Source organism: Apium graveolens, unplaced genomic scaffold (genome assembly GCF_009905375.1).
Source record: "Apium graveolens cultivar Ventura unplaced genomic scaffold, ASM990537v1 ctg6252, whole genome shotgun sequence".
Classification (NCBI taxonomy): domain Eukaryota; kingdom Viridiplantae; phylum Streptophyta; class Magnoliopsida; order Apiales; family Apiaceae; genus Apium; species Apium graveolens.
Genome location: NW_027419322.1, coordinates 24175 through 95505, shown reverse-complemented (window position 1 = coordinate 95505; position 71331 = coordinate 24175). Strand labels below are relative to the sequence as shown.

The 71331-nt window shown below is 35.1% G+C and overlaps 8 protein-coding genes and 1 non-coding gene across 11 annotated transcripts in view; 2 read left to right on the top strand and 7 right to left on the bottom strand.

Moving 5' to 3' along the window:
• The window catches only part of LOC141703127 (arogenate dehydrogenase 2, chloroplastic-like), a 2924-nt gene extending 1631 nt beyond the window's left edge, over positions 1-1293 (bottom strand). The window contains exons 1-2 of one of the 3 annotated variants that reach the window (XM_074506725.1): positions 851-1292; positions 57-694 (exon numbers count right to left, since the gene is read on the bottom strand). In XM_074506725.1, coding sequence (XP_074362826.1) covers positions 71-694; positions 851-1210 — 984 coding nt within the window. In that variant the 5' untranslated portion in view covers positions 1211-1292 and the 3' untranslated portion in view covers positions 57-70. Of the gene's footprint in view, positions 1-56 lie in introns of all 3 variants that reach the window. The other 2 variants (XM_074506726.1, XM_074506724.1) reach the window with 2 other exon arrangements.
• Positions 1294-4861: 3568 nt separating this feature from the next.
• On the bottom strand, positions 4862-5581 carry LOC141703120 (2-oxoglutarate-dependent dioxygenase 11-like). Its single transcript, XM_074506716.1, has 2 exons — positions 5424-5581; positions 4862-5168 (listed from the first exon to the last, which is right to left on the bottom strand). Exons 1-2 carry the CDS (start codon positions 5579-5581, stop codon positions 4862-4864), a joined length of 465 nt encoding a protein of 154 aa, XP_074362817.1.
• Positions 5582-8867: 3286 nt separating this feature from the next.
• LOC141703119 (putative mitochondrial protein AtMg00860) lies at positions 8868-9311 on the top strand. The gene has a single exon (XM_074506715.1). The coding sequence runs from the start codon at positions 8868-8870 to the stop codon at positions 9309-9311; it is 444 nt and encodes a 147-aa protein (XP_074362816.1).
• Positions 9312-11690: 2379 nt separating this feature from the next.
• Positions 11691-13857, bottom strand: LOC141703124 (jasmonate-induced oxygenase 4-like). The gene is made up of 4 exons (XM_074506719.1): positions 13468-13857; positions 13123-13370; positions 12674-13001; positions 11691-12510 (listed from the first exon to the last, which is right to left on the bottom strand). Exons 1-4 carry the CDS (start codon positions 13702-13704, stop codon positions 12274-12276), a joined length of 1050 nt encoding a protein of 349 aa, XP_074362820.1. The 5' UTR covers positions 13705-13857; the 3' UTR covers positions 11691-12273.
• A 557-nt stretch (positions 13858-14414) lies between these two features.
• On the bottom strand, positions 14415-14487 carry TRNAE-CUC (transfer RNA glutamic acid (anticodon CUC)). Its single transcript has one exon. It is a non-coding gene; the product is annotated as a tRNA-Glu (tRNA).
• Positions 14488-14498: 11 nt separating this feature from the next.
• On the bottom strand, positions 14499-17882 carry LOC141703130 (heparanase-like protein 3). The gene is made up of 9 exons (XM_074506729.1): positions 17394-17882; positions 16743-16779; positions 16477-16660; positions 16220-16371; positions 15894-16121; positions 15621-15804; positions 15395-15520; positions 15214-15313; positions 14499-15133 (listed from the first exon to the last, which is right to left on the bottom strand). The coding sequence occupies exons 1-9, from the start codon at positions 17709-17711 to the stop codon at positions 14765-14767; spliced, it is 1698 nt and encodes a 565-aa protein (XP_074362830.1). The 5' UTR covers positions 17712-17882; the 3' UTR covers positions 14499-14764.
• Positions 17883-24290: 6408 nt separating this feature from the next.
• On the bottom strand, positions 24291-27208 carry LOC141703128 (uncharacterized). Its single transcript, XM_074506727.1, has 4 exons — positions 27092-27208; positions 26889-27031; positions 24924-24982; positions 24291-24835 (listed from the first exon to the last, which is right to left on the bottom strand). Exons 2-4 carry the CDS (start codon positions 27003-27005, stop codon positions 24502-24504), a joined length of 510 nt encoding a protein of 169 aa, XP_074362828.1. The 5' UTR covers positions 27006-27031; positions 27092-27208; the 3' UTR covers positions 24291-24501.
• A 17524-nt stretch (positions 27209-44732) lies between these two features.
• On the top strand, positions 44733-56292 carry LOC141703129 (protein S-acyltransferase 24-like). The gene is made up of 13 exons (XM_074506728.1): positions 44733-45209; positions 46393-46533; positions 50222-50334; positions 50603-50682; positions 50833-50996; positions 51732-51870; positions 52007-52106; positions 53272-53329; positions 53498-53575; positions 53684-53782; positions 54706-54784; positions 54921-55069; positions 55646-56292. Exons 1-13 carry the CDS (start codon positions 44937-44939, stop codon positions 56066-56068), a joined length of 1896 nt encoding a protein of 631 aa, XP_074362829.1. The 5' UTR covers positions 44733-44936; the 3' UTR covers positions 56069-56292.
• Positions 56293-57750: 1458 nt separating this feature from the next.
• On the bottom strand, positions 57751-63176 carry LOC141703126 (uncharacterized). The gene is made up of 11 exons (XM_074506722.1): positions 62692-63176; positions 61913-62035; positions 61735-61831; positions 61614-61649; positions 60666-60853; positions 60461-60563; positions 59468-59649; positions 59305-59382; positions 58827-58929; positions 58659-58752; positions 57751-58391 (listed from the first exon to the last, which is right to left on the bottom strand). The coding sequence occupies exons 1-11, from the start codon at positions 62997-62999 to the stop codon at positions 57979-57981; spliced, it is 1725 nt and encodes a 574-aa protein (XP_074362823.1). The 5' UTR covers positions 63000-63176; the 3' UTR covers positions 57751-57978.
• Positions 63177-71331: the final 8155 nt, after the last annotated feature.

Here is a 71331-nt window from a genome sequence, read left to right as displayed (position 1 = left end):
ATAAACGAAAGAAATGAAGATTTACATGGTAAAAAAATTGAAACCATACAACTTACCTCAATTAAAAAATTTAGCTTGTTTCTTTATTTGCATTTTCTGAACGAGAAGACAATAACCTCCCATTTTGAGGCAACTCGGGCAGAAATATTCTGTCAACAGGCCTCTCCACTCCCTCCTCCGCCTTCCCAAACAACTGTTTCCTCAACACGTCATGTAAATGCCCAAACAACTCCGTCTTCAACGACTCAAACGCCAAATCCAACCTCTCCAACTGCTCCATCGCATTCTTATTATACATAAACAACCCGTAATACAAATCAAAACTATCACTAGCCGTATTCTCCACCAAATTCAACAACGTCTCGTACCCTTTAGTATTAATCGGAGTACTATCCAAACTCAACTTCTCCAAAACCCTCCCCATTGTATGAGTTATAAACTGCGATCCCGCAGCATGTCTATCATGCTCAGCACAACTCATTCCCACCATCCTACACCCCTCATTCTTGAAAATATCAAGAAACCTCTCACACCGCAACTCCCTACTCTCCCCATTCCCAATCCTGACCTTATCATACACAAATGACAGCCCTTTCCAACTCTCTTTCCCGCTCTCGGGCCCGAACATCGGGTGAGTACACAATATATCAAACTCTTGAGGCAAAGTTTGCAAAAACAAACTTTTCGGAAACTCCTTAACAGAAAGCACATCAACAAAAAGGGTATTTCTTTTTAATCTTTGTAAAGGCAATGACTTTAACACAAATTCAGTAGAAATAATTGAAGTGCATAACAAAATAACATCAGGGTGTTCTTCACAAAGATCATCAGCATCTTTAAAAAAAGATACCTTAAGTTCTGCAGCTTTTTCAGAGTAATCTGAGCGAGAGTGAGCAAGAACAGTGTGACCCTGATTCACGATTGTTTTTGCTAAGAATTGGCCGAAATTACCAAACCCCACGATGGCGATTTTGAGTTTAGTGGACTTGGTGAAGCGGTGGGAGAGATGTGACTCGTAGTCGAAAGGCTGGGCGGCGTCAATGGCGCGGATTGAGAGACGGAGAGAGGGAAGTTTGTGGGAGAGATTTGGGAGAGATGGACGTTTATGGGAGAGATTTGGGAGAGATGGACGAGAGAGATGAGAGGGAGAGAGAGAGTGGCATTGTTTGGAGTTGACGCCGGTGAAAGGTTGTGGCCGGAGAGAAATCATGGCGGCCAAAGAGAGTCGACAAATTTATGTTTTTGGTTTGGTTTAAAAGCTTACATTTCTTTTCGTATTTATCATTGATTTAGCATAGGTTGTCTTTTGACTTGGGACAAACATATTGACAAACATTAAAAGATAAAGAAAGGAAGGTAATTTTTTTGTGGGGCCTTATATACTCAGTACCATTGTTATAGAAATCGGTTAATTTTTCAAAATCGCTCATAATTTCCTTAAAAATCGGTAAAAAAAATTCTTCTGATTTAACCGAATTTCGATAAATCGCCGATAAATTATCAAAATTTTTAAAAATATTGTAAATCGGTACATCAACCAAATAGTTCTGATTTTCGAAATTTGTAATCATGACTCATACAGATATATACATTAATAGAGTAAAGTTCTATGGAGTCCATCTTTTAATTGGAGTCCTCGGAGTCCATCTATGTTCTGCAAATAAAATATCTTCTAAAATATGTTATCTTTCAAAACATGTTTCACAAATATCATTACTTAAATAAAATCATGCAAATCTCGTATATTTACAAGTACAATATGTATGTTCTGCAACATGAACATTTATGTTCTGCAAACTAAGCATGTTTTGTAGAATAATATATTTTGCAACGTTCTACTTGTAAAATCTATGCAAACTGCAACATTTTCAATAAAATTGTGATATTTGTAGAATATCATTAGAAAAATAATACATTTTGCAACAATTTAAGCTATATTTTACTTGCAGAACATATATGGACTCCAAGAACTCCAATGAAATAGGGGACTTCATCGAATCTAACCCTACATTAATATATTATTAACTTATAACCCCGACAATTAAATTACAAATTATGTCCTATTGGTATGTTGCCTACCATAATTGCTACTCCATCCGTCCCTCCCAAATGTTTACATTTGAGTTGAGCACGGAGTTTAAAAAAAATGATAAAGTAATGGATGAAAGTTAAAAAAGTGAGTAAAGTACCGGGACCGAATAATATTATATATATAAAGCGGGTATAATGCAGAGAAGTAGGGGATGTAGTTATTTTAAAAATAATAAAAACTTTACTATTTTTGGAAAATTTTAAAATGTAAACAATTGGATGAGATATCCCAAAAAGGAAAGCGTAAAGAAATGAGAGAGACGGAGGGAGTATTTAAAACTTTTTAAACTAGTTAAATTATAAATTATGGTCCTAAACACGGGTTAAAGATGGATCTAAGTATTCAAATCAAATTAGTTATGTGCGTTGTAAAAAATTAATGAAGGATTAATCGATAAAAACGGGGATCTTTAAAACGGTGTTTATACTAAAAAAAATAGAGCAGATGGACCGAGTAAAACACAAATGCTATACCACTCAAGTAGAGCTGGTTGGTGATGTTTTGACTTTCTTTTTGATACGTTTTCCTCGAGCGCTACTTCTTTAATATTTTATTTTTTTTAATTGATTTTTTAAATTTAATGTTATTTTATTTCTCAATGTCATTGAATTGAGAGGTGCATCCTCTTATGTATCTAATCTTGGTGATTAAGATCAAGAGTGGGTTGGTTTAAGGGGCTTTGTCAATTTTGTTGTGCGGTATTGGTATGTTGCCTACCATAATTACTATTTAAAATTTTTAAACTAGTTAAATTATAAATTATGGTTTTAAACACATGTTAAAGATGTATCAAGTATTCAATAGTTAATATTAAATTTACAAAAAATTGGATAAGTACATAAACTAAAATAGTCGAGGAGATTGATTTTCAACTTTCGTAATCTTACAAATGTATTTTCTCGTGTTAATACCAAATTTTGATTATCACCTTATCTAATTTCATTTGATAAATAATATTTATTATCACACACTTTCATTACGTTTAATTCTTCATAAATATGGCGAAGACAAAAAGGTTTACCAGCCTCTCTCCTCTCCTTTTCTAGAATTTGTCCATTTCAAGTAAATCGAGGGTGCTCCACTAGTTTTTTCCGGTGGAAAGCCAACTCGTTCATTCTATTTTGTTCTCGTTAATTTTTTTTAATAAAATTCAATTTTTTGGGTGTTTGTGTGTCTCTTCTCTTGAAATGTGTGTTTTGTCTCTATTTTTTAGTGTTTTGTTATGTTTTTATTTAGTTATGGTTGTGTTTATTTGGTGTTGCATCTGTTAATAACAAATTTATTGATATTTTTAGTGATCTGAAAAGACTTCATCGAATATGGGGCGGTGGTGATTATTGCAAGATCTCACTCACTTTTCACAAAAATTGTTCATCCTTCGTAGGTTTACACTTTCGGCATTTTTACAGCTAGTATCCGACATGTAGATAGTTGTGGTGCATTCGGCATGTCTATAGCTGTTATTCGGCATGTCTATAGCTGTTATTCGGCATATTGATATTTGTGGTGTCGCTTCTCAAATCTCAGTTTAAACGATTGGTGTTTCTGAATAGTGGGGTAACAATAGTTTTTATGTGATGTGATCAATTGTAATGTCTCTCTTTTAAGAGATGTTTGTGCAATTTGGATCGGTTGGGATGTCTTTAATTTTGTTTATAGCTTCAATAATTTTTAAATTCTACAGTCATGTTTGTTTCATGGTATTTAGTAGGTGATAGGATTGTAATCCTTTAAATTTTTCAATTTCATGTTTGTTTTGTAAAAAAATAATGAAGAGTTATCCAAGAATTTTAATCCTTTAAATTATCTTATCTCACGTTTGTTTTGTTGGAGTAGATGATATGACTATAATCACCTCTAATACTTGGTGGAAAGAGGTATTGTTTTATCCTCTTATACAAGTCATTTTTTATAGAATTATAATCCTCTCATGTAATTCCACGTGAAACAAATATAGAATTTAAAATTTTAAAGGACTATATTTCAATCCAAAGTACAGTTCCTCGAAATAAACATACGATAAAATTTTAAAGAATTATATTTCAATTCTATACTTAATCCTGTTAAACAAATATACGATAGAATTATTTAATGCATATGACTAATTTTGATGGGATTAATTATCTTCGGATTATCATCCCATAGTTATAATCACATGAAACAAACATGGTCTATGTGTTAAACGATCAGCAAACAAATCATCTAATTATTTTTAGTATCTTATTTATATTACCACCTGATTGTATCAGCAGTTGTGGTTTTGTACCGACTGTATTATATTCAAATTAATGAAATAAATTATTTGTCAAAAAAAATTCTTCATAAATATTAAGATTTTAATTTCCGTCAATGTTATATCAGCCAGTGCTATATTTTTTCGGTTGGTGATAACTGATGCTTTAATATTATTAAACCAAGATGGCATCATACATTATGTTTATATAATGTGATCAAGAAATTATTAAAATCGTGTATGGTACATTTCATAACACCAACTACAATTTCTCAAATTAAGAATCTATGAAAATCGTGCTGGGTTAAAGTGTCTGTACTTGGGCCTGGTCCCTGGATCCAATTGAGCATATGGTCCAATAACATACATAAATGGGCTTAAGAAAGTCTACATCAACATTCCACATTTCCCCCATGCAAAATATATTGCATCAATACTTGAGTGGTTAAGAGGACGGTTACTCAAGTGGTTAAGAGTTTATCCAATATTGTTTCAGATCCTCACTCACCTCGAGACTCATTCGTCGCTGCTGATTTTCACGTATTATTTTCAAATTTTCTTTTTTCATTCATCTTAAAATGCATGTCAAAAAGACGTGTAGAAGGACTATATGGTTTCTCCGAAATTTTATTCCACTTATGCGCTAATTTGATAAGAGATGCCTTTATGAAGATTACCTCAACTTGATCACCAATATTAATGACAAGAGCATTGGGAACAGTAGGAACACTAAACCACTGATCATCTTGCAAGACTTGAAGGCCTCCTACTTCATTGTCCTGCAAAAGGAATGTAATAGCTGATCCATCTGCATGCGCTCCGACTCCAACTGTAAGATCAGGCCTTGGACAGGGAGGATAGAAGTTAAATCACCAAATTGATCTAAAAAGCACTTCTCTTTCAAGTTCAATGACCTTGAGTCCTTGACAAGGCCTTTAAGACAACTTTGTTTAACAATCTTAACTTGTCGGTATATTCCAGTAATATTTTCCTGCAAAACCATAGGTCATACTTGGTCAATTATCACAGAATTTAAACTACAATTGCACATATATGACAGTTAAATCTAAGTTTCTTACCCAGAGAAAAGTGCATTACTTGAAATTTTCCGGGTTTTGAGGCCAAAACTGGAACTTCCTCTGATCTGCAAGGTTTGTGGTGAGATACAAGCGGTCAGCCCAATCAAGAATTTGATGCTCTGAATGAACTGTTTCATTCCCATATCTGTCATTATCATCAGCAGTTCTGGAGCACATGATTAAAACGCGTAAAAAGAAAATATGTGTTGTTTGTTTGATTAGAGAGCACTAAGAACCTGAAAACAACCACATGAACTTGAAGATGTTCTTAGTTTTTCTAGTACTTGGTCTGCAGAAGATGATGAAGTTTGTATAGTGTTGAGATCAATAACCGGAATATATATCACCAGAGGATTATGTGACACCTAGTCCTCTAATTACATATGCCAGACGTAAGCAGAAGGATAAAAAAGTCATTTCGTGAGATAGCACGACATATTTGGAAATAACCAGCTGGCAAGAGTAAAATAGGAAATTGACATTGGGGGAAGAAGATAAGGGCGAAGGAGGAGAGTGAGAGGGGCATGCTGAGTATTATCATATTGTATTTTCTTTTTATGCTTAGGAGAGATCTGGCCTCTCGAAAGCCAGTGTTATCTTTTCATACCGTATTTAATTATTAATTCAAAGAAACTGAGTACTTAACTTGTTGAGAGTTCCCTTGAATTGTTTTTTCTTTTAGTGATGTTAACTGAATTCTTTACAAAGTGGTATCAGAGCAACGATCATGGCTCCGACAACACCCACTGTTTCACAGTGGATAGAGGAATTAGAGGATGTGATGGGAAATCTGGATGCGAAAGTTACAAATCTAGTGTCGCAAGCCGTAGAGAAAGCAGTGGGGGCTATGAAACAGTCCTTAGTGGAGTTGTTACTTCAAGGGCAAAAGGAGAATTCGAAGAAGATATGGAGGAGTTAGAGACCGTTGCGACACGACTCGAAGGAAGAATCTCTCGATCTCGCGAGCACCGGGAAGCCCTAATTTTCTCGATGAAGAATGAACAAGATCATTTCCTATCTGATGTAAAACTTTTCTCATCTCTTTCACAAATCTTCAAAACTTGAACAATCAACAAATGGATAAGCCTGAAGGGAGTATAAATCGAGCCGAATCGGCATTGAGGATGACACCACTAACGCCCAATAATGGGGTAAGTATGGGGTATGTGGTGGGGAGTCCGTTAGGAGACTGAGGTCAGTATGGTGGAGGTGGGTCGGGTGGTGGACCCGATAATTGGAGCTTCAGGAAGCTTGATATGCCCTTATTTGATGGATCTGACCCGGATGAGTGGATAATGAGAGTGGAGAGATATTTTAATTTCTATCGTTTGTCCGAAGAGGAACGTTTAGAGGCGGTAGTGGTTGCGCTAGAAGAAGACGCGCTTCGTTGGTTCCAATGGGAACAAAAAAGGCACCCAATCAGGAGATGAGAGGACTTGAAAATATTTGTATTGCGGAAATTTTGGGCCTCTACTGGGGGATCTCTCTACGAACAGTGGCTAGCTACAACGCAATCTACAACCGTTGCTGATTATCACCGTAGATTCATTGAGATTGCAGCTCCGTTAGATAAGGTGCCTGAAACGATACTGTTGGGGCAGTTTTTGAATGGGTTGAAAGATGAGGTTAAGGCGGAGGTTCGAATGTTAAATCCCATGAGTTTAGAACATGCAATGGAGTTGGCACTTCGGGTGGAGGAAAAAAATCAGGTTTCGGTAGCCAAGAAAAGTGGAGCAAGTGTGAACAAATCGGGGTCCTATTCAGTGTCATTCAAGGGTCTTACTCCAGGGGGTTCTTCTGCTTACAGTTCTCAACCGAGTCCGACACCTATTCGTAGCTGGATAACGCAGGCTGGAGAGTCCCAATCATCCGTGAGCTCTCCCAAATATTTGGGGCCCCTAGGCACAATGAAAACAGGAGGAGAGATGTGTCGTTTAACCGATAGGGAATTACAGGAAAAAAGAACAAAGGGGTTGTGTTTTAAGTGCGATGAGAAGTGGATGATGGGTCATCGGTGTAAGAAGAGAGAGTTCAGTGTTCTACTTATTGACGAAGACGACGAAGACGGAACTGAGTTTGAAGGGAATGAGACACCCTTGGCATCTAATGAAGAAAGTCCAACTGAGGTACCCCTTCAACCCGAAGTCTCCTTAAATTCAGTAATTGGATTATCAAATCCCAAAATGATGAAATTGCGGGGAACGATTAGAGGAATAGAGGTGATCGTCATGATAGACCCCGGAGCAACACACAATTTTATTTCTATATCGAAGGTGGAGGAATTAGGGGTACCAATAGATGATTATGGAGGTTTCGGAGTGGCTCTCGGAAATGGTGACTCCATTCGTGGTAAGGGCTTATGCAGAGGTGTAAGCTTGCAATTGAAAGGTGCAGTGGAGGTTAGAGATGATTTTTTACCATCAGAATTGGGTAATTCGGACGTAATTCTGGGCGTACAGTGGTTAGAGACTTTGGGGAACGTGGTTAACAATTGGAATACCAAAGTAATGCAATATGAGGCTGATGGAAAAATGGTAATATTAGTAGGGGATCCTGCATTGGTGCGTTCCCAGATTTCACTAAAAGCCATGTTAAAAACCATTCGCAAGGAGAGAGGAGGGATCTGCCTTGAGTTAAAACAGGTGCAACAAACAGATGAGTCCGCTACCAATTCTCCCACAGGCAAAGAGCAAGATGGTGGGGAACCAGCAGTTGCGAAGTACTTGACAGCAACTCTGGAACAATATGCATCGGTGTTCGCAACACCCGTAGGGCTGCCTCCTGTTCGAGGGCATGAACACACTATAGTGTTAAAAGAAGGGTCCCATCCCGTAGGGGTGCGATCATATCGATATCCTCAGTCTCAAAAAGACGAAATAGAACGATTAATTAAAGACATGTTGCTAGCTGGAATTATTCGACCATAAAAAAGTCTGTATTCAAGTCCCGTGTTGTTAGTCAAGAAGCGTGATGGGTCGTGGAGGTTTTGCGTGGACTATAGGGCCTTAAACAAGGAGACGGTGCCGGATAAGTACCCCATACCCGTTATTGACGAACTATTAGATGAATTATACGGAGCTAGGGTCTCTTCTAAGCTAGACTTAAAATCCGGGTACCATCATATTTTAGTAAAACCACAGGACACTCACAAGACAGCTTTTCACACGCATGACGACCACTACGAATTTCTGGTTATGCCGTTCGGGTTAATGAATGCAACCTTCACTTTCCAACCGTTAATGAATGATGTATTCAGGACATTCCTCCGAAGTTCGTGCTTGTCTTCTTCGATGATATTTTGGTGTATAGCAGTACCGAGGAGGAACATAAATAACACGTGCAGTTTGTATTGGCTACCCTGGAAAAACACAGCCTGGTAGTGAATCGGAAAAAGTGCAGTTTTGGAGTATAGCGGGTGGCTTATTTAGGTCACGTAATTTCTGGCCAAGGGGTTACAGTCGACATGGATAAGGTAAAATCCATTCTGGATTGGCCATATCCCCGTAATCTTAAGGAGTTGAGGGGTTTTCTCGGCCTCACTAGGTATTATCGCAAGTATGTGCGACATTATGCTCAAATTGCGCAGCCTTTAACCGAGCAACTTAAGAAAAATTCCTTTGGATGGACTTCAATGGCAATGACATATTTCGATACATTGAAGCAGGCCATGGTTAGCCCACTTATTTTGGCACTGCCAAACTTCACCAAACAGTTTATTTTAGAGACAGACGCATCTGGGTTTGGAGTGGGCGTCGTTCTTATGCAAGACAGCAAGCCTATTGCATTCTTTAGTAAACTTTTGGGGCCAAGAGCACAACAAAAATTAGTGTATGAAAGAGAACTAATGGCAATCTGTTTGGCAGTACAAAAATGGCATTTTACTTACTGGGAAGACACTTTCTGGTAAGAATGGACCAACATAGCCTTCAATACATTACCCAACAACGAGAAATAGAAGCTGATTACCAGAAGTGGGTTAGTAAATTGTTGGGATTCTCCTTCGAAATCCAGTACAAACCTGGTTGCTCCAATCGCGTAGCAGATGCTCTTTCGAGAAAAGGGGTGGGTGATGTTGAGTTAGGATCATTATTAACAGAGATGACTATTGATTGGACTACTCTGGACAAGGAGGTGCAACAGGTGCCCTTACTTCAATAAATTAAACAGGAATTGCTGACAAATAAGAAGGAACATGTGGGTTTCTCGGTGCACAATGATCAGTTATTGTATAAAGGCAGATTCGTTATTCCTTGAAGCTTAACCTTTGTCTCTACTCTATTGCACATGTACCATAACTCACCCATAGGTGGACATAGCGGTGATGTAAAGACCTATCTCAAGTTGGCTGCAGATTGGTTCTGGATGGGAATGCGGAAAGATGTTACCTCGTATGTGTTGCACTGTGCTATATGTCAGCAGTATAAGGCCTCCCAACAGTCTCCCCTAGGGTTGTTGCAACCTCTACCAGTGCCTACACAGGTCTGGGAAGACATCTCCATGGATTTAATCGAGGGTCTTCCGGTATCGAATGACGTTGACACGATTCTGGTAGTGGTAGACCGCTTCTCTAAATATGCCCATTTTTTACCCTTGAGGCATCCATTTAGTGCTTTCACTGTGGCTTCAATTTTTATTAAAGAAATCGTTCGTTTACATGGATTTCCTTCTTCAATAATTTTCGACCGTGACAGAATATTTTTAAGCACTTTTTGGAAGGAGATGTTTAAGTTACAAGGAACTGATCTCAGGAGGAGTACCGCGTACCATCCTCAAACGGATGGTCAAAGCGAGATTGTGAATAAGACCTTGGAGGCCTACTTGCGATGCTTTGCAGGGTCACAACCCCCATCATGGTCAAAATGGCTGAGCTGGGCGGAGTATTTTTACAACACAGCTCCTCATTCATCTACCAAGTTTACCCCATTTAAGATCGTTTATGGTCTTGATCCACCATTAATCACAAGACTGGGCAGGGGGCAATCTCCCGTAGACAGTGTGGATATGATGCTTCAGGAAAGAGACTTCATGTTGGATGAACTCCACTTGAATTTGTTGAAGGCTCAGCAACGTATGAAAGCCAATGTCGATGCTAAGCGCAGGGACGACACATTTAAAGTAGGCGAGTTGGTATACATCAAGCTACAACCTTACCGGCAACGTTCCATTGCCAAGCGGCAATATGAAAAACTAGCAGCCAGATTTTATGGCCCTTTTGAAGTATTGGACAAGTGGCGCTACCCGCGACTAGTAAAATTCATCCGGTTTTTCACATTTCTCAGCTCAAACGAGCTATTGGACCTCTCCCAACTGTTCCAACTTTACCACTACAATTGACTGCCGACTTGGAGCTGCTAGCAGAGCCGGAAACGTTGTTGGATGTCCGATAGGCTAAGTCCGGGACTGCAGGTGAATTGGAAGTTCTATTGAAATGGAAAGGCTTGCCTATATTTGAAGCAACATGGGAAGATGCCCCTTCTATTTCAGCTCGTTTCCCTGCCTTCAACCTTGAGGACAAGGTGAAGCTTTGGGGGGCAGGTAATGTGACACCTGGTCCTCTAATTACATATGTCAGACGTAAGCAAAAGGATAAAAAATTCATTTCGTGAGATAGCAGGGCACATTTGGAAATAACCAGCTGGTAAGAGTAAAATAGGAAATTGACATTGGGGGAAGAAGATAAGGGCGAAGGAGGAGAGTGAGAGGGGCATGCTGAGTATTATCATATTGTATTTTCTTTTTATGCTTAGGAGAGATCTGACCTCTCGAAAGATAGCCGGTGTTATCTTTTCATACCGTCTTTAATTATTAATTCGAAGAAATTGAGTACTCAACCTGTTGAGAGTTCCCTTGAATTGTTTTTGCTTTTAGCGGTGTTAACTAAATTCTTTACAGATTAACATGAAAGGCCTCATCAATGCACTTGCTAATATATCTTTCTGGGACTGTGTTACAGTCCACAGCCAGTTCCTAAACTGGCTTTAACACTACTGATTCAAGATTTCCGGCCATGTTGATGTGGGCAACTGTTCAAGCAGTTGTATGTTCTAAGCCAAGTTTGCTTAATTTTTTGTTTGAGAGAAGCTGGATTAACCTTCTCAGTTAAATAAGTTCTTACTCATAACCTCTCCCGCGCAAGAAGTTAATGGTTCTTCGCTAATATCCAAGTTTTTAAGCTCACGTGTTTTGGTGTATGATGGTTACTTTTGTTCATGTCGAATGTTTAGTATTTCGCCTCTGTAAATGAGCTCATTAAGAAGCAGTTACCTGCATTTGCAGTCGTGCATGATGTTCTCTTAACAATCCACATACACTTTTCAGCCATAGAAGAACAAAGATGAACAATATGGAAAAGAAAACTAAAAAAAAGAGTAGTTGAAATAGGGGATATATGAGCTGGTTTTTGAAGGCAATCATCTAAAACAACACAGATTTTTTTATGAAGTACCACCCTCATTACCCCTAAGAAATTAGGCTTGGACTCAAATGATAGACGACAATGTTGTCAGGGACGCGAATTGCAAGGCTTCTGAACAATTTGGACTGATTTGCATACTTTGTATCAATATCGCTCACTCTTGTGGTAATTTGATCAAGAAATTATCCAGGACTTGAACCTGGTCTCTGGACGCAGAGTGCCTAACCTACTATATCGCAATGGGGCAGATGGCCAGTGTCCAAAACCATAGTCATAATTCATCAAGATAGTGTCACAATTACTATATTACGATAGTTGTTGTATCCTTGCTTTGCAGCACATGAAAACATCAAAAATCTGCAGCAGGATATGAGTTTATGATAGCTCATCACATATTCATTATGCATTTCGGCATTTCCCCTTATGCAAAATCTTTTTTCGCTTGGATCATATATTAAATTTTTACTGCTTCAATAGCTCTCTTTCCCTGCTGATAGTTCTCAAAGAAAATACCAACATAATTCTTGATCTTCTTGTACAACCTTGGGCTTGTTTCTGAAATTAGATCTTCTGCTGGCTCTATAAACCTGCTAGAATCCGGAGAGCAGAACACAGCCACGGTTGTTCTCTCTCTTTCTGAATTTGTCACCACTCTGTGCAATGGACTCTTGAATATCCCATTACTCATTATCTGCACATACGCACACACACATGTAACATACTGTTAAAGAGTATAAGATCATGTTCGGGCCTTGCTCTACCACCTTAAGGTTTTATAGCGATTGGTTACTTAACACATACATCTCTTGTCCACATCTAATATTTGATAGTAAACACATCCTTAATGATATTACCTCTAGTTGGTCACCAACATTGACGAGAAGAGCATTGGGAACAGTAGGTACACTAAACCACTGATCATCTTTCAAGACTTGAAGGCCATCCACTTGATTGTCTTGCAAAAGGAATGTAATAGCTGATCCGTCTGCATGTTGTTTGACTCCGAGTGAAAGATCAGGCCTTGGGCAAGGAGGGTAGTAGTTAAATCTTGCAACCATGTTTGAATTCTCACCATATTGATCTAAGAAACAGTTTTCTTGCAAGTTCAATGACTTTGACAAGGCCTTCAACACAACTTGATTCAACAATATAATTTTCTCGGTGTATTCCTGCAATATTTCCCTGTAGTATAGAAACCATAACCTTATTACTTGTTATAATTATGATACAATGTTAATCGAATTCATCAGATGGATCTTAGCACATTCATAAAATACTTATTGCTACAAGAAGAGAGTATTACCTAAAATTCTCGGGATTTTGAGGCCAAAACTGATACTTCCTCTGATCTCCGGGGTTTGTGGTAAGATACAGACGGTCAGTCCAATCAAGGATCTGATGCTCTGAAAGCTCTGAATCATTCCCATATCCTTCAGTGTCCTCGGCAGTTCTTGACCACTTACGCTTTTCGCTCCATGGAAGTGCAAAGAAGTCTCTGCCAATGCCATGCACTTGATCAAGAAAAGAATCTGTCATTCCATGACCAATAACCTTAATGAACAAGCAACATAAACACATCAGACTCATCAAAACAAATGAAAAAAATAAAAATTATGCACATTTTGTTATTAAACGAAACGTGACAGACCTGAAAGCAACCGCATGAAGCTAGAGAAGTTCTAAGTTTTTCGAGTTCTTGTTCTGCAGATGGTGATGAAGATTGCACGGAGTCAAGATCAATGACAGCAACATCTATCACCGGAGAATTAACACAAATGTCCTCATCTCCGCGTTTATGAACATATCGTTGCGGCGGTGTGTTGCAGTCCACTGCCAGTTCTTGAACAGGCTTCAACAACACTACTGATTCATGAGCTTCAGCCATGTAAATGTAGGCAACTCTTGTCAAAGAGGTTGTTGTAAGCTTACTTGATACCTTACTATTTGTCACTGGGGATAAATTTAGCACTTAAAATCTCTGTCGAATCTTTATTTTTTAAGATGAATTTAAATTATAATATCTTTGGTGCAGTTTTTCAAGATAATAATGCACATGGCAACTTGAGGTCCTGAGGTCCTATATTTTTTTTTCAAAGATAATAATGCATCATCTGTTTCTGGAATTTAACCAGGAAATTTCCAGACCTTATCATTGTGAGCTAAAAGTTTAAATAGGTGAAATCATACTTGCTATTTGGTGGCATAGTCGGGAGCCGGGATGAGTGACCACACAAGTTCTCGAAAATATAAATTCTAAATTTTTTTATTGCCCTTTCTGTATATTAAAATTTAACAAAAAAAAATAATTGGTTAGTCAGGAGTATATTTCTCAATTATAATGTTTTTCAATATATTTTTCATGAAAACATTATTCAAATTTATATTAACTATTCGGTAGCAGCGTCGGGAGCCGGGATGAGTGATCGCACAAGTACTCGAAAATATAAATTTCAAACTTTTATCGCCCTTTATATTAAAATTTAACAAAAAATTAATTGGTTAGTCGGAGTATATTTCTCAATTATAATGTTTTTCAATATATTTTTCATGAAAACATTATTTAAATTTATATTATTATTAAAAAAACAAAAAAAATTCCGTTGCCGGGACTTGAACCCGGGTCTCTCGGGTGAGAGCCGAGTATCCTGACCAACTAGACTACAACGGATTTGTTGAAAGCCTTTTACAATTAACATATTTATTTTCAACTTGAAGAAATTGTGACAAAGGAGCATAATTCAACTTAGCTGATTACACTGGTCACATACTAATTAATCTCCCTGACATCAATAGAAAAACTATAGGTAATTGATAAGCTTTTCCAAATGTGTTGCATGCCTTCACTTTTCGGCATGCAACTCCTTCATTATCAGTAAATATGTGTAGGTTAAGCACCATCTAGGTGTAGCTTATGGAACCATTTTGATCCCTGTGTGTTCTCCTACTCACTTGCAAGCAGGGAGAACAACATCTGGTAGGTGAACAAATACAATAGAATACGGAGCAACTTCGATAGGCTCCGATGAATGTACATGTACAGGGATGAATATCGGTATGTCCCCGGATGAAGTTAGAGTCAATGCATTCCCATTAAGAAGCATTGTCTGACTATGTAAATTCCCATCTTTTGCTGTCAGATGGTATTCCTCTCTTGTTTGTGTGCTGGACTGATCTTCGGGAGACACTTGCATAAGCTTTGATCTCCTGTAGTAAAAACCGCGTTTGCCTTGTTTTGATGAAGTGTTATCAAAGGCTGGTGTTATCAAAACTGTTGTGCTGTTGTCAAGATTGATTAAAAGCATTGTGATACCATTCTGCAATGTAACATAGTTCATTAAAAGTTGTGATAATCTTTGAGTTTCGTGTACATTTATATGAAAACTTGGTAACTTACAGATTGTTTTGCGCAATGAGTGTAGGCACGTAGTTTTTTTGTTCCAGAGAAGCTTGTGGATAGAACCTTTCTTCCCATCAACCGGTGCCAAAGAAGAGCACTGAAATGAAGAAAATATATCAAACACAGCCTCATATACTTTCAAATTCTTCATGAACAAATGCACTTTGATCCTAATCACCTGTAGTAATCAGGATTCGGAACAAAGGTTTTTGTGTTGAGTAGACCATAGTTTCCGCCTATCAGTGTTTGTCTGCAGTATGTCTTTGTATCATAAGTTGCAGCCATACCAAGCTGATCCAAATACCTACAAAAGCATTTTATAATTTAAGGGAAATAAAATCATGAAAACCAATTTACAGTTCAAAATAGTAGAATACTTTTGCCCTATAGAGAGATAATATTACCAAAAACTATACACAAATGCATTGGACACGAGATCGTGACCACTATTGTATGCCCCTCCTGATTCACCAACCCAAGCGGATGCCCCAGAGTTCTTGACTATGCTCTGGAGTTGTTTAAAGGTATCAGCTATACCATTAAGAACCTCGGGATCAAGAATCTTTTCAACGAGGTGTTTATCGACTCCTATACACAGAAAGGTAGAAGGATTTCACATAAATATATACCGTGTACATTAAGGTAAACGTCTAAAGCTCATGCCTACTACATTTTACCTGCACCGAGATTATAAATATGGTGAGTAACAACATTCAGCTTCGGTGTCTTGCTAACGTATTCTTTAAACCAATTTGCATCAAAGAATCCTCCTGGTGATATAATCAGTGGCTGAAAATCTACACCCTTGTATATATCTTGAACTAATTTCACAAAAGAGATTGTGTCCGAAGAGTATTGAGCTGCTGCAACTCTTACTCCTACTCCAGTTCCACACAACTCATTTCCTGAAACAATCGGGGATACTCTTGCAATTAATTTGGGTGCTTTTACCATATCTTCCGAAATGGATAAAGCAGGAGCAGCAAATAGAGAGTGCACTCACCCAGCTCCCAACCATGGATCATGTAGTTTTTCTTCACAGTATACCGCATGAAAGATTCTGCATTTGTGGAATCCCATTTTCCAACAGCAGAACCAGTTCTTGTGTTTATGGATCTCCCATTGAGAGCATTCAATCCAAAAATAATGTTGGCCCTGAATTTTAAATGTAATTAAATTTCATTTACAGCGAGTTATGGCCAGTGGATTATTAGGCATGAGTTGAATAAAATCTAGGGAACAGAGGAAGTGCCTTTTTACCCTGATTTTTTGAAGAAGAGATTAAGTTCATCCCATCTGTGCAAGGGTAGGCACCCCTTTGTGAAACTAAACATCTCCGAGGCTTTATAAAGAAATGGTATGCAAGGTTGTCTTTGATCTTCAGTTTCATAAATGAGTTTATCTTGCAAGCTGCCACCTAATCTAATCTTTAACGGGGAGAAAGCTGCAGGATTCGTTATACCATGTTAAATTAGATTCTACTTATATGTCACAGATATCGCTATCATAGCAAGTTTAAGCCATACCTTGTATGGCTTTCAAGAAAATCTCATTCGTAAGATCCTGCGAGAAAGGAAGAATCACAGCCGCCACAAATGAATTAGTACAAATTTCACAATGTACAACTAAACTAGATGTGCTACTTTGAAATCTTCTCTGTTTTAGCAGTGACATTTGAGTTGCCTATCTACAACATATATATTACAATAATTACTAAAACTCATGAGTTCATGGGTGTTACTTAGATATCTCAGCAACCATTCAGAAACACATTCTTAAACAGTTCAGAATGTAAAGACCAAAGCACATATATGCCCATAATTCTGTAGTTTGACACATGAACCTATCAAGTTCAATACACTAACTTATAGCTGATAACATTTTTTGTGTAGTTAACCACTTTTTAACTTTTAATGCATTACAATATTAGTACACGAAAGGGAGCGAGAATCAAACTCTACATCTCTTTTTTTGTTAACCAGGTGTCCAGACCAGCTTACGCGGGCTAATTCTGGAGGGTTAGATATCTTATAGCACTAGGAGCAAAACCACTCCAACAAGATGTACACAAAGTAAATCTAATGTAGCACATACATCTATAATTATTTTCCAAATGAAACATACAAAATTAAGAAGATATCAAACATGTAACAATAAAAGGGAAAATAGGCAAGTACCAAGTTAAGTAAAGAAGCCTTGCCCCAACTACAAGTCCCATAATCACATTTTTCAGGTGGCCACCAATCCAAAGTAGCACACACATAATCTCTGTCTACAACTCCAATAACATTTTTCCCATCCACAAAAACTGTACCTTCACTTGTACTCTCTCCTTGTACTAAACAAACAAAATGAATGAAACACACACATAAAAACATCCTCATTTGCAAACCTAAACAACCCATTTTCAACACACTCTTTTTACTCAAAGGTGTGATACAAGATCTATATTTATCTAAACTTATAGCACCTCCATTAGTGGAGAAGGTGAACATGACATGGGGAGTCTGAAGAAGTTGGGTCCAGGTCCAGGTATATATATAAGCAAAGAGATGATTTTAAAAAATGTGGGAAAGATGAGTGAATAAATGCTTCCCTCCTGTACTAAAGTTTTAGTGCCTTTTTCTAAATCTTTATTGCAGCCTGCACTCTTCAGTAATAGTAAGTGTGTAATGTACTACTTTGAATATTAGGGATCACGACTACGCGTGAGATTAAAACTATTTTACCTCCTAATCACTTACTTTCTTTCTTATTATAAACTCGGGAGCAGGCCTAAGTGTTTTAAAAAAGGATCCGGTCCTAACAAACGATGGCTTCTAACAAATAGGCGGATAATTTCCGAGTTTTATACGGATAATTGATGTAAATGTAGTGGTTCACATTATTTTATTCACACTTAACTTATTCTCAAAAAATTTCGTAAACGGATGATTTGTCAACCATCGTGGCGGCACACGTGAAAAAGAGTGTATAAAACTATGAATAATGAATGAGGATTGGTTGTGTGCCACTTTAAGCTTTATCTTTATGAAAGGATTGTAGAAAAGAAGTGAATAAGTGTGAGATGGATTAGCTCAAGGGATAAAAGACAACCACAACTCACCAGATCTGTGACAGTAGCCGTGTTGGTGTAGGACCTTCAGATCTCGTGACTCTCCTCTATTATGGACTTGCTTGTATTTACTCTACGCGCTTTTTCTCCATACAAAATCCGTAAATATCAGTATTCTAAAAATCTGCGATTAATCGCTGTTCAGTACAGAAAATTCAACTGATTAAGCGAAAATCGGATCAAAAATTATTTTTTACGAAAATTGGTTAAAAATTAATGACTTTTTAACCACATGTTTTCTTATAAGAAATTATCTTGTTGCCACTCGAAATGGTATATAGAGAGGTTGTTTTCGTAATCGGCAATTAACAAAACATCATACCGTGAAAAAATTCCGCAGATTAAAAATTAAACATGAATAAGGTGACATGATCACGTGTATTTACATCAATTTCTCGTGTTAAATTTATCTATTCTCGTGGACTGATAGTTACTTTTATCAATTATTATGTTCAGGACTCTTCCGTCGTGAACTTTCGTTATAAAGCATAAAATATAACTCAAACTTGCAATAAATCTATTTCTCGTGTTAAATCTATCTACGAAATTTTTTCATCGGGATGGTTACTTTCATCGATTGTCAGGATCGGGACTCTTTCGCAATAAACTTTTGTCATAATACTTAACGATTCGCAATATATCTCACCACTAACCCCTGGATTATCCCCTAATCATTTTAGTAGTTGTCATTTAGGTGAATGTACAAAATCAAATTACGGCAGGTAACTTAGCTTAGACGGACAATAGATGCAATTTACATGTGAATAAATATGCGAGGATAACTCTAAATTCGTGAAAGCACTCGTATTGTTGGGTAAGTGAAATGTATATGTTACTCCCTCCGTCTCTAAAAACGTTTCCTCTTTGTGTTGGACACGTTTGTCAATGTATATTTTTGATCGTTAATATTTTTAAATTCGTATTAGTATTAAATATAAAAATTTCATTGTATTAAATTACTGATAAATACGAATTCAACGAAATCACTCATGACTATGTTTGATATTATAGATTAGACGTAAATTAGTAGTCAAACGCTTATCGTGAACAGTACCGAAAATCAAAAGAGCAAACGTATATTGGGACGGAGAGAGTAGTAGGTTAGTATCAAGTCATTGTCCTGGAGTGTCCCTCTCGTTTTATCTCTAAAGACATTACATAAAACAAATCAGAGGTCTTCAATTTCAGTGTTATTAGTTATTATACGGCTGCAACAGTTACTGCAACATCAATTTCTAAGAATATAATTACAAAAACCTATTAGTACTTATTTCTGGTTGAAGATAAAAAATATATCCGTTTGTATTAGAGCGGACAATCGGGTCATGTCGTGTACTTTCGTGTCGTGTAATTTCGTATTTCGTGTACGTTAACATGAAACCCATATCCGACCCGAAATGATTTTGTGTACCCATATGTGAAACTCATATCCGATTCAAATTGTGTCGTGTACTTTTCGTGTATATTAAATAAAAAATTAATATACTATATATATACATCTAATATATAAAAAAATCTATTTTAATATATAATTTAATGAAATATGGAGAGTGTATATATAAATATAAATATATATATATATATATTTACATAGTATTCAATAAAAACTTGTAAATATTTATATTATATACATAAATATATGCATGTGTTATATATATTAATTTATAAATATAATTATCTCGTGTAATTTCGTGTATCTAAATTGAAACTCATATCTGACACTAAATCTATCATGTAATTTCGGGTTTCGTGTACCAAAAATTAAAACCCATATCCATATTTTTCGTGTCATTTCGTGTCGTGTTCACGTGTCGTGTACCAAATTGCCCGCTCTAGTTTGTATCACCTGATTTCAACTCGATTAATAGAAATGAAATTGATATTTCCGTAAAAAAAATATATTAGAACATTCGTATTTTCATTAATCTGGTAGAGATCTCATTGATTTGAATAAAAAAATATATTAAAACATCGTCATTTTCGTTAATCAGATAGAGATCTTATTATCTTAAACGGATTTCAAATATATTTTTAAGTAACACGTATTATATTTGCTTTTCTTTGTGAATTTATATGTCTTATATAATTTATAAAAAAAAAATAGGCATTCTGAAACGATTTTAAATCCATATTGAATATGCTAGCATTTTCGATTGAAATACGTTTATTGTAAAATATCATATCACATTATACAAGTAAAAGTCATTTAATTTAACATTAGACATCCATGTGTGCTACTGATAAGGAATAATGGAAAGATTAGCAATAGGTTATATCATTTTGTTATGTTTTTGTTTTATTTTACTAAACTTGTTGGTTAGATTCTTTGAAAATTTTATAACAATTTCATGTTTAGTAAAATAACAATTTTATGTTTAGTAAACTTGTTGATTACTAAACTTGTTGGTTAAAAATGATATATATTAAAAAAAATATTTATTTTATTAATTATAAAATATTATATTTAATATGTCGGCTTTCATATTCAATCATTACATTTTCTAATATGGAAAGTAATAATTACCTCATATTTATTGTATTTTGTATCACTAATTGTATCATGTAAATAAATATAGTAACTCTTTAATTAATTTCGCAATATTTCATTCATTGTAATTATTTTCATGAGATATGTGTGATGTCATTTGTATAATATTTTGATCGTATATTTCGATTTCATTGCCGCATATTCAATTTATTTTGAGAAAAAACACGTTAAGTACGACATCGATCTCAATTCCATAAAAACCGATATTTAGTTAATTGATATATCATGAAACAACATGAATATATCATCGATAATTACAATTAAAATAACACAATTCACGCATTAGAGAACATGCCCGTGCATTGCACGGGCTATAAAGCTAGTTTTACTAAACTTGTGGTTAGATTCTTTGAACGAACAAAAGTAAGCTATATTTCTTTGTTAAATACTTGTTTTTTTTTACTTTCATTGGTTTTACATCTGATTTTATACTCTCTCCGGGTGACTGAAACAAACAAACACCAAAATCTAAAATTCAAAGATTGATAAGAATCAAAAGATCAAAACTTTGACCCGGTACCGTACGTGCTTCCCTTTTGTCATGGTCATCTAAAATATTTTAAACCGAACACAAAATTTAATTTTTTAACGGAAAAATTTTAAATAACTATTAATAATTATTAAGATAAATGTATCTCCCTCGTTATCTTAAGGTTGTAATTCAGGTGGAGTGAGACGAGTTTTGAAGTATGGCATAATTTGGGTCGAAATTAATCACGTTGAGTTGAGCCGACTCGTTTAATTAATTGAGTCCAAACCTTTATCTGAACTCGACACATTTAATTTCACGAACCGGCACCGATTTTAACAAGTTGGACGAGTCATCTAACTAAACCAGCTGATTTTAATTGGTAGGACGAGCCGTCTTGTTTAATTTTACACTTAATCGAGTATAAACCTCATCCCGAACTCGACTCGTTTAATTTCATGAATAGAGTCGAGTCGTTTATCCCACTCTTTTAATTTTTCGTTTAATCGAGTCTAAATGCCTACCCGGACTCGAGTCGTTTAAATTTTACGAGTAGGGCTAAGTCAGCTCGTTTAATTAAATGAGCCAGAAAATCTGCCTGAAAGCGAGCCGAGTCAAATCCAGCTTAAGTAGTTCGAGCCGAGCGAGCTCGTGACGATCCTGACAATCGAGTGTCAGGGACAGACTATTTTAGCCTTCAGGGGCGTCGAATCTATAAATGCAGATTCAAACATTTTTTTTCTTTTCGATGATTTAATTTTTTTCCCCACAAGAAGGAAAAAAATCATATAAACTTTTAAGATATATCTAAGAGTTTTGGAGTATCGTGTTAGATAAGTATTACATGGCACTCGATTATGACGGATTAAAACCCTTTCTAAAAGTACAGTTAGTAAGCTTCAATGACTTGCAACTTTCAAGGACATAATATGCAAGTTAATTTCAAATTTTGACAAAGTCTATTTTAAGTTTCAATCCAATCAATTTTATAAAAGATCAAGGAAAAGTTACATTTCCGATGTCAGAAGTTGCAAATCGTTATGTGTACATGTCGGACCGACTAATTGCATCATTATAATTCAATCAGGAATTCCGGATCTTGATGATGATGTAGTATAAACTTTTTGTCATCCCAGATAATATTTAATGTAATAATCCAAAAATAAAGAATAAAAAGTGGTGCACTATAAAATCAAATACAATATTACTATATGTCAGAAACCAAAACGCCCACTACAATATTCCTACAATTTCTTTCATTTATATATATATATATATATATATATATTTTTCCTATCTTAGTGAACACGCAGTCGCTATTCAGGTGCGTAATGGATAAAAAATGGTATAATTTGATCTCAAGAGGCTTAGTAAATGGGTATCTACTGGTTTAATACGAACAAAATATGTGTACATCACGATATATTTGTAATTATAATTAAGTTTTATTTATTAAATTAGCCTTCCTAGTTCCCGTTAAACGGTTGTTGCAACATATGATATCGGATAAAATTTTAACAAAAAGTTTAAATGATAAACCTTATATATTCTCATCAAAAATCAACGACGACTATATGCATTGCGAAAATTTTATACGATAAAATATACCGCAACAATCGCTTATCACTTGCCCGAAAACTTCATTAAGAAAGAAATACAGTTTCACAATTTGGAAAACTGGTCAAAGCAATGAGACATCAGTTTTGAAAATGAGTAATAGAGTAATAAATTACTAGCAATTTATTTTCTTTTCATTTGGACCATGTACCAAAGTCCAAAGAAACAAAGCTCAGCCCAAGTGGAGGAAGTGGAAATGGGCTTTGTGACAGATCAGTTGTGGGCTTTCTTGCCTTGGCAATAGGCCTTAAGCAAAGGAGGAAAAAATGGGTTATAGGGAAAGGCTTTGGACCAACAATTCTCATCTACTTTGAGATACTCAGCACAACATTGTTTACTAAGCACCCCTGTCTGAACACTCCAAAATGCTTCCATCACCTCATTTGGACACCCTAGTTCTACTCCTCCAACTGCTTGAATGCATGGATTCTTCCCCAAATCATACGTTGCCGTCGTAAGGTTCTTCGCGAATATCGTCAAAACGACAAGAATCAAGACTGCCTTGTGAAAGTTGGTTGTTTGAGTAGGCATGGTTTCTGGTTCTCTGCAGATTGTTAGTGACTAGTTTTTGTTCTTGTACAAGTTTGCAAGTACTTCTTGTATATATGTGACTATTGAGTGTGATAATGCAGGAGAAATATACTAAATGCCTGTGCATTTGAAACTGTTGCTTATTAATTTCGCCATTTTTCAGGGTTCTCACTAATTTTGCACTTAACCTGTTTTATCTGTTACAAAACTAAAATTGCAGTTTCAAATACATCTGACTAGTCAAGTTTATAATGAAACGTTTAGGTTGACTCGGTTGGTTAAAGAGGGGATGACCATCATCTTGGTCACAGGTTTGAATCTCACGGGAGGATTATCTTGGTTCACGTGATTTGCAGACTATTGCGTGAATCCTCGGGGTTTACCCAATGCGCACCCGAAGGATAGCGGTTGCGCGTTCCCTACGATAAAAAAAAAGAAAGAAAAGATCTATACACTACAATTGCATATTCAATGTGCTAGTCTTCTAGACATTCTGGGTCCAAACTATTTACTTACATCACATGAAATGTGAAGAATTTACTTGCATCACATGAAATATGAAGAGAGGACCGACTATGGTTATGGTTTTGAAATATCTTGCAATGAAACATGGTGATACCAGTTGCATTTTATCTCGCATTTTAGCCAATACCATTGGAGTTTAAAACAGGCTGCCTTTACCTTTCCGATACATGAAGAGCTTTACCTTTCCGATACATGAAGAGCTTCGACTTTTGGGATTCCTTGGTCTAAACAGCTTACAAGAATATGCATAGGAAAAATGATAATGAAAGTAAGATTAGATGAACAAAACACTACTCAATTCTAAATAAGATGTACCAAAGAGAAACACATCATTACAAGCTGTCAAATGAGTCGTTAAGAATGCCAACAGGATAATTTCCTACATCATGATAACTGACTGATAAAAACCAAGTACTCCTTCCTAGTTCTTACTACAGACTCCAAGCAAATGTAAATAGAAACAGGCTAACTAAATCTACTTTACTTTCTCTTCTTAGCTGGTGGTGCATCCTCCTCGTCCTCATCGTCCTCTTCTTCATCCTCTTCCTCATCACCATCCTCGTCATCATCACCACCATCCTCCTCGTCTTCATCATCTTCGTCGTCACTGCCATCGTTACCATTTGCCACTGGTTCCTCCTCAGGATCTCCCTCTTCGTCGTCCTCTCCTCCCTCTTCGCCCGAGAAATCTTCATCTCCTTCATCATCATCCTGTTCTACATCATCATCATCTTCACCGTCATCCTCTGTATCACTGCCATCCACATTTTCTGGTTCGGGGCGTTTCCTTCTGCTTAGTTCATCCACAGGAAACCTGCAAAATTATGTTTGCAAATTCAGGGACTAAGATTACTAGACCTATTAAAGAATTGTAGATAGGAAATGTTAAAAAAATGAATCACCTTAGATCACCACCAATCAAATCCAGTAATCCGTCTTCATTCTTCAGTAGGACTTCAGCCTGCAAAGTTGTTTGGATGTACTAATAAGAAATGTAGTTTTACAAAAATAAACTCATTTCATTCAATCACCATAATATGCACCTTCATACATTTTGTATTTCAAGGAATATTCCGTGCACCTATTCAACAATTAACACCAATATAACAAAAAATACTGTACTGCAATAAACTGACATAAGCTTAAGGCAAATACATGGATTCAAAAATAAACTTAACAAGTTAATAGAAGGGGAAATAATAAAAATAACAAGGGCAGTTTTTATCTATTTGTATTGTTCACACATTCAGCGAATGTGTTATACTTGTAATACAATTAAAGGAAGAATTATAGGTACAACACGTCTAGGATAAGAGGTTACACTTTAAAAAATTGAAATAGATAAAAAGGGTTCAACTTCTTGTTTCGATATAAGGTTGCTAAAATATGCTAACTTTCCCAGGGTACCACCCTGAATATAAAACTTTAGTACAAATCAAGAATATATATTTAACTTCAGAGCAGGTCAGCAGGATGGCATTGAACCTAATTAAAACCACACTTGCAGCTGAAGGTGAAGGTGCATTACAGCAACAGGGCCAGGTACAGGAAACGAAGAGCCTGAGGGAGCTTAAGATTTATCATCAAATATTATCAGCCAACTGTGAATTTGAAGTAAACTTTAATGTTCTATGCCCTATGGGACCTACTTTTAATTGCCAATTTTTAAAACTTTACCTCTCCCCCTGTCTTTTTCATTATCTTTATTCTTTTACTTTTACCAATAAAGAAATTAGAGATCCAAATACTTGTACCCTACATTTATCCTATCATGTTTTCTCATAAAAAAGTATACCCCAATCTAATGACGAGCTTTTGTTTTTTCATTCACATGTGATACAAGGACATATAGGAAATATTGCTGGTCATAAGTTCTAGTAGAATATACAGTTAAATCATGGTAAAGTGTATATGAAGGATCGTTGGTAAGTGCCATTTCTGTTTCCTCATTCACCTTTTTTATCTAATCAAATACAGATAATTATTTTATTGTAATTTGAAGGATTGAACTAAGATGCTGTTAGAGTTGCTCTTACACATATAATAATGACCAAGTAATAAATATCCGAATACAGAGGAAAATAATATTGTCCATGAGAAACAAGTCATAGTGTAGTAGGTACTCTTCAATGCACGTGTTTTCAAGAAAATCAAATGCCGATACCACTAAAATACGCTCATTATTAACCATCATCTTGTTGTAAAGGAAATTCACACAATCTTCCTCGCAATTGGTACTTTCTAAGTTCTGCTGATTAAAATTTAAGGTTGGTTTCAAAAATTAGATCTGGTCAACATCTTGTTCATAAAAGGGAGGTCAATGCAGTTAGTTCTTTACTTCCCACTTGTATTGCTAGGCTTTTTTAAATCAAAGCACAAACTCACAATTCAATTGGTGCACGTTTCACAACTACGCAGGTGTAACATAATATTAAATTTGTGCTAAAGCCAAGTAATTACTTTTTACAGCACAGTACGAGAGATAATTGGTAACTGGACTGATAAGTATTAATCACAATTCTCTCTACAAATCGAGGGGGCATTCATAAAATCTTTAGTTTACTCTAAACCAGCATACACAACCCCTTAAATCACAATTCTCTAGACGAATCGAGGATGCATTCATAAAATTGTTGTCGAAAAATCTTTGGTTTACTACACAACCCCTTAACAAAATTCGACTAAAAAACACAAATTCAAACATGCCCATAACAAGTATTAAAGTAAAAACACACACAAGCACATAACAATAAAAAAAGTAGCTATCAAGCATAAGAACAGTAAATTACGGTAAAAAAATTTTGAATAAAATTCAGCAAGCAAGAGGGGCAAAATTTAAAAAAATTGAAACTTGAAACAATTCTGACCAGCAAGAGAAAGCAAAGCATAGATCTTTGAGCAGCAAGAACAGTTTCAACAACAAAAGTAGATACAATTAGCTTCTTAACAGCCACAGGTTCACTTCTGAGAGTCACCATCTCCATTAAACTAGCTTAGAGAGAGAGAGAGAGAGAGAGAGAGAGAGAGAGAGAGAGAGAGAGAGAGAGAGAGAGAGAGAGAGAGAGAGAGACTTTGGGAATACACGAGAGAGAGAGAGAGAGAGAGAGTATTTATAACTAAATAGATGTCTGTACGAAGAGTGATTAGGGTTGAATTTGGGTGTCCGGAAGGGTTTTGAATTGGACTCGTTTTTAGGGTTTTATCATTTATGTAATTGAGCTATAATTGCCGTTCGATAAATCTTAAAATAAGTAATTTACGACTTAAAATGAATAAGTGAGTTTTAAGTGATAAGTAAAAGAACATTTATAAGTTATACAAGTGTTTGGTTAATTTTACTTATAAGTCGGATTTTTTTTTATTAAAATGAAATAAAATAAACAATTTTTAAATAAAATTAAAATTATCTTAATTCATGAATTTTAAATTAAATTAATATTTAAAAACATATTTTTTTAAAAGTAAAGTTAATAAAAAGGAGAAAAATTAAAATAAGTTGAGTAAAAAAAACATCATTGCTAATATTCAGCTTATCAACTTATAAGTTGTCAATTCAACTTATACGTTGAGTCGACAAACACTCGTCGATAAGTTATTACGAACTTGAAAGTCATAAGTTAGACTTATAAGTGGGAAACAAACAAGCCCTTTATTCTTTTTTGAGGGGGAATTAATTTTATTTTATTTTAGTTTAATTTTAATTTTAATTTAATTGGGGTAAATATGTACATTTGAAATCAGATCGAGTCTAGGATCGAGTGACGTTGTGACAGTAGTAGCATATTAGAACTACTACTCTCTCCTCTTTAATAGGTTCACGGTACTTACATTACACGTGACTCTCTCCACATGTTTTATTGACTTTATTACATTATGGCTTAATTATATTTTAGTCATCAGGGTTTGCACGAATTTGTATATTAATCATCGATGTTTAAAATCGTCGGATTCAGTCATCAATGTTTACATAAAAAAATTGAAAGGGACTTGCAGTCTTGCACCTTGTTTTGGCATGTCATGCTAAATTATACACTCTCTCTCTTACTCGTTTCCTTTACCCATCTTTTTTTATTTGTACCTTAATATTTATATAAGTATTTTTTCCCGCTTGGTTGTTTAAATATTCATAACTGATTAAGTCTCGCTTTACAACGATACATTACTCTTGTAACTTTATCATACAGGGATTAAGTATTTTTTCTTCCGTTTTGTTGTTTGAATATTCATAAGTGATTAAGTCTCGTTTTAGAACGATACATTGCTCCTGTAACTTAAACATATGTAAGATTAAGTATTTTCATCCGCTTTGCTATTTGAATATTCATAAGTGAATAAGTCTCGATTTAGAACGATGCATTGTTCTTGTAACATCATCATACGCAAAGATAACTACCATTTTATTTTGAAACGCGGAAACCGTAATGGGTTATTAGGTGCGTCTAGAAAAAAGAGTCCAACACAGTTAGAAGTGAAGGTTGTAGTCTTCCCTCCTCCGAAAAGTGATTCATCTATCATCTTTGTTGCCAGCATATAATATAAACATATAACTGAAGAAATGTATCTAAGAAAATTTAGTGACTTATGATTGATTAGTAGCGAGTCTTTTATTTTTTTTATTTTTCAAATATATAATAATACACATAATATATTTCAATATTTTATTAATTTAGACAAATATTATAAATAAATTATTAAGTCAAGTTACTTTTTTCATTCGTCAAACTTTTATCCAAATATTCGTGGTACTCAATATGACAGGTATAACTTGTAAGAACACAAATAGTTTCAGGAGCGTATCGTACATATTGATATACTCATTTAAGTGCATAAAATTTGCTAAATAAAATACAATTCCTTCTTAATTTTGTGCCGTATAGAATGGATATGATTTTAAAAGCACATGAAACATCTATTATAAATAGAAATTACCTATTTTATGTAGAGTTGAACAAAAAGACCGGACTTAAAAAGACTGTATGATCTCGCCTACTAAATGACTAGATAAAAACCGGGTTACAAACATCCCGGCCTGGTCCCGGCCTGGTTTACTAGTCTTAACTGGTCCAACAATTTTTGTTAAAAAATCTAGCTCAGTCATGCTTGCGAAATAATTTGGCTCGTACCAAGACCGGTCCAGATAAAAGACTGATTAAAAGCCCAGATAAAAGACTTAAAGGCTAGTTATATGTACAAAATATGCATTCCGACATGTCTACTCTGAATTTTTAACATAATATTATTCCAATATATCACTAATTATTAGGTTTCTTCCAACAAAATCTGATACATCCTCTTGTGCAATTTTCATAGGATAATAACTTCACTAAATTCACTATATGTATTTCACCATTCATCAATTACAAACCCAAATCATAACCCATAAAATTCCAAAACCGAATTTAAACTCACATATTGTAAACGAAATTCAAAATCATGTAGTATTCCCAAATCATGTTTCAAATTCTAAATCTCAAAGCATCTGATCAGAAGTGTACTCATTAATTCAGATGAATTAAGGAAATATATTAAAGTCAAGAACTACTTAAGTGGAGAATGGAAAGATTATAGCATGGTTGCGCACACACGAGAGTCATGGTTGTTATTGTGAACTGTACTTATATTGTCAGTATTTGTGTAATAGAGGCAACACTATTATATTTTAGTTTAAGGCATCTGGATTATTAAAGATATGTTCCATCGATAATTCATTTTATAATTTATTATGTTTTCTTTACTGCGATATAAATATTAGAGTAATAAATATCCCTGGAATATGATATGCATTTCGTATCTCTAATTATGTGACTTATAATGAGATTATGATAATAATATCAATACTCCTAAAGTTTCTTAGTCGAGTATTATTATTAAGGGACAATAATAATATTTTAAGACTAGTTTATTTTTTAACCGATGATCACATATCATTGATCATATGCATAATGATACTAAAGTCAAAAAACAAGTACATGTAAATGTATGATGGATAGAGCCAATGTGATCTTACACATGTTTGTAGTGTCATAAGTAATTCTCACAACGATAATTATATAATGGTCTTTAGACTTGAAATTATTATAATTATATATAATAATTAATATACTTTGATTATATTAAAAGTTACTATTATAGGGAGAATTTTGTATAACAGTATTTTGGAGGTTATTGGCCGGAATAAAGATCAAGGGTGGTGTTTGAGGGCGGAGGAAGGTTATGTATGATGGTGGCTGAGCTTGTATGTTGACTCCTTAAGAAAGAATATGGTTTTGTTATTCTCTATCAAGTATCGGCTCATGTCTCATACAAGTGCCTACGTACCCTATTTATAGGGATCAAGCCTCACGTAGTTCTTGGGGAATAAGTCACATAGGCTAGGGTTAGGGTTATTCGACCCGTGCAGCCCAAGCCCATGATAAAGTCAGGCCTTCAGCCAATTAGTCACGTAAATCTCGACCGGCTCCATACGCTTCCTAAAATCTCGCGGCATCTCCGCATTTCTTCCCGTAATTGCAGGAATAACCCGTGTCAGCCCCGAAATTTATGAGCAACTCAGTCATCCATGAGTCACTTTCCATGTTGCACACAAAGTCCTTTAATGCGGGCCGGTCTGGTCACCTCAGCCCGCACCGACTTTCCTTTCAATAAATAAATATGATGTTTCCTTTATTTTCCCCAAGATGTGGGCTCACGGGCCCAACTCGCATATGGGCAACTGAGCCCAGCTCGCGCGTCACGAGCCCAACTCACATGTGAGAGCCCAGTTCACATGTCGCGAGCCCAGCTCACATATGAGATCCCAGCTCATATATGAGGGCCCAACTCACATGTCACGAGCTCAGCTCGCATATGAGAGCCCATCTCATATACCAACTCATGAGCCCCACTCTCATATGAGAGCTCAGCTGGCATGTGCTGGCCCAAATCACATGAATCCTCAATTCTGGGTCACATGTGTGAGCTCAATCATCCAATGCACCCATAGGGACCTGTTTAGGGCCCATGACCGAAAACGGGCATAACAACTACCCCCCCCCCAAATTCCTGGTCGCATCTTGAGGCTAGGAATTTTCCAAATTAGCTTTTATGACACCGCGAGTGTGAGCCCACGAGGTCGCACCCGACCGCCTCGCATACCCTTCAACGGTCATGTATTTTAAACCCATGACAGCTGTAGGACAGCTGGCGTAGGGATGCGTGTCATCCTCTGAGATGATGACACGCGACACTTCCCTTTCTCTCTCCTATCTCCTATAAATATGTGATATTCTCACTTCAGTTCTCACAATTCCAAGAACACTTATCAAACTGCTGCCCATTTTGCTCAAGGATCTATCACAGCGAAAACCATCATCACCACAAGAACCGTCTACCGACGGCGATATTCTCGAGGAACAGATTCATCATGATCATCCTACGATTCACCTGCAGGTACCCTTTTGATCTTCAATCATTCATATCCATTTTTATTTGTTTATACGTACCATGCGAGCACACACCACCTATTCGATGTGAGCCCACACACAATCACGAACTACGCTGCGAGCCCGTCTGCCCGCATAGATACTTAGGTGCGACCCCGTGTGTGACATGAGGATACTTAGGTGCAAACCCATACTTGTTTCTATTTTTTTAGGGCCACACATTAATATTCACCATCTTCTACAGACGTCGAGTGCGTCTTCAACCTGCTCCTACGGCTCGTCCCGTTCTTCTTCGAGCCCGACCCATTCATCTGCCAGCCCGGCTCGTTCTTCAGCTACTCCATCTCCATTAAACCAAGTACCCACCCGAGCAGCGAGGCTCGAAGGACTTTCAATGCGAGCTGACCTCCCTCTCTGGCCGTCTCAGCCAATATATTTTTCCTATTCTGCCATCACCCCACAAGGGGCCCTAAACATTGCTCGAGTTGAGAACTCGATGCGAGCCAGTGGCTCCGGCTCGCTGAACATTCACCTTGATCCTAACCCTAAAGACTATACCAGGGTGACTAACATTTACGACTGGAGAAATAGGCCCGTGGACCTTTCCAAGATACTGGTATCTCTTGGTATGGAGGAACTTTTACGCCGCGAGCTCGCCCCTATAGACAAAGAACGAGCAGATGAGATTCTGAGGGAAATGGCTGAAGAGAGAGAGAGAGGCTCTCCTTAAGAAAGTTGCAGCCAATGACCTCGACCTCATTTATCTTGACTTTGAATCTACTGACAGCGACCAGGGCAGTGCTTTTTATGATACCAACAAAGGAAAGCAGTCGGTCGCCTCAGAATACCCCATCATTGGGCTCGAGGGGGAAGAAGACGGCTCACATTGGTCCTACTATTCTCCCAGGAGCGAGGAGGTGGCAGATGTGATAAGCCAATTTAAAACATGCAACTACAACTACATTCTTGCAGCTTCTCCCGAGCCTTACATACCTCCAACCCAACCCGAACTTGAGGGTGAAATCATGTTTAGGAAGCAGGTCATCCAAGATGGGGAGGAGAGTTCTAAATCGGCCGAGGAGATAAAGGTGCTCGCTTGTCGCGACCTGTCCACCTCGCTCACTCAAAATCATCTGGTCGAGCTCATCGAACAATTCCAGCTCGAGGGTCACGTTATCTTGCCCAGGCCGCACATGCGATGCTATAGGTTAAACCACCAGGAGAATGGCGGCAGGGTGCCTCACATGGTTTTGTCCACTTTCTTGCTAAGGCTAGGAATCTCTTCACCCCTCCATCCTTTCATTAAGGACATCTGTGAATACTACCAGCTCGCACCACTGTAGATCAACCCGAATGGATATCGGGCCGCCCTCGCTCTATACATCATGTACCATAAGTGCGGGTACCCTCCTCTAACCACGAGGTAGCTAGGTTACTTTCTCAACTTGAAACATTCACCAAACGACTTTGGGTATTTCTATCTCTCTGTCTAGCCATGCTTCAACAAGAAAAACCTCATCCACAACGAGCCGAGCAACTCACGAAAGTGGAAGAGCCCCTACTTCTATATTCACGAGGTGCCTCGAGTTCAGACTCAGTTTTTTTACCCATCTTTAGCCACCCCGCCTCGCACTGTCCTCTCTGGACATAAAAAAATAAATGCGGACAGCCTTCTAGGACTTCCCAAGGCGGACAGGGATATCCTAAAACACATAACGATATTGAACCTGGTCGCATGTGGGTTTTTGAAGGAAGGAGTGAGACTGACTCCTAAAAATAAGAAGTCAAAAAAAGAGCCAGGAAGGATAAGAATATCGGGGTCGCACATGTGAGCTCGTGTGCTCGTACTTTATATTTCCTGCACGCGTCCCACTTTATATTGCACTTTTTATTTCTTCTATCTCTTATCTGCTCGCATCTTTTAAAATGTTTTAAGCTTTTATCATGCTCGCATCTTGCTGTAATTAACAAATTATTTACTGTTTATTTTCAGAAATGGCCATCTCGCCCATTCATTTCATGGAGGAGGCCGAGCAAGCTGCGACCTCGGGCCCAGTACAGCCCGCAGTTGCGACCTCGGGCCCAGTACAGCCCGCAGTTGCGACCACGGCGGATCGCACTCAGGTTAATTCTCCATCTCGCATGACCATTCTTACTGAGCACCCCCTCTCCTCAGCTAAAAAGGCATCGGGGCCCTAAGGATGGAAAAACTGGCGAGCCCGACCCGAAAAAGGTTGCTCCATCTAATGCCCCCCTCCCCACTTCTTCTTCTGCTAATGCAGTCGCGACCACATTTTTCCGGCTCACTCAGGCCAATGTCAGCGACCAAGATGTGAAAAATTGGACCTCTACTTCTCTCGAGGCCAATAACGATGCACTGACCAGGGCCGCTGCCGAAGTGTACTACCACCAGTATTCTAGGGCTCGAGAAATGCGAGCCATCAGCCAGACCAACTCAAAGCTGGACTCCAAGGTAAAGTCCCTCCAGTGCAAGGTCAATGAGCATGGGCAGGAGAAGGTTAAGCTTGTGAATAATTACAACCAAAAGATGTTTGACCTGTCTTCTGCTCATGAGAAGGCGCTAAGGGACCAGAAGGAGGCCCATGACTTGTCCACAGATGAGTGGAAGAGGGAGAAAGAGGCCCTCGAGGAAAATGTGCTCGAGCTGGAGGGGTTAGTTTCTACCTTAACCGCGGGCCGTGAGGCCGCCCTCGCGGATGCCAGGAACCTGGGGGCTAGAAACTTTATGAAGATTTTCATCAGCAAGGTTCCTAACTTCGATTGGGGTTCCCTAGGTGATGGAACGGCCAGGCATGCTGAGAAGCTGAAGCTGGAGATGGAGAGGAATGCCCAAATAACCGAGGAGGCCCGGCTCGCAGCTGATCAGGCCGGGCTCGCAGCTGATCAGGCCCGGAAGGAGATAGAGGTTGACAAGTTTTAGTTTAATTTATCTTGATGATAGACTTTTAAATAGGTAAACGGGCACCCTACTCGCCGCACAGTTGTATTTGAAATTTCTTGCCCTCGGGCTCACCTATTTATAACTTGTTTGCACAAATTGTCAAGTCTTTAGTGCCCACATTTACTTTTATCATGCTAACTGATTTTTTTTGTCAATTTTCTTTATTTCGTGTGAACTTAATGTGCCCCTACTAACCAAAGGTTATCATACCCCTGGCCGTGTATGGCGGGTGTTATACCCTAACAGCGAGCCGAGCTCACCAGCTCGCAGCGTTGTATACTTTTTTAGGTAAAACAAGTAAAATTAATGATGATTTCAAGTAAAATAGGCTCACATCGCTGCTAACTCACAAATATTGCATGTATACTTGAATTAGCGAGTTGAACCCATGGGCTCGCATCTCGTTCCTGTGTTATTTTTTCGCATAATGCGAGCCATACAATTTAAATAAGATTTGCCACTACTGGTTTAGGGTTCTCACAGCCCTGACCGCGTATGGCAAATGTCTTTATTTGGTAGAGGGTTGGGCTCCTCGGCTCGCACCCACGAGCTCGTGTTTCCTTTTTAGACTTGAAATAAACCCAAGGAAAATAAACTCGCATCCCTATTGGCCTATTCTTGTTGTCTGGCCACGTATGGCTGTTTGTTTCCCTAGAAGCGGGCTGAGACTATAGGCTTTAACAAAAGGGATGTGAGCCAAGGTAACCGGCTCGCATCGCGGATATCCTTAAATTTAGAGTCAGTTCTAAACTCACAGGGCATGCTTCTAGGTGATCCTGTGGGCACCTCTCTCTCTTTCATAGTTTTATTTTCATCTTTAATCCGTTTCGTGCTCACTATTTTTCCAAGCGGGCCGAGGCCCAGCTCGGTATATAGACTTGTTGTAAAGCAGGCTGAGGCCCGACTTAACTTATGATTTTAATATGTTAATGAAGCAATTGTTTTGTCCTCGCATGGGCTCCCAAGGATGGGCTCACATGCTGGTATTTTGATCTATTAATAGGTGTTAAAATATTAGGGCACAAATAAATATCAATCATTCATTCATACATAATGGAAAGTGAAAAGATTACATGCTTGTGGTCTCAGGGAGGAACCTATATAACACTACCCCCGAGACTTAGGAATATTTTAAGATAATATTAAGACTGAAAAGAATAATATTACTGATAATACTTGCGGAGATGCTCCGCATTCCAGGCTCTCAGGATTAACTTGTCCTGCATATCATTAAGGTGGTAGGTTCTCTCCCAAAGCACTGATTTTATCTTGCAGGGGCCTTCCTAATTTGTCCCAAAGACTCTGTGGCTCACCACATTGGTATTTGGCATGACCCGGCACAGAACCAGATCTCCCACCTTAAAAGTTCGGGCTCGAACCTTGCTATTGTAGTGCCTTGCTATCCTCTGTTGATATGCTGTTATCCTAATCTGAGCATCCTCTCGAGTCTCTTCAATCATGTCCAAGTAGAGTCGATGGTTTACATCATTCGTTTCTGAGTTGTAGTTATCCCTTCGAAAAGATCCTCCCCCAACTTCAATCGGCACCATGGCCTCGCACCCATATACCAAAGAGAAATGGGTCTTTCTAGTTGTAGTCCTAGGGGTCGTGTTGTAAGATCACAAGACCCGTGAGAGCTCTTCTGGCCATGTTCCTTTCTTCTCCTCAAGCTTTGCCCTCAAGGTGTGCTTAATGATTTTATTAACATCATCTGTTTTCCCATTACTTTGGGAGTGACAAACTGCACTTAAACTCTTCTGAATTCCCAAATGCTCACAGAATTCCCGCATCTCCTTACTATTGAACTGCTTCCCGTTATTAGATACCAACTTGTAAGGGATGCCATAGTGGCATACAATGGTTCTGTACACAAATTTCTTGAGCTTCTTTGTCGTGATGGTGGCCAAAGGCTCGGTCTCTGCCCATTTAGTGAAGTAATCCACCGCGACAACTGCATACTTGACACCCCCCTTAGCCTTCGGGAATTCCCCAATCAGATCAATTCCTCACATAGCATAGGGCCAAGGGCTCATGAGGGATGTGAGAGGAGCCACAAGATTGTTGTAATAATTGGCATATCTTTGACACTTATCACAAGCTCGAGAGAATTCAAAGGCATCTTTTTTCAGTGTTGGCAAATAGTAACCCTGATGGAGGATTTTCTGAGCTAGAGAGCTACCCCCGACTGATTGCCATAAATGCTCTCATGCACCTCCCTCAGGATATAATTACATCTGTCCCCATCTATGCACTTGAGGAGGGGCACGGTGAACCCTCTTCTATATGGGACCCCATCATATATCACATAACGGGCTGCCTTATACTTTATTCTTCTTGCCTCGTTCTCTTGCACACAAAGACCTTTAATGCGGGCCGACCTGGTCACCTCGGCCCGCACCGCCTTTCCTTTCAACTAAGTCCAGCTCGCGTGTCACGAGCCCAACTCACATGTGAGAGCCCAATTCACATGTCGTGAGCCTAGCTCGCATATGAGATCCCAGCTCATATGTGAGGGACCATCTCACATGTCACGAGCCCAACTCGCATGTAAGAGCCCAACTCGCATATGAGAGCCCATCTCATATACCAACTCTTGAGCCCCCACTCTAATATGAGAGCTCAGCTCACATGTGTTGACCCAACTCACATGAATCCTCAATTCTAACTCACATGTGTGAGCCCGATCATCCAATGCACCCACAGGGACCTGTTTAGGGCCCATGACCGAAAGCGGGCATAACAGTTATATTTGGTCGGGTAATGATAAAAGTGTACTTCAAGTTTATTTGAACCGTATGGGAAATATGAATGATCTCAAAAGGATTGAACCATCATAATTTTACGAGTGATATTATTAACCTCTTGTTTGAACTAGACTATGAAAAGTGTGATCACACTCAAATGTTCTTTTAATGTGATAATCTACTCATTGATCAAAGGAAACTAGTATTAAACTACGAAGAGGATGACACATTACATGCACCAAATTTAATCAATAATATGAGGTTAAATGAATTATATTGCATTATACATTATCCATGCAAGGTTTAATCGGATCACCGATTTAATTATTATTATATAAATAGGTAACAATGATGTATATTTAGATGTCGCTCATTGTTTACGATGTTTAATTAGATTTAAAATTCTTGCAACTACATGCGGCATTATTTTCATTTCAAAATACCCCATAATTTTTATTATTAACTTTTTCAAAATATCTTGCTCTAAAGTTATTACCTTTAACTAAAGCCAAAAAGTACATGTTTGCTCTGTTGAATTCTTCTTGAAACTTTATAAAAGATAATGGCGTAAAAAAATGAAAATCTTGTTATTCCAATGTAGATTTCTCATTATAGAAGTAGGTCTTGATATAATCACTATCGTATTTTATAATTATCATTGTTTTAACTCTTTAATACCAACTTTCACATACAACAAAGTTACTCTTAATTCGCATGAGATGAAACACTAATCAGAGAGTATAAATACGTACATTAAAAAATTATCAACGATTTTTTCTTGGAAAATGATGGTTACGAAACGATTCATGGTAAATGATGCTGATACATTAAATTTTTATCAATAGGTTTCAAAGCTTTGAATAAGAGGATCCTAAATTTTATCCTTTTCAAAAAATAATTATAATAAAAATATTTAAAAAATAAATTAGTAAAAGATATTAAAAGATTTGTATAATATATTACAAACTAATATGTTACTTTACGAATGTATCCATTTTATTTTATAATTATAAATATGTTCAAAAGTTAAATTTTTACCCTTATATAACTCATATACATATAATCTATATACTAACATATTATCTACTTAAATTGACTAAAAGGTCCCCAATAATATACATAATATACTGGTAACACACTAGTAATTAATTTTAAAGATTAGTTTTAAGAGATCGCGTAATATAACCTGTCAAATATTTATGTTAGGTGTCTACACTCCTGCGTAAGACACGCATGTCCCTTACCTTTCACTTACATGTGTTCTCTCATAATCATCATAATCATGGAGATTGAGAAGAATTATATCGTCCAATGCTGAGAGGTAATAGTTCTTAATTGTTTACCTTTTATTCTCTTTTATTAAACATAACATTTTTTATGATTAAATAATATAACTGTATATTGATGTTTTTTGTTACCTAACCCTTTTAGTGCATGCCTTGCATTAATTTTTGAATTCTTGACATATACATGTATAAAAACTTCAAATCACATTTAAAGGGCTCTAAAGTTGACACTATGTTCTTGAATGATGCTAGAACTTATAAAACTAAACACTTAGAGGTGATATTCCTTAATACTACATATTTTTCCTTTATTTTAATAGTTTTCATCAATTAAAACCTGTTAGGTAAATATTTTTTCATTATAGGCACACATGATGGTGGAAAATTTTAAAACTTTTGAGTACTTGATGGGCTACGATCCTAAAAACTGGTGTAGAGCCTTATTTGATCATAACAACTCTTGCAAATAACTGAGCAACAACTTCTCAAAAAACATTAATAATAGGATTGTGAAAATTAGGGGGAAACATGTTTGCACATTAGTAATAATATACGGTTAGTTGGCCATGGGGTTGTATTTCAAAAAAAGAACTACATGTGTTGGTTGAGATTATGAATACTTCAAACCTAGCGCCAAGAAATTACTGAAAATTATGTTCAAGAAAAGATGGGAGTACAAAGTGGCATGAGCTGTTATTGACAAGGTATATGAAGTTAAAAACATTCAATCTTCTATTTTCATTGTTGTTATTAACAAAAAAATATGCATCTGTGTACAATGGCAGTTGGGGGGTTTCCCTTGCCAGTATGTGTTTTGCAACAAATCAGATCCAGTTGGGTTAAATTAGTGTCCGAAAATTAAAGAAATAATAAATTAGTTGTTAAGGCATATCAATGTTATTAATTTATTTTTGCGGTTTCTTAAATAAATATTGTGCTAGATACTATTTGGTGGATAATTAAGAGATAACATATGTCTTAGAGATGGTACCTTTGGAAGGTGCTGATGATTGGGTAGATGTATTTGTATGAAAAAGATTGTTATAGTTAAGCATACAAGTAATTTGATATAATAATTTAAAATCATTTTGCTTGTTTGTTTGTGTAGCCTAGAGCAACTATTGCCCCCCTTATTAGAAACCGTGACAGACCGAGAAAAAAATAAACGAAAGGTTTATGATGGGGCATATTCAAGAAGAAAAAGTAAGGTGTTGCAGTAAGTGCAAGCAATCCAAACACAACAAAATTACATGTGGTGGTGGTCCTATCGGCCCAAACTCAAAAAGAAAAGATTAGATTGGTAGTAGATAGTTGAATTGGTTTGTTTGGATTAATGCTTTTATTATAGAGTTATGTCAATTACTCTTTATACTTTTGAATTGTTTTGACTATGTTTTTTATGTGGTATTGAACAATTATATTTTACAATAATGTTAGGGTTATGTTATTTATCCTTAGAACTATTACATACAGTATTGATGAACAAAAAAAACAACATTTAAACAGTGAAGTCAAAAGATATATAAATTGATATTTAAGTAGCTAATTATTTTAAATAGTGAAGTAGTAACATATATATATGACATTTTAGCGGAAATATGAAATAGTAAACTTATAACTTAAAATGGTCAAAAATATTTGAAAATGAGATATATTTGATCAAATATATAGAGGAAAGAGAAAATTAGGATTTTATTATAATATGACTTGTTGTCAGTTACAATATAAGGGAGACTTATTTAGCCAACAACCAAACAATAATAAAAGAAAATTATCATAACAAGTAAAGTATTACAATAATGAAACTATTCAATAATAAGAAAATTATATATGTTAACACCCCCCTCAAACTCACTACGTTGAATCAGGAGTTTGTCAATCAAGAGACGGAGCCACGTAACCAAAGAAATTCAAAGTCGCAACACCAGATTCAAGAGCATCCAAACAAATCCAAAATCAAAGTTACGAATCCAAACAAACCGAAAAATTTCAAACGAATCCAAAGATGCAAGAACAAAAGAGAACGCAACAACAAAAGAGAAATCGTCCAAAGATGCAGAAATCCAAGAGAAAACAAAGCAATTAAATCACCAAAGCAAAAAATCTGTAACCATCGAAAATAATACCAAAACTGCATGCGAAATTGAATCCAAATCCAAAACCAAAATTCATAATCAACCTAATAAAACCAACTCGAAATCTAATCTAAAACAAAGATTCAATTCAAACCATATATAAATCCAACATTAAAAACTTTATTCATAACAAATATCAAACTAAAACTAAAACTGGATCCAAATTCTATTCAAATTAATCAACCCCCCCAAAGGAGCCAATTGTGCCTCGAGCACCAAATAAATTAAAGCAGTCCAAATAAATTAAATTAATCTCATGAAGGGCCAATTGTTCCTAGAGCACCAAGTAAACCAAACCAATCCCACGAAGGGCCGATGTGCCTTTGGCACCAAATAAAATAAACCAATCCCACGAAGGGCCAATTATGCCTAGAATACCAGATAAAAAAAAACAAAAGGCGAAGAAGTATACTGATGCGCCTAGGGTGACTTCAATCATAGATCACGCGAGAAAGAGAAAAAGAAGGTGAGATGAAAAGTAAGGAATTTTTTTAATCAATGAGCTAATATCATCAAAGAAAGACCAAGAGTGTGAATTAGAGTCTCAACCATGTTCACCATCATTCTTCTTGTTGAGTAGGCAATGCTGCAATATTGACATACAAGGTAAGGAATAAAAAGAAGAGGAAACAAATGAAAGTGTGCAGATATTAGTTGATAATAAACTGTAAACAAAAAGGCAAATTGACCAACTTAGATGCTAATAGCATGTGCAGGGGAAAAAAGAAGTAAGTTGGAATCAACAATGGCGACCAATAGTGTATATTAATTAAAAAGGGAAGATCAGGTGCATAACAACTAGCTATATAGAGTTAAGCTTTTTAGGCCAATTTCCATTTAATTATTGTTATATGTCTTTACAGGGTTCTCAATTATAACTCAACAGTACAGGGCTCCATGATTTTAATCTTGCTACACCTGACCTCTGCCTTTTCCCTCCATTTCTTGTTACCTAAAATCATGAAACCGCAGAAATATAAATATTCAAGATAAAAAAACTAATGATATGTGAATATTATTTGTTCCAATTATTGTATTCTTTACATTGTCTAACACATATTTAATGTATTCTCTACCTTGTGCCGCACTTTCTCCATATAGCGACGACCTTATCTTACTAATAGTAAACAGAGAAAAATAAGTAGTCACTAGATTACTGTGCTCAAAGTTCTTCTAAGAATTTCAATAACACATCTGAATCAATTACATCAAACACGACCCTAATCAAATAACCATATATCAAACAATACAGTAAAAATTGACAGAAATTTAAACAATTTACCCGAGCAGAAACACAACCAGCTAAAGCCATAGGAACAGTATACATAAGACTAGTAGTCTGTATCAAAATCCCAGTAACCGCAAGTCGAGTATTAGGCAAATATCCAGCAATAACAGTCACAATTTCATACCACCGCCATTCCAAACAAATCCCAATACAACTCGGAACCCATAATAACACACGATTGACACAAAAAAATAATTTAATAAATACATCCTAATTAACACATAGTGTAACATCGGCAAAAGTTCCCAAATACAAAATAACATATAAACAAAAAAGTAAGAAATGAGGTAAATTAAACAATAATCGAACAAATTTAATCTTCTACGAGATTAAATTTAGTGAATTGAAACAAAATTAGGGAATATGATTTGGGGAAAAATACATACAGTTCAAGGTTTAATCTTCTCTGAGATTTAATCTTCTTCGAGTTTTAATCTTTACAAAGATTTAATCTTCGGTGTAGAGTCGCAGTGGAAAGTGTTTGAGAGTCTGTATGTTCTTCAAGTGTTTGTGAATGTGGTGTAGCCGCTTGTGAGTTTTGTATAAGTCTTTTTTTTACAGCCAAGAAAACAATTTCAGCAAGCCCGCTCACAAATTTTGAACAAGCCCGCCCCAATTTTGGGCCCAAATCTTATATCTACTGCAACGATTATATAATGTATTGCAATAACATATATTTTGTAACAACCTCCAAATTTTGTTGATTCAATTACAATGTTTTTTAAACTCCTTGTAACAGACATGTAATCACCTTTCAATAACAACATTTTTTAGATAATTTTTACAAATCTGGTTGCGAAAGCCAATCTATGCTATAATGTTATATAATTTATAACTATTTAAGTTTAATTGAAATTTTATTTTAAATATAATAATTTATTTACAATATATCGATTAGGAAGAATACATAGAGATTAATCGAATTTAGGAAATTGCCTTGTACATAGTTAAGAACAATGTGGCCAATAAAGAGTAAATTAGAGGGGTGTGATTATGATATACAGGCATTTTCAAAAAATTGTTCATATTCCCAAATTTACAGAATGGTGGCTGAACTTCTATCCCGCAATTCAAAAACGTGTCTGCCGTTAAATTCAGCCCAAAAACTCTAACGAAGTCGGATCGTGGTATAAACACCAACCACCGACCTGTTTCTGGAAAAGCTTCAAATTCCGGCGTTTCATCCCGGACTCCGGTGATACTCGTAACGGAGCAAAATCAGCCCTACACAATCCAAAACTTTCTAACAATTTGTAATGAATATCGACAACAATCGCCGATGACTGTTTCACCATTTTCGTTCGATTCCCGAACACAATCGGACAAGTCAAAATCGGCCAACACAAAATCAATCAAAAATTTGACAAATATAATATAATATAATCTCATCTACACAATAATACAAACATATGGAATTAGTTAATGTCAACAAACACAAGGTAATTTGGCCGAAAAATAGAAAGAACGAACCGACAACTCATTTTTTCGGTGAACTAAAAACGGAATCAAATACAAATCATACTTACATGTATAGACTCGAATTTAAATGATCTACAATTCAATGTAATCAACTTCAACAAAATATAACTGAAATCGAAAGCCCCCAATCGATGATAAATCATAGAATTGAAATTACAAATTTATCATACCTGTATTGGTTTTGATGATTGAATTAGATAGATGATTGAAATTCGCATGTTTTTGGTTACTCGAATACCAAAAAATGAGATACACGTCACCTTCGAATTTGATTTGATCTTCAAGAACACCAAGAACATTTTTTTAGTAAATTTTCTATAATTAAATTCTTATCTTCTTACAGAATTACAAAATATACCCTTATTTCTTTAGAGACGTTATCCTAGAATTAACGACAAACACGTTTTTTAAAATGCGGGATGAAAGTTACGACCACCCCTTTATAAATTTAGAAATATGGTCAATTTTTCAAAAATGCTCTCTTTAATGAGTGTTGACAATATACTTGTTGATGGGTAACCTTTTTAAAAAAAATATATCAACTTGTTGAATAATATAACGATTTTTCTACCCGTGTGCACATGAGTATATGCTAAGAGTTGGTGATTGATAAAGTGTCGCTAAAATATTGGTGGAGAGTTAATGTTGGCCCCTCAGACTCTAGACAAACCCATCTATCTATACTATACTATTATAAGCAAAACATATGATAATTTGGTTGGTTGGTTTATACCTCCCAAAAAAGATTATTAACACTTTCCAAAAAAATAAAAATATACATATAATTAATTTAGGAACACGTTAATTCCGTTAAATTAAATGTAATATTACATATCCTACATAACTACCAACACTTGTACTACTCCCATCATAAGTCAAAACTCTACTAATAAGTCTTAAATCCTCCATATGTTTCGCATGTTATTAGTTAATGTTATTAATTAATATATAATAATTCAAATAAGTTACTATTATCAACCTCTTCGGTCTTTACTATATTTCTTATATTTACTTTGTAGGAGACATGTCTACGTAGCTGTTGTTCATAAAGAAAAAAAGGAGAACACTTATTAAGTGGGGATATACAAACGAATTGTACATCTATACGAATTAAAGGAAAAATAAAAAAAATATCAAATTTAGTAAACTCAACTGTTGAGAATATATATGTCTTCTATAAGATTATAACAACTATAAAAATTGTTAAATGGAGTTTTTAACAGGAAAAAACTAAAACTTTTAAGAAAATAAAAAGTTTTGTTATTAACTTTTTTAATCTCTTAAAATAGAATAAAAAAAATAATTGACCATTATAGTTGAAAAATAAAAAAATAAAAATAAAAAAATTAAATATATATACAAAAATAAACCAAATTGCACGAGTTAAGGGCCAGTAATATAATCAGTCACAAAATAATAGTCGAAATTAGTACGCCTGTGGCTGTTTGGCTTTGACCGTATTTTAGTTACGTTGTATTCCGATCTCCCAACCCAACCGAGTCAACACGGACTCATCTCATCTCTCTCATCTCTCTCTCGTCTCTCTCCCCCAATCTCTCTCCCACAAAAACCTTAAACTTAATTCATTTAGTTTACCAAAATGTCATCGGAGATCGAGGTTGTCGACGACGTAGACTCCCCGCCGCCGACCACCACCGAGGCTACATCCAGTTCAACAAATGGCACAGTAATCGAGGACGAGAAGTTGAGAAACGACGTTTACACGGCGGCTGCGTATGGCGATATGGAGAAGCTACAGAGATTAGTTGAAATTGATGGCTGCTCTGTTTCTCAACCTGATGGGCTGGGCTATTACGCTTTGCAGTGGGCTTCTCTTAATAACCGGCCCGTTGCTGCTCAATATATTATAGAGGTCCTCTTCTTTTACTTACTAAAATTGGCTTTATTTCGAATTTTATTGGCATTGAATTATTAGTTTTTAGTTGAAATTTGCTAGTAAATAGGTGCTCACCTAAGTTAGGGGTACTTTGGTAATTGCATATTTTTACTGTCATTAAATTTGTTGCATAGTACTTTATGAAATTATGAATAATAAATAAATAATAAATAAATATAATAAATGTAGAAGTTTAAAAAATGAGTCATTCTCGCATTATTCATAAATCTAATATCATAAAATTATATTATTTATTAGTCAATAATCATTGTAATATTTTTTCTATTCAATAATATAAAAATCTGAGTAAATTACAAAATTTATATGAGAGGCGCCATCGCCACCTCACCACCCTCGTCTTCTCCTTTGCATAAATAAGCATAAATATAATAGAATGATATAACGATTTAAGAAAACATGATACTTGTCTTTGTAATATTTCATATGCTAAAGATTAAAGTAAACATTTAGGAAAATATAAAATAGGAAGTTGATTTTATAGACAAAGGGGAGAAATGATATTAAAATGAAATTTATGAGAATATCAAGATGTAAGTTGATTTAAAGAGAAAAGAGAAGTTTCAGGAGAATGGTATGATGGCCAATTTCAAAAATCTTAATGGAATATGTTGTAGAAACTTTAGGAGAATATTACGAATGATAATAAGTATTTATAGATACTTGTCTTTGTAATAGAAAATATTATTATGGTAAGTTGATTTCAAAAATTTTAATGGAAGATGTTGTAGAAACCTTAAATGGAAGATGTTGTAGAACCTTTAGGAGAATATTATGAATGATGATAATATATTTAAGAGAATATAAGGTAACTGTAGTTTTAGATATTTATTAGGACAAAAAATCGTGAAAATTAGAAAAATAGAATGATACGATTTAAGAGAGGACACCTCACCGCCCTCGTCTTCACCTCACCGCTATAAGTATATATTGATGATTGATTTTTAGTTGATATGCTATGTTAGGGGTACTTTAGTAATTGCAGAACTTGATCAAATAATTACAGTTATGTCATTAAAATATACACTGTGTACTTGTGCAACTGAAGGAAGTATGTATTAAGGGCATTTTCATCTTAAGTTTTGAGAAGTTAGTTACTAGTTGTAAGGATCGATTATTGATAAATGTTGATGTTTGGCAGCACGGGGGAGATGTAAATGTTGCGGATCATACTGGCCAAACAGCGTTGCACTGGAGTTCGGTGAGAGGTTCTGTTCAGGTTGCGGAGCTTTTGCTACAAGAAGGTGCTCGTGTTAATGCTACTGATATGAATGGATATCAGGTTGGTATTTTTGATGCTCGAGTTTTAAGAGATTACGTAGCCTCTTTTACTGTCTTAGGATCACAAGATATTAAGTTGCTAATATAGTATTAGTCTGCTATAATTGTGTGCAATGAATGACATTTAAATATGTGTTCAGCTTTAGCGGCACTTTAGTGGTTTGACCCTGGACTATGACAAATAAAATAAAATAATAATGAATACGATATATGTTTTTCCATCAAGATGCAAATTAAGTGACCGACATTGTGAATAAATAAGTAATGTTGTATTTAGAAACTTAATTATCATGTTAAGATATCATGCATATTTTGTTTGATAATATAGTCGCAAATTCTTTTTTTATTCAATCATGAAGGTATAAGCCTTGATCTGTTTAGTTTTTGTAGCCAATACCTAATCAATAATAAAGGTAACCAATATGATAAGGAAACAATCTCTATTTCGCTAATAATAATAATCACGGTAACTTTCCGTATTACATTAATAATAATTATTTTAGCATCCCCTCATACTCACGATACTCAAACAGTAAGTACCGAGAGTTTGCAATATAATAAGAATTTTTTTAAAAAAAATCTAGAAAACAGTTGTCGTTCCAATCGGGAAACAGTCGTCGTTCGTGTTATCATTTCCAATTGAAAAACGATCATCTGGCTGTCGTTGCTTCTAGTCAGGAAATAATCAATGGGTTGAAGGCCGTCGTCAGTTCATATTGTAAATCGTCATCGTTCTTTCCAATTAAGAAACGAGACGATTGTCAAATCTTGTTGTAAGTTACCGTTGTTGGTTTGAGACAGTCGCTTACACAAACTCATCATTGTTGATGTGGTTTTGTCTATCACAAATTCTTTTCTTATTCAGCATAAGCCTTGATTTGCTTACAATATAATGGCCGTTTATTGGAAACACTTAATCAATAATAAAGGTAACTAATAAAAGGATACAAACCCTATTTCGTTAATAATAATATTCACAGTAACTTTCCATATTACATCAATAATAATATAGTAGGTTAAAACCCGTTCCTGGCACATATTCTTTTTAAATATTTTTTGTTTTATTAATTTAATTTGAATTGAATATTTTTAATATTAAATCATTGAATTGAATTGATAATGCCTTTTGATACAGTGTGTACTATGCTTTTGTTTTCCATATATTGTCATTTTAATTTTATCTGAAGTCCAAAAATTGGTTGAATATTAGTATGGTCTTGTCGTGTCCCAAATGCGACTTCTCACTCCTGGAAAAAAAATTACTTGAGCATATTGAACTTAGTACAAAACTGATGTTCTGAGTTTTATTAACGACTCGTAACTTATATATAAATATATAACTGCTAAATCTTGAAAAATCAGTGGGACTTTTTCTTGACATTATGGAGTGTTTGATATAAAAATGATCATTAACTTGGACACACATATTTATTGTACAATTTGACGATTATTAGAGATCTAAACTGATAATGAAATTGATCAAGAGCCTCAGTTGTTGCACCGTTGCACCAGCTGTTGCACCTGCTGCGTCAGTGCTTCCTTTTTTTCTTGCAAAAAGAAAACCAAATAGCGGTGTCAATGACTTGTTTTTCATGATCCTTAAAGAAGGGCCTCTCAAGCACCGCGTCCCCTTGTGGCACCACCAGGGCCATGCCTGAGATTTTACGTACCCTGTGTAAGAAATGTGTCCCAACTAGAAAGTTTTGAAGTAAATATAAATAATAAAAATATTTTAAAATTATATTTTTAACATAATTTTATTAAACTAAAAATTAAAAAATAAAGAATATTACACGTACATAAATAGTTAACTTATTTAAATTTATATATGAACATAAATTAATTAATTTAATTTTTAAATTTAAGTTTTTCAATAAATATATAAACATTTAATATATATAATTTAAATTGAACTAATCACCTAAAAAGAATGATTTAAAAATGACATAAATGAAAATTATTGCTCGCCGTTGTATTTTATTATTTAAAATCAATAGTATAAATTACTTATCAAAAAAATTAATATTTCATAAATAATATCTTATAATTTTTTCTCAATATAATAATTTATAATTTTTTACATTTACTATATATTCGACCTTTCTTTTATTTGTACATTACTTTTATTGCAAAAACAAATGTATGCTTACTTTTATTTTTTTAGACAAATTTTAATATGCACATGTATGTATAAATGTGCCCCTCAAAATTTGAGGGCCGTGTTATGTTGAACCACTCGCACACCCTAAGGCACGGCCCTGGGCACCACATGAGTTTTGGCTACAGTTTGTGGATTTCCGAACGTTGCATATTGCTTATTCTGAAACTCTACTTTGTAATCATGACTAATCATCATTTTTGTTTTTCATATTTTGTTGCTGCATTAATTTCAACATGTTTAACATCTTCGTCAACCTCTGCCTTAGCTGCGCTGCAACTTTTCTATTTTTTGTTCTTTTAGTTGTGGGAGTTCTTTCCTTGTATGTTCAAGCTCTTTTTGCAAAGAAAAGAGAAATATCGCCATTAACATGCTTTCATCTTTAGCTTTTTCAAGGTTACTCATATTGTGAGTTCCTCACACCTGCTGCACACACACACACACACATATGCAGTAGGTGCCTTTGCCTTTTGTGTATAGGTGTGCATTGTGTGGTGCAGTTGTGTCTATTTAAACAGTTTTGTTTGTTTTCTTTTAAGATGGACATGTTAAGTTTAATGTTTTTAGATGTAAGTGTAGTTGTAACGTTTAGGTTGTGCGTGTATATTTGCTTTTGCATGTATGTTTACCCCTCAGGTTAAAAGATTTTGAGTGAGTTTGTCCGGGAAAACCCCACACACAAGTCATCATATTAAAAGATTTTAAGATTTAAAGTGAGTTGTGTTTGGTTAAACCCCACAGGCAAGTCATCATATTTGCCCATCATATTTGGGCAAGTTTATTTCAGTAAGATGTGTCTTTTCATTTAGGTTAAATCTCCAAGGTGTGTCTTTTCATCTAGGTTAAAACCCTCCAGACTTATGACGTCATAATCAGGCAGCAGGATTATATATACTATAAATTAATTTATTAAATAGCATTGCCGATGTTATTTTTGGAAAAGAATGGCAACTTGATAAGAGAAAATAGAAAAGTTAACGTGTTTTAACTGAAAAGGATAATTTGTCAGCTATTAATAATCACAGTATTATTATATTCAATTTTATTAAATAGATTTGCTCATGATATTTTTGAAAAAATTGGTGTTTTAATTGGGATAAATAGAAAATGTAACATATTCTAGTTGGAAAAGGTAATTGTTATTGTGGTTGGGAAAGGTAATCTGTTAGTTATAAATAATAATTACTTTTATGAAAAATATATAAGGGCAATTAGGTAAATTCAGCGTGTACCAAAAAACAGGTACCGTACCAAAACTTTCAATGTTTTGTCTTTAATATAATAGTATAGATTAAAAGTGTTACTTCCCGTCCCATGTAAATGACATTTCTAATATATTAAGGGGTATAAAAGAAATACTTATTGACGTATTTGGAATGTTTTCTGTTTTGATAAGCATAAACAGTGTAATCCTTCTTTTCTACACGTAACCGGTGTTTGTTTGCTCTGGATTACTGAATATTATAATGCATAGATTTTGGAAATAATTATGTCTACCTGACTACTGGTTAGCACTGTGTCTTTATTGCAGGCAACGCATGTTGCAGCACAGTACGGTCAAACAGCATTCCTCTATCACATTGTTACGAAGTGGAATGCGGATCCTGATGTTCCAGATAATGATGGCAGAAGCCCATTACATTGGTATAAATAAGCTCAACCCTGCATTTATTGATAAACTTGATGGTGTGAAGTTACTCTGAACCAAATCTTACCTGTAGAATAAATCATTAGTCTGTTCATTAGAGATTTAATTTATTTAGTTAGGTGGAAAGAGCAATATCTGGTCTGGATTATTTTCACAATTTCTCTTCAATACCGGTAGAAATTACATACATGTTTTCCTTTGAGTAACCTCATGTAAATTGTAATGCTTAACAATGATAATTATCAATTTCTGAAAAAAATGTAGGGCTGCATATAAAGGGTTTGCTGATAGTATACGCCTTCTTCTATTTTTGGACGCATATAGGGGACGCCAGGACAAAGAGGGTAAATGTTAAAGCTCTGCCTTCGTATCTGTAATTGATTTATATTGCATGTCTTTATAGCCAAATTGGTTATTTAAGTAAGCTAATGATCTGTTGTAAACCATAAATTTGTTGTATCTTACAAATTTTTTAATCCATATCATGAATTTAGGCTGTACGCCCCTTCATTGGGCTGCTATTAGAGGGAACCTTGAAGCGTGCACGGTATTAGTGCAGGCTGGAAAGAAGGAGGATTTGGTTGTGACTGATAACACTGGCCTTACACCAGCACAGCTTGCTTCTGATAAGAATCACAAGCAAGTTGCCTTTTTCCTTGTAGGTATTCCTTATTTCCTGCAATCATATGAGAACCCTGGGGGGGGGATGCAGAGTTCTTGTGATGCTGGTTTCTATCTTATACTTTGGGGAGAGGGGATAGATTAATTTAGTATTTTGAGGGGGGGGGGATTCTCGCATCTCGAACAAATCCTCTTTTGGAATGCTGGTTTGTCTTTATTATACATGCAAGTGAATTGAAATTAACTTATTTCATCATGAGATTAGTGATTTTGTTTTGTTGTCACAGAACAAGGGTTTCAATAGAAAAAGGCATTGTTTTTTTAATAGAGAATTTAAAAGCATTGAATAGTATGTTTGTTTTCTGTTTCTTATTGCTTGCTTACTTGCCTAAACTTGCAAGTGAATTAGCTTCTAGAAATAAGTGAATTGTGTTATGTAACTTATGTTCTCCAACCTTTTTGGACTAGATTAGATATTAATTGTAATCTATTTTTAATTTGGTTTTGTTTGATAATTTTGTTCAGATGTTCTTATATGTCTATACAAAATGATAGACGATTTATGTGTTCTACTCAGCGAACTCCTACTATCCCACTATCCCCTGCACCCTTTCCTTTTCAGTACATGCAAGCATTATTCATTCATTTACAATCTTGTGATTCGTGGATAATTAGCACTCTATGCCCTCTTAATAATTCCTTCCAATTGTTGATATCTGTCTTCCTATTATCATCCCACTCTTCAATGTGAATTAAATAATTGATTATGCAGGGCAATGCAAGGAGGTTGTTTGATAAACGTTGGGATGGAAACACTCGCCTTGGACAACTTTCTAAATTAGGACTTGCGCCAGTACTTTGGTGTATGATATTCGTGCTACTTGTAATGTATGTTCATTCAGTCATAACAGGTGTGCATTATGCTCCTTTAATATGGTATAAATTAATCTTAAGGGATTTTCCTTATTTGTTTAATTTATGAACTGTCGCGGGGAATCTATTTTGTGTGGACACTAAATCTCATATCATCTTCCATTTCGGGTGCAGCTACAAATCTACCAAAATTGACCGCGGGCATTGGCCTACTTGCATGGTTGGGTGTGTTCTTAGCAAGTTCTGGTTTAATTTTTTTCTATAGGTGTAGCAGGTACCTCCTCTAGAGAAGTATGGAAAGTTCTATATGATTTGTGCTTCATGCTAATATATGTGATTATTAGAGGCTTGCATTTTTTGTTTGATTTTTACTTTTAATAGAATTAGACCTGAACATTGTTATAAAGAAATCAAGATCAATACGTAAAACAGTAGTTGTCGCCGTTTTTAGCTTATCATGACTGCCAATTATACTATTGTGGTTTGCATTGTTAGCCTGTTACGATTACTTCTAGAAGTGCACATGATGCATCTGATGCTTACTTTGATGTGACAATGTCTTTAAGAAATGTAGTGCAATTATATTATTAAGAACACTGGATTGAAAAATGCAAATGCATGCAAGCAGTGGATCATCTAGTAGACATACACCATTTCGAATTGTAGTATACTTTTAGTTGAAACTTACTGTACTAAATTATCATAAACAGTACACTATCAGTACACTTTTATAATTATTATAGTTAAATACAAGTCACAATTTTGTAACTATAATACTCCCTCCGACCCTTTTTATCTGTCACATTTGGAAAAAACACACATATTAAGGAAAATTGAATTATATGCCTCGTTTCCATGTATGCCCCTAATTATTGCATTAAATTGTAAGTTAGGTGTGTGTGTATTAATTGTAAAGTCAAACATTGGAATTAGGATTGTAGGGGTATACATGGAAAGACTTGTACAAAAATGTATTGGAATAAGAGTGAGATAACCTATTTAGGGACAATTTTTTTTAAAGTGACAACTAAAAAGGGATGGATGGAGGAAACAAACACACACACACACACATATATATTATTTAATTCATCACTTAATGCAACTTTGTTAGAGATTGATGCTATAATCTTCGCCTTTGAAAATAGGGTACTCTAAAAATAAAAAAGGGTATGCATCTTTTTCTGTAACAGTACTTGTTAGATAAATGATATCCCCAATTTTATTTTTTGGCTAATGTCTGTTTCCTTAGGGTTCAAAAGTTATTAGTGACCTTTTTAATTGTTACCTGATCCATTGTGTATAGTGTTTTCCTTGCAGAATTGGAGAAGTTGGTAAAATAAACTGAGTTGTACAAATAGACATCTGTAGTAATATTGCAAAATTCATTTGAAGCAACTTTGGCATCTATTATCTGATTTGGTGTCTTTTTTGATCTTTAGCAAAGATCCAGGTTATATCAGAATGAATATGCATGATGCCCAAAATATGAAGGACGATGTGAGTACATTTACTAATCATTTTTCTTCGTTTTTTATTTTTTACACTGGTAATTGTTTGACTCGTCACTTGCATACTAAGTAAATCTTTTTTTGTCATGCTTTTTCTTTGTAATTATGCTTTGCCTAAAACTCTTATAATAATTTTTAATTTGATTTTACTTTCTAGGAACCCTTGATTAAGATTGAAATTGGCAATCCTGCGTTGCTGGCTGGCAATTGGTCTTTGCTCTGTCCAACTTGCAAGGTGTTATCTTGTTCTTGTTCTATACCAGGGTCAAAGAAAAGTTTACTTTCTTTTTGCTTGATTTATAAAATGTAGAATTATTGATAATTGGTATTTTCTTTTTGCAAGATTGTACGTCCTCTTCGTGCGAAGCATTGTTCCACATGTGATCGCTGTGTTGAACAATTTGACCATCATTGTCCTTGGGTATCTAATTGTGTTGGAAAGGTGCGTGACCACTTTTTTTTTTTGTAAAAATGCCATGGATCTTTATCCTGTTTTTTTAGAGAAATATTATTGGGAAAATTAATTCTCACGTCCTTGAACTATAGCCACTTTTTTTCTAGGTCCCTAAACTATAAATGTAAATATATATGTAATTTAACTTTTGATTTTTTCTCATCGCAGTCCTTCCGCTAAAATCAGAATGACGCCCTTAGTTCCGAAGAATCAAAGGAAACTTTGAAGATGATTCCGGTTTCCAAACTCAAAGCTTGAGTAGCCAAATCGCTCGTTTTAAATACCCTATCCATCTACATCGTCAAAATCACTGAAAAACTAATCGAATCAAAAACCTAATTTCAGTCAAAAATAAAAAAATTCCCAAACTGAATTTTGATGGTTTAGATTCATAGGGGATTGAAAAGTGAGCATTTTGGTTACTCTAGCTTCGAATTTGGACATCGGAATCACCTTCAAAGTTGGCTCTGATTCTCCGGAACTTCAAGAATGTTCTTGAGAACTTTGCCACGTCAAGAAAAACTAACGGCGTCAATTTGATTATAACGGAAAGATTGCGATGAGGAAAAATCAAACGTTGAATTATTTATAAATTTACATTTAAAGTTTAGGACCTAGAAAAAAAAGTGCCTATATTTCAGGGACGTTGGAATCAATTTTCCCAAATATTATATGTCCAGATTATATGTTTTAAATATTTTCAGATACTATATATATATAACAGTGGGTATTTTTTTAATACTTGTCTAGTTGTGTGGGTGTTCTACTTTTCCTTTCCAGCTTGTTCCCGTCATTAAATATTTAGTTTGGAATATATTTTTTCGATATTTCATCATATTCTTATATATCTTGTCCTGCATGTTGTGCTCAAACTTATGGTATTGTTCTGACAAGAATTTTTTTTTCTCCAGAAGAACAAATGGGATTTCATTGTGTTCCTTGTAGTAGAAAATCTAGCCTTGCTGATAACTGGTGGAATTGCTCTTTCAAGTATGTTTTGTTTATCTACTCATTTTTTCAATTATAGTTTTACATCCAGGACATGTGGTATGTTAGTCAGAAAATTTACATTATTTCTCTCAACGATATTTTTAAATAAAGATAAAATTTACTTGTTTCTATGCAGGACTGTTGACAGATCCATTAGCTCCTGCTGCTTTTGTACCGTGGGTGAAACATGCCTATGAACAGCATATTGGAGCTGTCGCATTTCTGTTTTGGGATTCTTTCCTGTTTCCTGGTGTTGCCATCTTAACTGTTGTACAAGTTTCTCAGGTACCTAGTTTATCTGGTTGCAATTTGCAAGCTTGTTAATTAATTTCTGCTGCTGCATCTGAACACACAGTATGTTGACATCTCTCAAGCTACTGTTTGCTCACAAACTAGAAATTGCTAATGTCCAAACTTTGTTTTCTTGCTTTAGTTGCCTCTTTCAACTTGTGCACTGTTTTTTTCAAAGTCATTCACCGTATAGAATTAGACATGAGAGCTCTAGGATGCAGTAAACTAGCTTAGGCCATCGATTCAAAATAAACCTTTATAATAGTTTTTCTCTTGAGCGTGTCTGCATCTTTTTAAAATTTGTGTGTTTGCATCACCCTTTTAGACCTTGAGTGCAACTCATCTTGTAAAGCATAGTTCTTCTTAGATTTTATGTTTAATGCACCCTCTCTAGATGATGTTCACTAATATGTGCACGTGTTTGCATTTTTTGATTAAAATTTCTATTTTTTTGGAATTTGTCAAATCAAATTCAATTTGCTCTATACCCTGGTACATTTACCTCTTGTATCCATATATTTATGGAATTAACATGCAACTTTTACGTCTTGCTGATTAAAATTTCTGCAGATCTCTCGTAATATCACAACAAATGAATTAGCCAATGTAATGCGATATAACTACCTTAGAGGACCGGGTGGTCGGTTTAAAAATCCATATGATCATGGTTGCAAGAAAAACTGCTCTGATTTTTTGATAAATGGCTACAACGAGGACACGGAGTACAATGAAGAGTCATCTAGATCCGAGGGGATTCATTTGATGCATATGACCAGAAACTTGAACATACAAAATGGGCTGGGTACTCAATCTGAGCAACCTAATGGAAATAGCCATGTTGCGGTCGATGTGAATGCCTCTGCAAATTCTCGGCATGGACACGTACATTCTTCGCACTGTAGCCATAATGAGAAAAATATAAACAGCTCGGTCCCGTTGGGATTAGGTCTGGGTCTTGGAAGAAACTCCGCCCGTTCTGTGGCAGCGTCATGATATACCCGTTTTGTGGTAGCTTCATAATATAGTGATAGATTGTAAATCCCTCATTGCGCCTGAACTGGTTATGAGCAAAACATTGGGTGTATTTTTTGTAATTTATTTGGTATGGTTACCAATTTGTGGTTCCATTTAGCTTTTAGTGATTCATGTGAACAGATGTAGATATTGGGTTCCTTGTTACTTTAGTAGGATAGATTATAAAATTTGGTTTATAGTCATTTACCAAGCTTCGACAGGTCTTATTTTTTGCTGCAAGTATCAACTTACCTAAAAGTTGAGGAGAGATGGGCAAAATCACTTTGGGTTGTCGAATGATCCAAAATATCACTTCTGAAAATTATGACATAAATTATAAAAAACCCAAAATGCTACATCGTGTAGCGTTACGCACCTTTGACCTTTTTTTTTAAAAAAATGTGCAAAACGTGATATTAAGTTGAGTTTTGAAACCAAATATTATATTATGTAGTCTTTGACTTTATCTGGCGTTTTACACATAATTTTAGGGCAAAACGCTACAGAATGTAGTGTTGGTTTCAAAACTCAACTTAATATCACGTTTTGCACATTTTTTTTAAAAAAATGTCAAAGGTGCATAACGTTATACAATGTAGCGGGTTTTTTGAGAAGATATTTTGGGCCATTATTTTCAGAAATAATATTTTGGACTATTTTTTAACCCAAAGTGACATTTAGACCAAAAGTTTATTTTGAAAATATGGAAATATGCAAATCAAAACAGGCGATTAACAAACTAGAAACAAGCAATTCGTCTTGAAAACTATTGTTCTTGATTTTTGAGTTGTCCTAAGCACATATTTTTTTTAAACAAGGGAAATACACAGAATATAATACTAATTGGGTGAAGATTTGCTATATGCTCATGAAAACTCAAAGACTAATCCATGCCTTGTTTGTTATGCTTTTGTACCTCAAATTATTTGTAATAAATTATAGGGTTAATTGCTCTTTGCACTCTACTACTATGTTTCAAAAATAAATTTGTACCAGAACTTTAAGAAATTCAGTTTGCACCCTCATACTTCAACTTTGAGATTCATCATGCGCCCCTTTTCAGAATTTTGTGAATTGGATAGGGGTAAAACCGGAAATTCAACAATATACTTGATCAAAATAAAATTAACTTTGTTCAAATATTATTAAAAATTATATATTATTTTATAACTATAAAATAATAAATTTTTAATTTTCAAATAACACTATTAATTTTACCTTCGATTATCATTTTTTTAATATCTATTTCAAAAATTTTATTACTCTACTTTATTAAATTTAGTTATATAATCAAAATTAATTGTTAAAATATTTTTTTGTAGAATTACAAAATACTAGAATTAATAATATAAAATGAAATTAAAACTCAAATTACTATTATCATTTAAAAAATTAAAAACTTACAATTTTGTATCAAAATTCAAGTTTTAACATTATTTTAAAAGATATGAAATTAATTTACTTAATATTTTTGCTGAATTTTTGGTTTTACCCCTGTCCAATTCAACAAAATTCTGGAAAGAGGTGCATAATGAATCCCAAAGTTAAAATATAAAGGTGCAAACTGAATTTTCCAAAGTTCTGGTACAAATTTATTTTTGAAACATAATAGTACGGTGCAAAGTACAATTTATCTAAATTATAGTAAAACCAAAGCTGGATACACTACCAATGCATATTTTCTGTTTTCATATTAAAATGTATGACCAATACCCTGCTCATACGAGATTGACATAATAAATAAGTTTTTATTAACATGCGACACTATAAGTATAAACCCATCCTACTAGAGATAAACTAAGGTTACTGTTTGCGATCAAAGCTTATATACAAAAAGTGTGCACCTTAGTTTTACTGGGTGAGATTAGCAGATATTCACTTTTTACTATTTACTCCGATGATGGAACGTTCTTAACGTTCTCTTCCGCAGAAGTATTCACTTCAGCTGAAGTAATCAGTCCCAGATACTCGTTTATGGCTTCCCCTTCTATAGTCACTTCAATATCATAGTCAGACAAAGCATCTCCTCTCTGAAGTTCTTCAGTCAATTCATCTTCCATCTCCACATCTCGCTCCTCTTCCTGATTTAGAGTTGATGATTCGCCATTACTACCATCAGAAGTTTGAGAACTAACAAATTCCTGCGACCCCAAAACATTTTCTTCACCAGCAGTAGGCACAGGATGCGTAGAATTTGCAGTATTTGCAACAGCAGCAGCACTTCCATTTGGATTGTCATGCAGAGCAAGTAGATGATTTAGTGCTGCATCTTCTGTTCCATATGCATTAACAGCAGCAGCAGCTGCAGATAGCAAGCAAAATCAATGAGAAACCTCGATAAAAAAAGGTTTCTATATCGGAGAACACTCCAGAAACCTCATGTCTTTTTGCAATTGAATGCTAAAAGCATTTCATTGACAAACTCCAGAACAATAATTACACTTCTTTAACGTTGATCAAAACCATACTATTGTGAAGCTTAAGAAGACAACCGACAACTAACACAGATAGATAATAAAAAATAATAATACATATCGTGGCATCGCAACATTAGATAGGACATAATTACCAATTGGTCTCTGGAAACCCATAGAAACAAGTTTTTCAATTACAGCATCTGCTTCTTGATGGAGTCTTTTCCTTCTCCTTGATTCGACATTGAGCTACACAAAATATATAAAGCAAAATTAATAAAATTAACATAGAACTGAAATTCATATTAATAGAAGATCTTAACCTGTATGGCAGAATTAGTTTCTGGATTTGTCAAGTCATCCAAAGCTTTCTGAGTATCATTCTCATTTCTTCTTAGGGCTTCAGCAGCAAGTGCTCTCTCAAACCTGCCATTTTAAGGAACCAGATCAAATTACTGACCACAGGAGTACTCCACTGTACATGAGGGTTATGGACAAATTCATTGTAAATTTTATCTCAAGCCCATGCAATATGAAACCTAAGAAACTAAAAAGTAGCCACACAACTATAACTAGCCAGAGAGCACTTCAACCTATGAAGATCCAATAAACAGTACGCAAAATTGATATATCTGCAGATAATGTCTTCAGTTGAAATATTGGTGTGGTAAATTAAAAAAAGATATAAATTCAATCTCCGCTTGTCTCTCCCAGATAGCCATGAAATGACCCAACGATAAAGCAGTAATTACTAAACAATATTTGTACTTAAGGTGACCGCATATTTTTGCAAGTACTTACCCAATGGACTCCAGTTCACTCAACCTTTGTAGATCCACTGCTTTTCTTAGAGGAGTTATTCCAAAACGCTTTTGTTCCCTAAAATTAGTAATATATTAGCGGTGAAGCAAAACTCTATGAAGCGAACATAAAGAATATTCATCCACACCATTAAAACTCTTACATAATCTCATGTTGTCTACGTCTGTCATCTTCCCTCTTGCGCATTTTTTTCTCCTTCAGATCAACAAGAAGCTCAACAGCACTCCCGACATCTTGACCACTCATACGAAGGGCCCTCTTTGCATCATTTTGTCTGTACCCCATGCTCATAAGTAGTGACAGAAGTTCATCAGGCACCTGAAGCTGAAAGATGAAAAATAGCATTTTTGTTTGAGATGCAACCAGGGGGAGGGAAAATATATTCAGGGAATTTTTAGTGTTAAATAGAATCTCATTAATAGCACAAGTTTCAATGTCAGTCTTAAAACGGACACGTGATTACTTATGGGTTCGTAGTGTTAGTAAACCAATCCCCTTGAGAAGAACAGTTTTAACTCAGAAATGCATTCACAAGGAAAATGAAGAACTCGTGGTTGCCAAATCAGCAAAAGCAACTGGAGATCTCACCAAATATTCAGATTTTGCAGTAAATTTTAACTCAATGTTCAAATTTTAGTTTACAGGGGGGGAAATAAAATTATAATTTTAAACCTATTTAATATGATATATATGTCACATAAATGCAAGTTTAGCGGTGTCTATTGCTTTCGTTAATTATAAGTGGCTACACCCCTGCTCTTGATGGTGAATAGGGAATTATACATTTTTCGCCAATGAGATATCTGATGACTTCTACAAAATTTCTTTCCGTCCCGCTTTAGGCAAGTACAGACCAAAAACCATCACGGGACTACTTTGCATAAGAAACAGAGGAATGAACCTTGATTAAGAAATACCATTATGTAAACAGAACATAGAAATATATTACTATTGACCCCTTCTTTACCCGAATGTCTTATAATAATTGCTATATATATTACATGGAATGTGTACATTTTCCGTATTAGCTGTGATTCTATAGTTTGTTTGTTTATAAGCACATATACTCATATAGTTTAGCCCCATGAATACTGTAAAGAACAACATCATTTAGCTGCTAGGAAGATAAATTAACCTGCAAGTACTTAGCTTGAGCCGAGCTCAAAAAAGCCTTAGATTTTTGTAGCTGCCCACTGTGATATGCCACCACCCCTTCCAGGAGGTCCATTCTCAAATATCTAGAACCACAAGTTCAGAAAACAATTCAATACTTAATCTCCTATCTAAGATTTTAACATATAAAAGGACAAAATATAGCCTTAGCCATAATATAGACCCACAATGGAAGCTCTGGGCAGCGACCACCTTGCAAGATTCTTACTCGGCTGGATTCTTTACCATGTGCACGCTCAATCCCGACTCTAGCTTTAGCAAGGCGTACTCCTGCCAACGAGAGCCAGCTCATATCTCGAAGCATAAAATAGCACCATACCATATCAATTTGTAGTATGGGGACATTATCCACCAGCTGAAAGACAGGGAAAGAAAAGAAATGAAACCAACACATTTTGTTAACAGGAATTTGTGATTCAACTCCAAGTACAAAAATATAACTAAACGGACTCAGATGCTATAACAAGTCTCATAATTAGTAATCTTAGGCTTCGTTTGGGAGTGCCGTTGAAAACTGCTGTGCTGTGAGAAAAAATGCTGGTGGAAAAAGTGCAGTCTGGAAAATTAGATGACTGTTTGATAATTTTTTTTAATTTATGCATATTTTGAGATATAATATATAAAAATAATGTTTTTGAGAAGGGTTGGTGAAACTGATAGCTACTTCTTGCAAAAACTGAAAACAGCTTTTTTCAAAAGCATGAGGGGACATGCTTTTGCTAACAGCAGTTTTTAGACCAAAAGCATTTTTCTAGCTTTTATAATTTACCAAACACCTTTCTGACAGTTTTTCAGCAAAAAACTGTTGTAGCTGTTTGCAACAACAATAAAAAACGGGGCCTTAGGAGCCAATAAAACCAGTCTTAGATGCTCAATTCTTAAAACAGATTTTGGCAGGTGCCTATAATGTCCACAGATGTTTTTCACTTGAACATGTAAACTTGATATCGAGATTTTTATGCAAAGATTACATGCATTATGAAAACATTGCAAGAAACTTATTGCAGAAGTGCCATTCTTTTTAGGAATGACAATTCTAAATGAAGTGTTTACGGCAGAAGTGTTAAACTTTTCATAAATGACAATTTTAAGTAAAGGAAGAGTGGCTAACTCGCCTCAATGAGCTTCGGGTCGCAGAGAGAAAAAGCCTCCTGCACCAAGAAAATTCAGCATTAGACAAAGTAACCAAGATATTGGATTTGTGTTATATGTCAAAAATAGTACACCACGACAAACCTCCCCCATGGTAAGGACTTCAAGAGCATCTTCATATTGTTGTCTTTTAATTAGCTGTTTTGCACTTGCATGAAGCATTAGGCCCGTCATAATTGCCCTGTTTTTTTCCAAACAAGAGAAATACATGAGGCCCATTGGTTCCATCTACAAAATATAATATCTAATTCAAGTTCCATACCTCTGGTCATTCTCTGTTCCCAACTGCACTTTCTCTCCGCTCTGATTCTCCAGCTCAAGGTTAAAGTCTTCAATTGGTAGTGAACCATCCGCATGTCGCTTGGCTAGTGACATAGCAGCAGCTCTGCAAGGCAATTTTAGAGTCAACAGATAAATAACTAATAAAAACGGAAACTTTAACTAAAGCACAAGATCCAAACATACATTAGTATTAAAAAATTTCAATTTTTAAACGAAAACAGAAACAATCAAAACTAGCCGGAACCCATGTGCAAGAACTTGACACAATGCTCACTAGAATCTAAATTGTGATCACAGCTTCTCCGAAAATATAGTAAGTACAGTTATAGTAAATACCATAAACAAATCAAAATAGCTTCCAAATCATACAACAAAATAAAAAACAATTAATAATCTGTAAATGTACAAAACCATTAAAGCCAGCCTATTCAAACACATTTACAATTACAAGCAAAGGCAAGAATGCAAGTAACAGAGAGAGAGAGAGAGAGAGAGAGAGAGAGAGAGAGAGAGAGAGGAGAGTGCTCGAGAGGGAGGGGGGGAGAGAGAGAGAGAGAGAGAGAGAGAGAGAGAGAGAGAGAGAGAGAGAGAGAGAGGAGAGAGAGTGAGAGAGAGGGGAGAGAGAGTGTGAGAGAGAGGGAGAGGGGGGGGGGAGAGAGAGAGAGAGGGAGAGAGAGAGGGGGAGAGAGAGAGAGAGAGAGAGAGAGAGAGAGAGAGGGGGGGGAGAGAGGGGGAGAGAGAGAGAGAGAACAAACTTACTTAATCCTAGTCAGTCTACTAGCCCGTTCTTCTTCAGCAAGAGCCTTCTGATTCTCAATCATCAAAGCCTTACCTTGATCAACAGAAACCCTAGTAGCCATAATTTTAGCATTATTCTTAACACCCACTTGACCTAAACTCTCATCACCATCTTTAAGCAACTTCCCACCACAAATCAAATTAATCGACTCAGCCCCACAACCCGATCGTTGAGCAACTTGGTGTCTCAACATAGACACACTCCATGTCTCCAATTCAGCCTCCAACACGCCTGACCATGCTCCCGCTATCTTCAATTTCGCAGCCATAAGTAATAAAATAGATGATTGTGTTTGTTTATGTAAATATGAAGAGAAATAAAAAACAAAGCCAAGAAGCTTATAAGGCTTGGGGAAGATGATGAAGATAATGGCTTGTCACTGCTGGACTTTGAGTCAGTCTCCTAATCCCACTCGTACGCTGCGTTAGTGTCAGGATCGATTGGGCCCCTGAAATGACCTCAATAACTCGTAAAATATTTGAATTTGGTTCGGGAATAATCGAGCTGAATTTGAGCTATTCAAATTTTTTACCGAGTCGAATTCGAGTTTCAAATTATCTGTTTCACGAATCTTTGATATTTATAATTTTTCAATATAAATATGTCTCAAGATAAATATTTACTGTAATATTTTATTTATATTTTTTATATTTAATCAAATCGAATTCGAATCGAACTGATTATATGAGTTTTTATCAATATTTGGTTAAATGGACTTCGAGATTTCGAGCCGAAGTCAAGCATAGAGATTTCGAGCCAAACTCAAACATATTGAACATGAGCTCGAGCTTGATTTCGAACATTTTAATATTATTATTGTAAAATAGATGATTGTATTATAAACAAAGACAAGAGGCTTTTAAGGTTTAGGGGAAGATGATGATGGAGTTGGCTTGTACAACACTGCTGGACTTTAGAGTCAGTCTTCTAATCCCACTAGTACGCTAGCGTAGGGCGGACGGGTGTACTTGGGTCGACGGGGCTGTAAAATGACCCGACCCGACCCGACCCGACTAATTCATAGTATATTTAAGCGAGACTAGTTTATAGCCCGTATTTTGCACACGGGTATTTCAAAATTTATTTAATAAAATAAATAAATTTATAATTAAAATTGAATAATATAATTCTGAAAGATTAAGTTATTTATATAATAAGTGTATTGCATCTACATATTATGATAAATTTATTTAAGAACTACTTTCGTTACATAAGTTATTTTTATGTTATATATTTTATGAGATTATTTCTCTAAATAGATCTGTCAAAAATTTAAAATTTACTTCAAATTTATATTAAAAACTTACCATAAGTGACACAATTTATATTTATAATTGTATTGTAAAATTTCTATAATTAAAATGAGTCATAATAAATATATGGATTTTTTATAAACCTAATATGGATACCAAACCTAATATGGATCTTAAAATACGCAGTCCTGAAAAACTTATTTGACTAGTAATTTCGTTCATATTTCTTAAACATGATACTTTGGTTACCCATTTCAAAAATTGTATTAATTTCGGCCATCACCCTTCGATAAAGTATAAATAAAAAATATTAAATATCAATAAGATCCAGGGTACTGCGGGATTAGCAAGTTACTCCGTCCGTTCCTAAAAACGTTTCCTATTTGTGTTGGACACGTTTGCCAATGCACACTTTTGATTGTTAATATTATTAATTTCGTATTGGTATTAAATATAAAATTTTTATTGTAATAAATTACTCATAAATACGAATTCAACAAGATCACTCATGACTATATTTGATCTTATAGATTAGACGTAAATTAATAGTTAATCGCTTATGATGAATAGTGTCAAATGTCAATATAGGAAACGTATATTGGGACGGATGGAGTAGTATTGAACAAATCTTAAATCTAAATGTGATTGTTGGGTGGAGGATGAGCTCGAGGTTAAAAGAAAATTATTGTAATTTACGGGTATTTTTGTAAATGTAGGAGGTTGTATTTATATTCACATATTTGTTATTAATATTTTATATTATAAAATGTCATAATATCATATAATTTGCATAATAACATCCTCAGATTAGTTTTTCAATCTAAATACACGAATCATTCCATTTCATAAATAATATCATATGAGGAGTTACCGTAATATGACATCTTATAAACTCAATTTGACATACAAACATGATAAGTTTGAAAAAGGAAAATATAAATCAATAATAAAAAGTCAGATGGCATTTACATATATGATCAAAATTGAACAAATGTAAAAATATATTGTTTTTGAATCCTTCCTTCTTGGAGAGGCAATCAAATAATTTTTGAAGAGATATGTATATGATGTCATCTTCCAACTATTGTTTTGAGAAATCGACCACAAATACATTAACATAAAAACCCTTACCACTGAATCAAAAACATGAAAATCCCGTAGATCTGTAATCTCGGACATGATGAACAACAAACAAATCAAAACAAAAATCAAACTCTCAAAAGGAGAGACTGAACAAAACCCTAATAAATCGGGAACTTATTCAAGAAAAATAAAAGATGAACTAACAATAATAAAAAGAAGACGAGATTGGGGCTTTCCACCGGTGAAAGCCGATACAAACTTTATAGAAAATACTGCGCAATAGCGGTAAACTTTACTGTCTTATATGGTTATTACTCATTTAATGAACACAATATAAAAATGAACATATAAACTTACTCCATATTTTAAATCCTTTACATAGCGTTGTAATTCGGGCGAAGCGAGCTTATTTTCAAGCCGTGGATAATTCGATCTGAGATTTATTAGGACGAGCCGAAATGACTTGTTTAACTAATCAAATCTAAACTCCTGCCCAAACTCGACTCGTTTAATTTCACGAGTCCAGTCGAGCCGACTCGTTTAGCTAAACGATCCGGTTTTAACGAGACAGACGCGCTGGCTTCTTTAATTTTATACTTAATCGAGTCTAAATTTCTACCTCAATTCATATCGTTTATTTTCATGAGTCGAGCTAGTTTAATTAAACGAGTCTGAACCTCTGTCCCAAAACTTGAATTATTACACTAAACGAGCAGAGTCAAGTCCACTTGAACGAGTTCGAGTCGGTCAATCTTGCGAGCCGCCCGACTCGAATTACAGCTCTACCTTTACATAATAGCTAATAGCCTGAAGTTTGTTATTATCACCAAATAATTGAATTCAAATTTTAAAATTTGAATTTCGAGACTCCTGTCTTTCAAAATTTCAAAATGTGTAAAATATATGCCATTTATTACTAGATGTTAATTTAGAATTTACTAGCTCTATAGCCCGTGCGAGGCACGGGCATTCTCTATTCTGAAATTTTTTAAAATTGGTATACATACTTGTTAAATAGATATATAGCATGTTGTTACTTATGAGAAATTAGTTTTGTGTATGCAATGACCTCTATTAAAAGTATGAGCTTCTTCGGTTTGTATTTATTCTATAGCACGTGCGAGGCACAAACTTTTTCTAAACTCACGTATGAACTGTGTTCATATTACATAAATTAAGTATATGTTATGTTGTGAGATTATCTTTTTTCTAATTTTGGATTGAATAACATATTTCTGATATTCGTAAATTATGTATTTTGAAGTGTTTTGAGTTTTGGAATTCTACAATTGATGCCATCGAGCATGGACATTCATAATTATTTGACAAGATCATGTTGATCGATTAAGAAAAAAATTAGTTCATTTGCTTTAGTTGCCTTAATTTCTTATTTTGGGTTTTCAGTATTCACTATAACGATTGTCAGTCTTTTTCACCACATATGTTGAAAATGCGAATGAATTGTTTTTTTAAATAACTAATGTATTTTATTAAAAGTGCGATAAGTGAGTTACATGATTATTGATCTTGACGGAAGTATATGTTGTGAGACAGAAGATTTCATAAACGTGAAGTATGTGTCATAATATTAATAATTTTCGAGTTATTTCGAATGTTTTTCTTATAAAAATGAAATTTCTATATTCATTATATCCACATACGTTCGAAATTTTTTAGCAGTACATCACATTTAGCCTTAAAAATTTCAGTATGATCTTCGTTTATATTTAGTTTTTTCCTTTTTATAATAACGATGTTTTATTATATAGTTCCTTGTATTATCATAATAAGATACACACACAGATATATATATATATATATAGGCTTTTGGTCAAATAAAAACTCAACTTAAAATTAAAACTAAAAACCTCCTATTTAGCACTATACACCAACCTCATTTTAACTTCACTGTAATCCAACTCTCGACTCCTCCCCAAATCCCAAAACACACCCTTGAACCTACCCACCCACTACCACCGCCATCACCTTCCACTACCGTCGTCATCACCCCCTTTCTCCACCGCCCCTCTGTTCCCCTCCATTTTCCCCATCTTTCTCCTTTCATCTTCGCCAAAACTTTTTTTTATGACATCATGTCTTCCCCATCTCTCTCTCCATCTTCCCCATCTCTAACGTAGTAATTACTGTATTAATAGTAAATTAATGATTTTTTTTGAAATTTTGGCTGTTGCACGGTGTCGGTGATGTACGGGTAGGAGTTGATGGTGAATTGGTGATGGTGAGATATGATATAGTGGTAGACTCCTCCCCAAATCCCAAAACACACCCTTGAACCTACCCACCCACTACCACCGCCATCACCCTCCACTACCGCCGTCATCCCCACTATGGTCATCACCCTTTTTCTCCACCGCCCCTCGGTTCCCCTCAATTTTCCCCATCTTCCTCCTTTAATCTTCTCCGAAATTTTTTTTATGACATCCTGTCTTCCCCATCTCTCTCTCCATCTTCCCCATCTCTCTCTACACGTAATAATTACTGTATTAATAGTAAATTAATGATTTTTTTGAGATTTTGGCTGTTGCACGGTGCCGGTGATGTACGGGTAGGAGTTGATGGTGAATTGTGATGGTGAGATATGATATAGTGGTAATCGTCTCTGTTATAATATATAATGATTTTGTACAATTTTTAGTGGTTTTTAAATATAAATCAGTGATTTTTATAACACTTATTAGTGATTTGTGTAAGATAAATTAGTGATTTTCAGTTTTTGTCCGGTATTTTAGTAATATAAAATAGTGTTTTCACTTTATGTCAGATACAATGGTGATGGGAAATAAAAAATAATGATTTCAGTAGATCGGATATGGTGGTGATGATGGTGATGGTGTATGTATGTACATCTATTATCGTGTGTATATAAAGATGAAGATGGGAGAGAAAAGTATCATATATATTAAACACTAGTTAAATATTGGGTTGGGTCGTTGGTGCACTTAAATTAGGCTGACTGTTGGTTTGTTTCTAGTTTTTATTTTAAGCATGTTTATATAATTATAAATTGTTAATTTTAGATAATGAAGTAGTAATAAATATATGTAAGTCATACTAATTAATACATGCATATTAAGTTAGACGCAATTGATACATGCACATTAAATGAAATAATTATTAACATACAATTATGAGGGGTTATTTAGTAATTTTAATAGGAATAAAATGTCTCATCCAACCCCCTAGTTGCTCTATTATATATATAATAGATTATGGATACTAAAAAACAAGTACTGAAAGGCATATGTCATAGCCTATTTGTTTATTCGAGGATTTAACTCAACTCAAATAAGAATGTAACAAGTAAATAGTGGATCTATCATCAAAGAGATCTCACAAAGTAACATCTGTCAAAGGATTCAGAAATAAGGTTCATCTACAGACTTGAGGAATTACTTCACTGGAAGAAGTTCAAGAAATTGATCAAGCCTCAGTGATATAAATCAAGATTATGGATTTAATCAAGTGACAGAGATCTTGTCAGGGTATCAGATAATTACAAGGATTTAATCTGAAGAAAATCAAGTTATCAAAGTTAAGACATGAAGAAACGTCACGAAAGTTAGTCATTCATGAATCAGACAGTACATCGAGTGTCAAAATTGAAGTGGTGAAATTGATTCATAATTGACAGTGATATTCAGAAGATTTTCAGAAGAATGGTTGTTGTTGAAGAGTAGTATTAATTCTCTATTAATTAATTAAGTCATATAGTTTAATTAAGAAAATAAATTATATCTGCAAAGATTAATTTATTGATTAATTGAATTAGTTGATTAATTAATTATGTATTAATATTATGAATTTTCAGAATTGATTTTGAATTTATATTCAATATTAATTCAGCATGACAATCAATTGAACTGGTATGACAATCTGGATTGTCATACCGAAAGTCATACTAGTTTAACAGATTGTCATACCGAAAGTTCTACCAACTATGGGATTGTCTTGCTAGTTCAATCAATTGTCATGCCGATTGTCTTGCTAGTTCAGGAGATAGTCATACCAATTGTCATGGTAGTACAACAGATTGTCTCACCAAAAGTTCTACCAGCTATGGGATTGTCATGCCAGTTCAAGTGGATTCTGTTGATTGAATTATAAAAGACAGAAGCAGCAGATCATTCTTTTTACAAGTGAACACATTCAATATTCAACCAACTCAAGAACAAAGAAAGAAAAGCAGCAGAGAACTTATTATCTTCAACTGCAATATTTCAGGGCATTAATTTCTAGTATTTATTGTTAAATCTAAACCACTAGAAATCCTTCTCTTGTTCTTGTGTAACTATCTAGCGGATCAAAATCCCTAGAACTTAATCTCAAATTGCTTTTACCATTTGATCTTTTTATTTCAAAAATAGAAAAAGTTCATGTCGAATTTATTCTAGATTTGAAATAATTTATTTGAGATTAATCCCTTGTAAACGATACCGTTGTTGTAACACCTTTCAAGTTTAATAATAGTTTTATTTAACTTGAATTTTGTTTCACTTTTTATTCCGCATTTTATTCGATTAAACGGTATATTTTGTATTCAACCCCCCTTCTGCAAACATATTGGGACCTAACAATTGGTATCAGAGCCCTCTGATTAACGAACAAATCAAGATCCTAGATTTTTGTGATTTTTCAACTCCTTGAATTTTTATTTATTCAAAAATACATAATGACTTCACAAAAAATTAGAACCGTTAAAATTCCACTATTTGATAAAGAAAATTATATTATGTGGAAGAAGAAGATGCTCTTGTTTTTACAAGTTGCAAATCCCAAATATCTGAACTTGTTAAAGAAGGGTCCAAAAATTCCGATGGTTATTAAACCAGAGGTGATAGAAGATGATGTTGTAATTACCAAAGCTAGAACCTATGCAAAAGAGCCTGAGGATTTTACTCCTGCTAAAAAGGAAGAAGCCTCCTTGGATGCCAGCCTTCAATTAATTTTAGTTGATTCCCTTGATTCCTTGATAAACAGACATGTGATGAACTGTAAAAATTCCAAACACATATGGGAAACTATTGAGGTGATTAATGAAGGTACAGAGGAAGTTAGGGAGAACAAGTTAGAGATCCTAACCTCTGAGTATGAACATTTTAAATCCAATCCAGGAGAAGGAATTACTGAAGTGTTCGAGAGGTACAATGCATTGATCAACAACCTGAACATAAATGGAAAATATTATTCAATTAGGGAGATCAACAAAAAGTTCCTTTTAACACTGCCAACTCATCTTGAACATAGAATCACTACCATAAGAGAAGTAAGAGATCTGAGTGAGATTTCTTTGGAAAGGCTCTATGGTGTGTTAAAAACCTATGAGTTGGAGCAGATTCAGCAGAAGGAAGTCTACGGGAAAGGTAGAGTGGTCAGCACGTCTACTGCTCTAGTAACTGAAGAACAACAACAACAACAATCTCAACAGTCAGAGAGAATGGTACAGTCTTCCAAGGCTGAGGAAAATGTGATAGTAGCAGAATTTGATCCTCCTACTACAAATCAATCAGGAGATGAGTTTTACTCCTTGGAAGAACTGGAGCAATTGGAAGATGAGTCAATGGCCCAGATTGTCAAGAGATTCTCCAATGTCAGATTCAAGAAAAATCCCAAGTTCAAGTACAAGTCCAACTACAACAGATTCCAGAAAGGTGGATCTTCATCCTCTAACACCAGCAGTGGTGGATACCAAACAGGGATGGTTGATCGGAGCACCATTCGATGCTTTAACTGCAATGAGTTGGGACACTTTGCCACAGAATGCAGGAAGCCAAAGCAAGTAAGGAAGAACTCTTATGATTCAAATCAGAAGAGTAACTCTGAAAGGGCTTATCTGGCAAAGGGAAGAAGCTGGGATGATACTGATATTGAAGATGAAGAAGAAGATAATCTTGCTCTTATGACTATTGATGGAAATACTTCATCGTCAAGAAAAGAGGTAAAATTTACTGATGCTGAATTAGTTTATCATCTAGGAGGCTCCTTAGATTGTGCTCGTCGTGATAATGAACTGTTAAGTCAGCAGATCAAAGACCTTGAGAAAGAGGTCAATGAATTAAGACTTGTGCACATTAATCAAGACAAATTAAAAGAATAAGTATCTTTTCTAGAGAATAGAGTTAACTGTTATAGACAACTCGAAACTATTCTCAAAGACAAGATCACCGGTCTTGAGACTAAGGTTAAAGCTTACTTTAATTCTTGTTCGAAGGCTAAAGAGTTCTACAATAAGCAAGCTGTTAATCA

Coding starts and splice junctions, on each gene's coding strand:
- LOC141703124 (XM_074506719.1), bottom strand. CDS start 13,704: ATGGCTGAAGCTCATGAATCAGTAGTGTTGTTGAAGCCTGTTCAAGAA. Junction 13,371..13,467: donor CTTCATGCGGTTGCTTTCAG/GTCTGTCACGTT, acceptor TTGTTCATTAAG/GTTATTGGTCATGGAATGAC. Junction 13,002..13,122: donor CAAAATCCCGAGAATTTTAG/GTAATACTCTCT, acceptor TCTATACTACAG/GGAAATATTGCAGGAATACA.
- LOC141703129 (XM_074506728.1), top strand. CDS start 44,937: ATGTCATCGGAGATCGAGGTTGTCGACGACGTAGACTCCCCGCCGCCG. Junction 46,534..50,221: donor CTGATATGAATGGATATCAG/GTTGGTATTTTT, acceptor TCTTTATTGCAG/GCAACGCATGTTGCAGCACA. Junction 53,783..54,705: donor TATCTAATTGTGTTGGAAAG/GTGCGTGACCAC, acceptor TTTTTTCTCCAG/AAGAACAAATGGGATTTCAT.
- LOC141703130 (XM_074506729.1), bottom strand. CDS start 17,711: ATGTTCACCTTCTCCACTAATGGAGGTGCTATAAGTTTAGATAAATAT. Junction 16,661..16,742: donor TTTCTTGAAAGCCATACAAG/GTATGGCTTAAA, acceptor CGAATCCTGCAG/CTTTCTCCCCGTTAAAGATT. Junction 15,314..15,394: donor CCGAATCCTGATTACTACAG/GTGATTAGGATC, acceptor TCTTCATTTCAG/TGCTCTTCTTTGGCACCGGT.
- LOC141703128 (XM_074506727.1), bottom strand. CDS start 27,005: ATGGAGATGGTGACTCTCAGAAGTGAACCTGTGGCTGTTAAGAAGCTA. Junction 24,983..26,888: donor TGCTTTGCTTTCTCTTGCTG/GTCAGAATTGTT, acceptor ACAACTTTGCAG/GCTGAAGTCCTACTGAAGAA. Junction 24,836..24,923: donor TTGATTGGTGGTGATCTAAG/GTGATTCATTTT, acceptor ATAATTTTGCAG/GTTTCCTGTGGATGAACTAA.
- LOC141703119 (XM_074506715.1), top strand. CDS start 8,868: ATGGATAAGGTAAAATCCATTCTGGATTGGCCATATCCCCGTAATCTT.
- LOC141703120 (XM_074506716.1), bottom strand. CDS start 5,581: ATGTGCTCCAGAACTGCTGATGATAATGACAGATATGGGAATGAAACA. Junction 5,169..5,423: donor CAAAACCCGGAAAATTTCAA/GTAATGCACTTT, acceptor TCCCTGTCCAAG/GCCTGATCTTACAGTTGGAG.
- LOC141703126 (XM_074506722.1), bottom strand. CDS start 62,999: ATGGCTGCGAAATTGAAGATAGCGGGAGCATGGTCAGGCGTGTTGGAG. Junction 60,854..61,613: donor GCGACCCGAAGCTCATTGAG/GCGAGTTAGCCA, acceptor CCTGTCTTTCAG/CTGGTGGATAATGTCCCCAT. Junction 59,383..59,467: donor CGTAGACAACATGAGATTAT/GTAAGAGTTTTA, acceptor TACTAATTTTAG/GGAACAAAAGCGTTTTGGAA.